We start from the raw sequence: 63,208 nt of genomic DNA on the forward strand, positions 1-63,208 counted from the left end.
TCTGACTTCATATTACAAAGAGTTTTCTTCTGAAATATTAAATAAAAATTTACATCAGAACAAACCGCCGGCCATGAATAAGGTCCGCTAGAAGGAAATTTACAGAAAAGTGTCACTGGTGGATGTTAGAGTATTTCATTAAACTTAAATCAGGTCATAGCATGAAATAACATTCAAATGTGACCCTGGACCACAAAAACTGTCTTCAGACGCTGGGGTATATTTTTAGCAATAGCCAAAAAACATTGTATGGGTCAAAATTATCGATTTTTCTTTGATGCCAAAAATCATTAGGATATTAAATAAAGATCATGTTCCATGAAGATATTTTGTACATTTCTACCGTAAATAATATATCAAAACTAAATTTTCCTTTTTTTTTTTTGGCACCCTCAGATTTCAGATTTTCAAGTAGTTGTATATTGGCCAAATATTGTCCGACCTTTACCAAACCATACATCAATGGAAAGCGTTTTATGCATACGTTTAGAAAAATGTACACTTAAGACTGGTTTTGTGGTCCAGGTCACAAATTTGCATTTGTTTGTGTATTGTATCACTGTATCGTGCAAACATATATTAAGTTTCAATCTTATAGTTTCTTGTGAAACAGATTAGTGATAACAAGAATCTCCAAATGTGATGATCCCCTTTCAAGTATAAAAAGTTGACTGGCAGAAAAAATATTAAAGATTGCATGAAAGGAAAATTCACACTATATATTTTGTAATTTGATCTTGATACATTTTTCTATCTTGTCCATTTCATTAGAACTTAAAATTTTACAGACAAAAAAAATAAAGAATTGCTTGCATAACAGAATAATTGGCTTTTAGATTTTAATTGTATTAAAGCAAATTGTTTAAATATTATCCTGAAAATATAAAACTTTTTATTAAATTTCAGCATATTTGACGTTATATCTGAAAATCTAAAAATTTCAGTATGAAAATAAATAATGCTGATGTAGAAGAGGAAGTTTACATAAAAAATAGACAGTCTTAAAATGGATATCGGATGGCCATTTTCCAAAAGTTGGTATGATTATTTAGGGTCTTCATGAAATGTCTGCAAAATATTTTGGTTAAAATTCCTCAGTGTTCGTGTGAAACAACACACTTTTTACTTTGTCAAAAATACTCCGGTTACCTACATAACCTCATTGAGGGTAGAGTGAAGCTCATGGGATGATTTCACTAAAGCCCTGTGTTTGAGCATGGCTGCTCCTCTGTTTCTTTAAAGAAACTAAACTTAGATTTTATGTACTAATTTGTACACTTTAGGTACTAGTATGTACCTTTAAGGTACCAATATGTACTCTTTAGGTACAAAGGTGTGCCTTTTGAAAAGGTACCACCCCAGAGACAACTTTTGTACCTTTTTTCTGAGAGTGTAGGAGAGTGGGAAATGGGAGAGTAGGCTGGAGAGGATCGCCTTGATAGAAGAATGCGATAAGCAGTGTTGGTCATCGTACTTTAAAAAAGTAATTAGTTACAGTTACGAATTACTTCTCCTAAAATGTAACTGAGTTAGTAACTCAGTTACCACATTGCAAAAGTAATTAGTTACTCAGCAAAGTAACTGTGACGTTATTTTTATGTTCCATAATGCTATTATGTCATATAACATCTTTAACTAATTATATAAGATGTTTATATTAACTGATTGAAGAATACACTAAGTATTTTAGAATTTTTTTATTTATTTGAACTCAATAGATTGCAGCCTGCCATATGATATGCATAGAAATAAAACATATAAAAAATAAATATAGAAAATAAAATTCAACTGCAAAATTAAGACAAACAAATTTAAACTTGGGTAAAAAGAAACAACTTCCAGTTCGAGAACGCCATTATCACTGATGCCGTCTTCTGTGTGGTTGTCAGAGAGCGTGAAGTGAGACAGCGTGAGCAGGGCACCGCCCACCCAGCCAATCATCATCGGATTTGCAACGGTGTCAGGCAGATACTCTCTGAGGTATCTCTGAGGTACTTATATTCTCGCTGAGGAGTGTAGAGAGGGACTTTTCCTTTCACACTCTCCGGCGGCAAACAAGAGTGAACTTCAGGAGGAAGATGCGTTGTCATTAACCCATTCTGATACTAGTGCTCTGTATTAGTGCTCTGCTGGGTTCTACCCAGAAAGAGCAGGAGATGTCTGAGAGTGGTGAAGAAGCTGAGGCTGAGCCTTCTTAATCCTCCTGCTCTGCGTATGGGGAGCTGTTAGAGGTTATGGATCGCGCCACGGCAAAATTAGACTTGCCATGGAAGCGTGCCAGAAAGGTAACGTTGCGACGTCGCCTCGATGAACGTTATTTGTCTGACCAGAGCCCTCCAGCCCAGGTGAGCCTTCCAGTCTTGCCTGACTTACATGTAGAAGTTGAAAAGGAATGGAAGAGGCTGTTTTCCTCTCGCATCCATCGGTTTCAGCATACGAGTTATGCTAATATCGAGGGCATGCATGAAAACGGCTATGAGAGGATGCCCTCTGTAGAAGAGACGCTGGCTAGCTATCTCTCTGTGGGGAAACAGCCTTTCTTAAATCTCCCTCTTTGCCATCTAAGCCCCTCCAGGATACATCCCGCTTAAATGTTAAATCATAAGCAGCAGCAGGTCAGGCTGTGACTTCGTTGCATACGATGGCAGTGCTTCAGGCTTGGGAGGCTGACCTGCTGAAGGACCTGGAAACAGGCGAGGGGCTTTCAGCTGACCAGGTAGCCGAGCTGCGCCACACCACAGACCTCTCTCTCCCGGCTACCAAGCAGGCCGTCTCCGCCATGGGTAGGTCTATGAGGGCCATGTGATTCAGACGAGGCAGCGTTCTCGTCCCAGATCGGAGCGATACCTAGTAGTTACTCACTTCCTTTGGATGTTTTTAACTTCTGTTTTTATTCTCCCCTGCCTTATTCCCCTGTAGCCACCAGCTCTCCACCTGATCAAGGTTAAGTGGAAAGTTTCTCACTTAACAGTCTTCTATCCTGGACCTATGATGTTTATGGTTGGTCCTATATTCATAGTAACCACCTTACTGACCGTCCGGACCAAAAAGGGGCGCCCCGTAAGCGGGACTCCAGTACAGGAATGAGTATGTAACTCTTTCTTTATCTGCTTATGGGTGTTATGTTGCTGGTGGTTATATGTCTACTAACAAACTACTGGCCATAAGGGATAATGTCATGGACAGCCGTCTAACCATCCCAGGGGTGACTCCCGGTGAAATGGTAGAGTTGGTACTTAGTGTTTGCCATGATTCTGGCCTGCACTCCCCTCAGCATGGCGGCGTGGGTATACTGTTCCCCAAAGTGTCCCCTAAGAGGACACAGTTTGAAGTTCCCTTGACAGGGAACGTCTCAGGTTACGAATGTAACCATGGTTCCCTGAGAGGGAACGAGACACTGCGTCCTCTAGCTCCCTGCCATGCTTCAGGACGCAAGCTTCACGAAGAAGATAATTTATATACCTACGGGCGCGTATTTATAGTCGCGCCGGTAGTGTCGTCAGAGGCTGTTTCTGGCCAACACGTTGCCGTTTTTCAAAGTATGCTTCAGACACGGGTCACGACGAGGTGTTCCCCAAAGTGTCCCCTAAGAGGATGCAGTGTCTCGTTCCCTCTCAGGGAACCGTGGTTACATTCGTAATCTGAGACGTTAATTCTAATTCATTTCAGAAAGAATGGCAAATGGTCATGTAAAACTAAATTAGATTTGTTGGTACAAGAAACCTCGGCTAACCTTATTAAAAAAAAGTGATAAAAAATATTGATGACATGGACATTAATAGGATCGACAAGCTTTTTGAAACCCACACACATTCATAGTGTTAATTTTGCTGATTATGTTTTGTATTCATCTTGTTTGCATTTGTGTGTATGTGTGTGTGTGTATTAGCATTATTACCTACCACAGCTAAACCTCCTTCACAAGGTTACTGAAAACAACCTTGACACCTTTTTAAAACATCTCATCAGTTAAACCATGAAGAGTTGTACCAATTAGCCAACATGAGAAAAGCAAACATATAATAACTATTTGCTGTATGGTTTTGTCCTAAAGTTGACAGATAAATAGTTAAGAGGATTATTCAAAGTTATTCTCTGCTGTTCTGTTTAGGGTTTCATCAACTGTACAGATGATTTTACTTTTATTTATTTATTTATTTGCTTCAAAAGATTGATGTTGTTATCTCATCTTACACTGATATAGAATCAGGAATATGATTGAGAGTTGTGTCCTCCCCATGACATTTAAGAGTAAGACATAGGTCAGTAGTTAGCATTTAGCCATGATAATTATCTGAGAGTAGCAACACAGACAGCATTTCCAAAGGAACAAACACACCTCATGGTGTCTGTCAGTGAGCTCTTGCTACCCAGGTGGCTAATGTAAATGTGTTTGGTATCTTTCAAAGGGATTTATTAGCGTAAGCTTTACTGAAATGTCAACATCATGGATTAGCGATGCTTAAAAAAATATAATATTTATCCTGCTAAAAAAAACTTCTGGAACTAGATTTCTGATTGGCAGGTTTTAGCCGGTCTTCCAGCCTGGTCATAGCTGGTCAGCAGGCTGGTTTTAGAAGGGGTTTTGACCATTTCCTTAGCTGGTCAGGCAAGGAGGCCCGCTGGCCATCCAGCTAAAACCAGCTGAACACTAGCTTGGCAAGGCTGGGAGGCCAGCTACTTCCAGCTTAAACCAACCATTCATCTTAGTCTGGTTTTAGCTAATTTTATTCAGCAGGGTAGCTGGTTTAAAGTGATCTTTCGACGAGGTCAAGCTGGTTGTTAGCCATTTTAGCTAACCAGACTAGCTGACTAAAACTATCAAAACAGACCAGCTTGGCAATCTTAAACACATTAAACTGTTTTCCCTTTCACTTTCCAGCAAGGTTAATCTTTAGTCTTGACGTTTCAGTTATGCTAATGCTAACCACTCTTTCAAAGATAGATATCACTTTTACATTAGCCTTTTTCTCTTGTTTTTTAAGGAAATATGTAACATAATAAAACATCACCATCCATTATTTTTCTCATAACTGAATACTTTAAAGGAAAACAGCATGTATGACAGTTTCATTGAGGTGTTTTCTTTTCTCTTTTCTTTCTGACTGCTTTCGTGGGTAATTACTGTTGTTAAATGTATCACTTAGATCAAAGGTAATAATTTATCTGTCAATCTAACTGAATTTTACAACGGTGCTCCACATGACGCTCAAGGCATACAAATGCAGATATAATTCACATACATTGTGAACTTGTGCTGTCGTTTCAACTTCCAACCACCTTACCTGGGTATCCGTGCATGAAAGGCAATCACTACAGCTTCAATATCATACATCAGACTTAGACTCAGTGGTCTTTCTAACTAGACAATTTCCACAAATTAACTCTCTAAGCGCCAAAGTCACAAAATTGCGACAAAACTTCATACTTAATAAGATAGACTGTAGTTCCTAATATCTTGTAATATCTCATTTGTATTCCCTACCATCAGATGGCAGACATATAGTACTTCGATTCTAGACCAAAATTACATCAGGTTCCTATTCAAAGTGTTCAAGAAAATAGCAGAGCAAGTGAACTCTCGTGACATTGATGCAGAAGCAGTTCAGTTCATAGCGTGCAAGTAAATTGTGAGATTTGTGAGAGAAAATTGCCACATGGCTAATAAAAAGTTGTACCGTGAGGATGTGTTGCATACAGTATGTTATTTGCGTATTCTGACTCTGAAGGGGTGTATCTGCCTTTTGGAAATGACGTGGATCGTTTTATAATCGCGTTTCTCACGGTACATCTTTGCAGAACAATGTTGCCGCCGTGCAAGGCGAGAGTGTTCAAGAAGCACAAACAAGTGATCATTTGGACCTTTTACCCAATGGGGATGGGGGTGGCAGGGGTGACTGTGGTTGTCCTGTCCTTAGGAGAGCTGTTGCTGATCATACATGCTCAAAGTGCCTCCTGCAGACAAAGTAAAGGTGCAGTCAGTGTGGGGTAGGTGCACTGTGCCATGCAGTGAGAGGTACCATACTCTCAAGAACTATAAACTATGTCACCTAGATACCTGATTGGGCAGATAGCTGGTCAACTGATCAAAAATAGGCACATAGATTTTTACTATGGCACAGTAATATAGTAATAATTTAATACTTTCTCCTGTTTTACTGTTACCTCTTTTCCTGATCATTTAGAATGAGGATAAAAAGACAAAACAAAAACAACAACATGCAAATAAGTTCAAACATCCCTTCGATATCTATTATTTCCTGAATATTACTGATGAACTGATCAAAATGTAGGCTACTTTTCACATGCGTTTTACTACTATGTAGTATAGTAATATAGTAATAATTTAGTACTTTTTCCTGTTTTATTGTTGGTTTCCTCTTTTCTGATCCTAAGGAATGAGGATAAAAAAAAAATAAATAAAAAAAACATGCAAATATGTTCAAACATCAATTCAATATCTACTATTTCCAGAATATTATGAAATTCGAGATGGCTGCCCCCTGATGGTGACATTATATGCAAATTAGATGAGTATATTTACACCCTACATAAACTTTCGGTCATGTCCAGCATTTTTATGATTGACAGTAGATCTCTATCTTTAAGCCCTTGGAAGCCACAAGCTTGAAATCTATTTGTCTTTGTCAAAATACAGCATTTTTTTCAGTTAATCAGTTAATAGGATGTTCTCCTCCCATGTATTTTAATAACACACTTAGTTAATTTGAATGGTGACTTAGTTTAAAAAGTTCATTTGGCACAGTAATATAGTAATAATTTAATACTTTCTCCTGTTTTACTGTTACCTCTTTTCCTGATCATTTGGGATGAGGATAAAAAGACAAAAAAAACAACAACATGCAAATAAGTTCAAACATCCCTTCGATATCTATTATTTACTGAATATTACTGATGAACTGATCAAAAAGTAGGCTACTTTTCACATGCATTTTACTACTATGTAGTATAGTAATATAGTAATAATTTAGTACTTTTTCCTGTTTTATTGTTGGTTTCCTCTTTTCTGATCCTAAGGAATGAGGATAAAAAAAAAAAACAAAAAAAAAAAAAACATGCAAATATGTTCAAACATCAATTCAATATCTACTATTTCCAGAATATTATGAAATTCGAGATGGCTGACCCCTGATGGTGACATTATATGCAAATTAGATGAGTATATTTACACCCTACATAAACTTTCGGTCATGTCCAGCATTTTTATGATTGACAGTAGATCTCTATCTTTAAGCCCTTGGAAGCCACAAGCTTGAAATCTATTTGTCTTTGTCAAAATCCAGCATTTTTTTCAGTTAATCAGTTAATAGGATGTTCTCCTCCCATGTATCTTAATAACACACTTAGTTAATTTGAATGGTGACTTAGTTTAAAAAGTTCATTTAAGATGAGGAGTCTTTGTTTTTCTTGTTTTTTTGCAAAGATGAATTACAGTTCCCTTGACGGTTTTATTTTCTAGCGATCAATCAAAGCCCTGAGCCATCCAGCCATAGAAAAAAGCCCCAGTTTGAATATCACTCATTAGATTTATCATTAATCTGAAGGTTAAAATCTAGTGTGAGTGTGATAAGAGCAAAAGTAATATGAAACCCTGATAAAAAATAAAATGAAATAAACCTATTTAGGCTGTCACAGCGAGCTTCACGATGCTGGTTTCCTGGGTGTCTCTCAGTCGCAGGGCCGTTTGAAGGAATTTGGGGGCCCCAAGCAAAATGGACACAGAGGCCCCCCGCACGCACGCAAAGCCTACAGGAACCACAGCATAGCCATACAGTTTAAGTTCAGCCACACTTTATATAAATAAAAAAGCTTTACAGTGCAAATACTGCTTGAAAAAATCGTTTGGTGGGAATTCAATAGTGATTTGCACTGTTTTTGTTTTCTAATAATATGACAACACACACTTATCAGTTTAAACTCTGGGCTGTGCAGGATATCAGCTTATAATTATAGAGCTTGTGGTACCTTGGCTATATAGAGGAAACATCAGCACTGAGAAGTGATGCATCTGTTAATGTTGAGGATGAAAATAATTTTAAAAAAATTCTGAAATTACCTGTGAAGTACGTTTTACTATTTCACTGTTAGCATATTGACAGAGGTCACTATTAACAGCTCAGGGGTGCGTTTCCCAAAACCATAGTTGATAAGTTAGATGGTAGACACTTTATAATAACAATCATTAATAGATGGTAAATTCATAGTTAATTAATCTTTCATCTTTGTAATTTAACTGTTAGTAAACAGTATTTTTACTAATTATAAAGTTTACTGAAAAATTAAAGATATGTTAGCATTTGCATATTTTGATATTAGAAGGGAAGGGATGCAGGCAGCTGCTTTCACTACCAATGCTTAAAAACATCCCAAGCTAATGTTTGATGCACGGAATTAATTGTGTGGTTTTCATAACCCCCATTTGGTAAATAGATTATCACGGTGGAATAGTATAGCATGCTATTTGCTATGCCACTTTCATCTAGGGCTGTAGCTATCAAATTTGTTAGTAATCGAGTATTCTACCAAAAATTCCATCGATTAATCGAGTAATCGGATAAATGTGTTTTTGCTTATTAATATTAATTATGCAAGAGAAAATAAGACTCCTGGGTCTCTTAAAATGAGCCACTAAGTTTCCTTTTTTTAGAAAAAAAATATATATTTTTATTTTTAAAATGCATAGAATGCAATGCATACATCAAAAGTAAACATTTAATTATTATCCATTGTTTCTCTGTCTGTACTTGTACTGTGAACAATGACAATAAAGTTGACAGATGAATTTAAGTGCCATTCAGTTGGGGTTTTAAATAAAGCATTTTCTGAGATGCACATTTAACATTAAACACAAAACATTAATTTAATTTATATTTTAATTATTGCAAATTAAGCAAGCTTTTTGGTAAACAATGGGGATTTACTATTAAAAATAAAACATGGAAGACATTTTGTGTGATTAAACCTTAAAAAAAAAAAAAACGTTAGATTTTTTTTAGTAGCAGGCTATGTACATTCTGCTGAACAATAGTAATACATCTCTGGCAAATACTTGTCTAAAACAGGACTTTTATTTTGACGGGTTGACGTACCTTTACAGTTCTGTTAATGTGATGTGACACTAGTTTTACTCAAATCAAATGGTCAAATGCTCATGAAGTGACTGTCAGAGCAGTTCTGGAGATGTTGTTCATGTGTTCTCATCTTATTTAGTGAGACAGCAGATGCTGAAATTACCGCGAGCCTCACGTGCGCTTCAGTGTGTGTTAATAAAGGAAGTCGCGCTTCTGCTCCATTCATTAACACAGACACGCAGAACATGCAGGATTCATATTTAAATAGACTGTTCCGGCTTAATATTTACAGATATTAGTCCATCACGTGAGATCATGTGGTTGGCTGGCTGCTGTCAGCGACTACTGAGAGGGGCCCCCTTGAGGGGGATCCCGATAACAGTGTCATTACACGTTACTGCATTGACGATCAAAGGGGAGCTCACACAGTGTTGTTGCATTTTATTCTTAACCAGTCGTTGTCTTGGGGCCCCAGGCCAGCTCGGGGCCCCAAGCAATTGCTTGGTTTGCCTGCCTTGTCGCGACGGGCCTGCTCAGTCGTATGTACAGTCATGGCCAAAAATATCGGCCCCCTTGGTAAATATGATCAAAGAAGACTGTGAAAATGAATATGCATTGTTAATCCTTTTGATGTTTTATTTTAAAAAATCACAAAAAAGCATCCTTTCATTGGATAATAAGAATTAAAAATGGGGGGGAAATATCATTATGAAATAAATGTTTTTCTCCAAAACACGTTGGCCACAATTATTGGCACCCTTTTATTCAGTACTATTTGAAACCTCCATTTGCCAGTTTTAACAGGTCTAAATTTTCTCCTATAATGCCTGATGAGGTTAGAGAAAACATCACAAGAGATCAGTGGCCCATTATAAGATTTCTAACAGAGTCAGTCTCTTACTGATCTTTTATCTGTTGGTATTTCATAGAATCAAAGATGCCATGTGTCTAAACAAGAAAATATAGGCCCACAACATAAAAAATACAGCAGTATATTTCATTCTACACAGGGGGTACTTTTTATCTCTGTGTTCACCAAACCCATCTTGTGTGTTTGCTGCTAAAAAGATCCTTTTTTAGTTTCATCTCACCATAGAAGCAAGTTCCATTTGAAGTTCCAGTCTCTTTTCAACTTTTTTCTGTAATTCTCCATCTGTGGTCCTTGGAGAGTCTTTAGCCACTCAAACTCTCCATCTCACCATCCATTAGGACAATATAAGCACACATCCAACATTTTATGTTGATTGGAAATTCTTAATTATTTCCCTAATGGTGGAAATTGGAATTTTCACTGCTCTAGCTCTTTTCTTAAAGGAACACTCCGACTTTTTGGGACTTTAGCTTATTCACAGTATCCCCCAGAGTTAGATAAGTCCATACTAGTGTTGCACGGTGCACCGATACTTCAAAAGTATCGCGATTCTTGGAAATTAAAAACGTCACGATACCTAAATTTATTAGTATCGATACTTCAAAGAATGACTGCGTTCCAGATTAGTAAGAGACGTTATTCATGTTGGTGTGTGCAACGCACGCTTCCAGTGCCTCCTTATGTACGTCTGTGTTTTTTCTCCTCACGCAAGCAAAAAAGCACTACTGCCTGCATTAGTGCCTTTACTAAACTGTTTTGGCTTTACTAACGTGTGCATAATCGCATTAAATAGTTTAAATTAGTTGTCCAGATAAACAAAGCACAAGGTTTTCTTGCATAATTAACATTTTAATTGTTTGGTCAGACAGTTCATATATAATATTCACATTAATCGGGGATTAAATGTGGAGTTATGTTCTGTATGCTAAATATAAAAACGAGCTTATCTGCACAGCACCTATAACTGCACTTTGTATCTGCTGATTGCTGATCGAGATTTACATGCTTGGCTCACTGACCCTGTATACTCATTCATCAGTTCATTCAACTCATTCACGCATGAGAAGATCTCTTGATCTCGTTCAGTGAAGGGTGGATTCGTCCTCTACATTCATCAAATCACATCAAATCACATGCTCTGTCACATCTTGAGTAACTCACTTGACAGTATGAAACAGTTCAAAGAGCTGTTCACCAGCTGCACATGCGCTGCTAATAGCGCCGAGCTCGTGCGCTGCTGTGGAGGGAGGAGCTTCAGTGAACGAGAAATATGAGTCTAGTAGCAACGTATCTTACGTGATGTCCCCGATGCGCGGGTCGGGTAAAGAAATGTTACTTTATTTGCGGGCTGGGGCGGGCCAAATTATTTCATAAACGCGGGACCCGCGGGTTGAAAAAAAAACCCTACTCGCACATCACTAGGCTGCACGTGCGAGCACAAGTGATACTGTGGCCGCCGGTCCATGTCTGGTAGAAAAAGATGACGCTCAATAAAGATGACGCTCATTAAAGCTCACTGGCTGAGTTTTCTCCTCTGAAAGAAAAGGTTGCACAACTGACAGAATACATTACAATATCTGAGATATTGCTGCTAAATTTTATTTGCTTTTTTTTTTTTACTTGAATGCCATTGCTTAAATTTATATTATTTATCTTTAGACATTTAATCTTCTGAGTTCAGAAACATTGTTTAATATAATCGCTGTTCATATTTTTTATTCAAAGTTCAGATTCAAGATAAATTTATTACTCTTATGTTTCTTATGATAACTGAGATAATGCTGCTAAATGTATTTTTTCTTTACCTTGAATGTCATTGCTCTATTACATTTTTTATATTTTGATATTTCATATTTTGTTCAAATGTTTAATATATCTGCTGTTCATATGTTCATTTATTAGTGTGTTATATGATTAGAATGTTGTCCCGGTTTTAAAATAAAGCACATCAATGATATTTGAGAATGTATTTTCCCTTTACAGGAAAAGTATCGAAAAGTATCGAAATCGCAATTCTTGACTAGGTATCGGTATCGAAACAATAATTTTGGTATCGTGACAACACTAGTCCATACATACCTTTTTCATTTCTGTGCATTCTGTAAGTGTTATTTGACGCATCCACCGCTAGCCTAGCTTAGCACAAAGACTTGATGTAAATGGATAATGGTAGCATAGTAATCCCAATAAGTGACAAAATAATGCAAACATTTTCTTATTTACATGTTGTGATCTGTATAGTCACAGCGTGTTCAAATAACAAGGCTATATGAGACAGAGACCATTTTAATCGTATAAATACTGGGAACTATGTTCTCACTAGGTGTAGGAGCACAGCTAACGTTACTTGGGCGGAGTGGATACTTGGGCGGAGTTACTACTTGAGCGGAGTGATAAGCGCAGCACACGAGACTCACAGTGGTGAGGAGCAGAGAGTTCGCTCAGAGCTGGAGTAATAGAGACAGCAATTACTATATAGTAAATTTATAGTGTACAATCATGGGTGTTCGCTGTATTGTAAAGAGCTGCGACAATAAACAGGGGAGACCAGGTAATACTATGATGTTTCATAGTATTCCAACCAAAAACGCTGACCTGATGAATCGATGGCTACTTGCTCTGGTAATAGATCCAAACACACCTATAAACACCATAACGAAGTATTTCGTTTGCTCTGAACAATTTACTGTAGACGACTATTTTGAAAAAATGCAAGTTGCCACACGGACCATGAAACCTGTGCTAAAGGATACAGCCATCCCATCGATAATAAAGACAGGACAAATTGGATCACCTGTTGCTGCAGTAAGTGTTCCGTTATGTTTTGAGATGACTAACATTAGCCATACTGTAACAGTGCCATAATAATGTAATATAACCTTAGTAGTGACACGTGAATAGGGGCTCCGTGTATCCCCTTTATTGTTATTATTGTGTTGTCATGAACACACTGTATCGCTCAATAACAAATGAGCGGCGCTAAATGTAACTCTCAGGACTAATACATTCAACTTGCTAATGAATTGGAGGGGGATGGGCAGTTTTCTTTTTTGAGAAAATGTTTGTGAAATAGTAGGCTAAAAGTTACTGTCTGTGGGTTCATTGTGCAAAAACTATTTGCCTTGTGCTATTACTTTCCCCATATTCTTGGCTATTGTAATGCAATTATCTAACATTACTGTATTATATGCTGTTGAATATATTTGGTCAGCTCTAATAAATTGCATTTCAAATATATAAATTCCTGTAATAATTCTTTGTACATTTTCTGTGATAATTATTAATCAGGATGAGATGAGTGTTCTGTGCTAATCACTCCGCCCAAGTAGTCACTCCGTCCAAGTAATGTTAGCTGTGCTCCTACGCCTAGTGAGAATATTGTTCCCAGTATTTATACGATTAAAAATGGTCTCTGTCTCATATAGCCTTGTTATTTGTAAACGCTGTGACTATACAGATCACAACATGTAAATAGGAAAATGTTTGCATTATTTTGTCACTTATTGGGATTACTATGCTACCATTATCCATTTACATCCAGTCTTTGTGCTAAGCTAGGCTAGTGGTGGGTGCGTCAAATAACACTTACAGAATGCAGAGAAATGAAAAAGGTATGTATGGACTTATCTAACTCTGGGGGATACTGTGAATAAGCTAAAGTCCCAAAAAGTCAGAGTGTTCCTTTAAAGCCACTTCACTAATTTGTGAAGCTCAATTATTTTTTGCTACATATCAGAAATACATTCTTTGGTTTTTCTAATTTTGATGGATGATTAAGGGAATTTGGGCTTTGTTTTCCCTCCTCTTTATATTTCTGTGTAACAGGAAGCCATGACTGGATAATTTCATGTTTATAATCATGCTGGAGTGCTCAAATATGTGAATATGAATGGGAATATACTTCAGAGATATTTTAATCATAAGAATTTCTAGGGTTGCCAATAATTGTGTCCAACAAGTATTTGAGGAAAAAACTTTATTTTATAATGATATTTCCCCCCATTTTAAATTCTTATTATCCAATTAAAGGATACATTTTTGAGATTTTTTTTAAATAAAAGATCAAAAGGATTAACAATGCAGATGAATTTGCACAGCCTTCTTTGATCATATTTACCAAGGGGGTCGATATATTTTTGGCTTCCACTGTATCATAGTTGTTTTCTCAGGAGGCAGTGCTTCAAAAAATAAAAATCAGAACAAAGAATATTTTTTTTACAATAAAAGACAGAAGTAAAACAAAACAAACACTGTGAAATAGTTGATGAAATGATGTGTGAACCACTTTCATAAAGTAACACTGTTCTACAGAAAAATCATCAGATGAAGATTCAGAGGGAGACAGCATCTCCTTTTCTATTCACATTTTGGAAAAAGATTAAAAAAAAAAACTGTCTGAAATCTAATCTGATCATTTGAAACCTGGAATTTTAAAAGCTCATTTTCCAAAAAAAAATTTGGAATTAGGTTAAAATTTTGAAAGTTTGTAAGAGTGTTTCTAAGTACATCTCTTGAACAATTCTTAAGCTTTCAAATATATTTTCATAAAAACACCTTGATTTGTTTTCTCAAGAAAAAGATTTATGGCATGTGTTCCTGAAAAACTCATTAACTAATTATCATAGTAAGCGAGCACACTTTTTTTAGTTGAGATTGACTTGACCTGGGTTTAGCAGTCAGTTTTGCTTTTTTAATGCACCCCTAAAAAGAAGCTTATTGGGGGGTCACGTGATGCTCTGAGAGTGGCTAGACGTCTCTGACTGAGTTCTTAGCCGTATATCTGAAATTTTATACAAAAGTCAAAATTCATATTGTTCTATAACAAGAAACCCATTTATATGATCTTGAGCACCAAACACCAAAAATTTAGCAGAGACTGGGTTGGCCGACTTTATAATTCATTTTTCTCCACCAAAAAGAGTGGTGAAATAATACTGATCCATGAAAATTTATATTTTCAACTACAATTGAGCTATTCTGATAAAGAAGGTAGAATGTTCTCAAGAAAGGGCCTGTTGCATGAAGAGGAGGTTGTGATAGCAAATATATACGCTCCAAATACAATGAAGCTTACTTTTCTCTGGTTTATAATAAAATAGTAACAATGTAATCCTGGGGTGTGGGATGGGGGGACTTTAACTGTTATCTTAACCCAGATATGGATAAATCACCAGCAGCTAGCATACTAGATCATAGAACTGCTAATATCATTAAAACCTCATGTCAGGAGCTTGGTCTGAATGATATACTGAGACTTTTTTAATCCTACTGTTAAGGCTTATACATTTAATTCTACCCACATCAGACTGCTTCACATATTGATTAATTATTATTTTCAAATCAGATGATAAGATTAGCTGAGAAATCAGATATCAGACCATGCATCTGAAACCGTTACTATGTTACCACATCGACCTAATTACCAATCATGGATATGGAAATTTAATCCCTTCTATCTTCTAGATGAGAAATTTGTTGATTACTTAAAAGAACAGACAAATGCATGTTTTAAATTCAATGATACAAATGGAATGGACACTTGAACAATATGGGAAGCTTAGAAGGCTTTTCTGAGAGGAGTAATAATTGCCTACACTAGTAAATGAAACTAGAAAAGAGAATCATCACAATAGAAAAACAGTTTCACTCCTCAAAATCAGCCCAACTTCTTGTTGAACTTAAATCTCTGAGAGCTCAATTAAACCAGTTACTTACTAGGAAGGCAGATAGGGTCATATTATTTGCAAGACAAAGATTTTTTGAAATGGTAAAAAACCCAATCGGCTTCTCGCTAAGTTAGTTAGCAAGTAAAGATATCCATTAAAGGATATATTCCAGCAATTAACGATCCCTCTGGATGCAGAATAACAGAAAACAAGAAAACAAAAAAAATAAATGAGATGTTTAGACAATACTACAACTAAAACTATAAAGCTCAGACATAGATGCACAAAGTGCATTGGAAAATACTTTTTTCAAAGATCTTTGCATTCCTAAAACAAACAATAAACAACAAGAACTGGAGAGTTGGAAATTAAAAGTGCAAATAAATTCTTTACAGTCAGGGTTATTTCCAGGGCCTGAAAAAAATGATAAAATAAGTCCCTACCTCTTGAAAGCTATCAATACCTCATTTCACGTATCTACACTGCCTAATTATATGAATGAAGCTAATATCACTGTAATACACAAACAACAGTTTGTTAAATGTAGATTTAAAGGTCCGAGCTAAAATCATGGGTGAACGTCTTGAACATGTAATTCCAGAAATCATAGACCCAGACCAGACAGAGTTTATAAAAGGCTGCCACTCCTAATATAATAATAAAGTAAAGCTGTGTCTAAATTTATTTTGGCCAATAAGGAACCTAGAGTTAAACTAAAAACTTTACAATTGCCCACTGATGCCGGTGGATGTTCACTTCCAAACTTTAAATACTATGTATGGGCAATACAGGCTAGGATTATCATAGATTGGATACATAAACCTGAAGATGCTCTGTGAGTAGATGCAGAACAACAATTCTGTAATCCAGTCTCTTTGGTTAATTTCTTAGACCAGAAAACCCAAAAATCCCTGACAAGGTAAAAGGACACCAACTCATTTATAGAGGTCAAAACATGGTCAAAGTTCAGAAGGTCTCAAAAGCATAATCAGAGCTTGCCCATCCTATCACACCACACCGTACTAATATAAGCTCTCTATTTAGTAGCTGCATTCATGTGGGAATATACAGGATATAGGACTTATTCCACAAGGTTGTTTTTATGTCATTTCATGAGTTACGCTTAAAGTATAAAATCCCCCAAAATGATTTTTTCAAATACTTTCAAATAAGACATTTCGTCCAGACTAGACATGCTAGTTTTACACTGAACAGCTCTGATTTCTTTATGGATAGATTTTTTCTTAAGGATACTGAAGTTAAACACTGCATATCTGACTTTTACTCTATGATAACCATCTCAAAGCAGACAATCTGATTTTGTTGCAGAAGGCTTGGGGTAAGAATTTAAAATGTGACATTGACGAAAATGTCTGGGAAGATATTATTATACTACCATAGAATATCTCAGTCTGAAATAGATTTAAAGAAATGCAATTTAATATTGTACATAGAGCTTTTATGTCTCCAAATAAATACAGCAAAATAAATACTTTTGTATCTTCCCAATGTCCTAAATGCAACAATAGTATTAGAAGATTCTTCCATTGTTGCTGGGAATGCCCTTTGGTTGTTTGATTTTTGGTAGTTGGTTGTTGAAAATAGTAGCTTATTATTATCTTTTAGTATCTTAATTTAATTAACTTAATTTAAAGTTAAGATAATTAACTTATCTTAATCTTTCTATCTCAAGAGGGTCTGTTGTGTTTATTTGTGTCCTTTCTAGAGTTTTTTGAGATTTTGTCTTAAAATGCTTAAGAAAGAAAATATTATTGAAATGTACAATATATATTTTTATATCTATTGCAAAGACATTCAGATTTTTCAGCATGTCTTAAGAGTCCAAATACTTTTAGGGCCAGTGTTTGTGTTTCGCTAACTGTGTGTATGTTATTTCAGGATCCGAGCTGATGCCCAAGGCTTTGTCCACCAGAATCTTGGGAGGGATTTGGTGGTTCTTCACTTTAATCATCATATCTTCCTACACAGCCAACCTGGCTGCATTCCTCACAGTGGAGAGAATGGACTCCCCAATCGATTCAGCTGACGATTTAGCCAAGCAGACAAGAATCGAATATGGAGCAGTGAGAGATGGCTCCACAATGACTTTCTTTAAGGTAACATGTTCTGATCTTATGCTCCTACACACTGTTCACATGAAAGCTATTGAAATACAGAAGGAACAGTCAGCAACAATCCAAACACTCAGCAAATGATCAATTTTACAAGAATCCGCCTGTACAGAAAGAGCCAGAGCTTTTAGGAGAAAGTTTATTGGATTTCTGCTAGAAAGTAAAATCAGAAGATCAATCTTATGCATCTGTCTCATGATAAGATACAAACTAATGCAATGGATGCAGAATCACACACAGATGAGTTATGAGTTGTGTTAACCAAAAACATCACATCCAACAAATGTCCCCTCATACTTAGAGGGGGATTCTACGAATAAATGACGCTCAATATTTGTGCTGTTTTTATGCACACACTGTCTGCATTGTTTTAGTGCCAGATTCACTAAATAAATTATATTATTGCAAATAGTTAAAAAAATTTGAACAAAATCGTGTTTGCATTATCACGATGAACAACAACTGATAATAAAATGTTATAGTATTTTGTCCAAAAATTTGTATATGTATTTACAATATCTTATTTCCAAAAAAGCACTTAAACCAATGGTAGTGTATTAGTATTTGATATTTAATAAAATAATATATAATATATGATAAATTAATCTTTCAGTCACGTGAATTTATTTTGTTCAAAGATGACAAATGTCTGATTCTTTTCATTTTCTAGGAAGACATCACCGAGTCCTTGTTAATACTTCAAGCATACACATTCACAAATCCGCCTGAAACCCTCCTAAACTCTACTTACCTCCACCAACCTAGCCATCTAAAATTACAATAATTCCAGTAATCCAGTGATCTTTCTTATGAGTATGAGCCACACATATGCACCATTCATCATTTAGAGAGAGAGAGAGGCAAACAAGTGACACAGATAAAGCACTGAAGTGTGTGCAGCTTTATCCATCGAGATTGTCGGCTATGATTGCATCCGCGGATATCTAGAAAAATACAGGCCTGTGGAGGTCCAAGACAAATCGAATCAGCTGTGAGAGATTTAGCGCACAGCTGTCCCATTTCCCACCGCTGTCCGCTGACACACTCAGACACAAAATTTTACAACTTGTCCCCTTCTGACACAGCCTAATGAGAGATCAGGGAGAACTTATCAGACTTGAAAAGCCCTTACCAGTAGCTGATGAAAGAGCAAGATCTGTAGACACGAACTTTAAAGAATGAAAACAAATATCATTCCAGGCGGCGTTACTCGTGTCTTTAAAGTTGGGCTTTTTGAAGACAGAATCTACTCTTTGTTTGCTTTTAGAAATCCAAAATCTCAACATATGAGAAGATGTGGGCATTCATGAGCAGCAGGAAGAACACAGCCCTGGTGAAGAACAACAAAGAAGGGATCACAAGAGTCCTGACCACTGACTATGCCCTCCTCATGGAGTCCACCAGTATAGAGTACATCACCCAGAGAAACTGCAACCTCACCCAGGTTGGAGGCCTGATTGACTCTAAGGGCTATGGAGTTGGTACACCAATAGGTAATAGTGCCCCACATACTGTACTGCCTCACAAGCTGTTGAGCCCCCTAACCGTACTGTTACTAGCCTTAAGCAAGAAACATGGCATCTTTTTTGTGCTTTTGGGAATTTATTATGAAGGGAAACATTACAAAACAACTGAGTTCCCACAGTGAGTTTGAATTGCCTTGATTTTGTTCTGTCTCGCTCAGTTGCTGCATTTGGTCGGTGCAGGATGGAATGCAAGCAGAATGTAGGATATCTGAGAAATTTGTCTCCAACTTCTGACTCAAGGCTCCTTGATGAAATTCAGAAAATTATTTTAGAGAAACTTTAAAAATACTGTTTAAAGAAAAGGTCAAATTTGTATTTGCTTCGTAGGTGTTTGCTATTATCAACAGAGAAAATTTTATTTAGAACATTTTAATTTGACAAGTATCTCTGGGAAACATTTTCTAAACCAGTTTCATTATTAAATACTTTGGATCTTTTTAAAAAGTAATGTGATTTTTCATAACACGAGTAAATTGTGGGGAAATATTAATTAATTATATATTAGATTTTAAACTTCAGTTTTTGTATTTTCCATGCATTTGGAAATATGTAGATTGTATTGTATTCATTTTATTTTATTTATACTCAAACAATGCCTGATGAAGGTTGCATGACCAAAATGTTAAGTTAAATAATATTAGCCATAGGAACGAGCAGAAATCATCTGTTTTTGTTAGACTATTTGCTATCCCTTTTTCCAATGCACTTATATGCATCTATATGATTTACAAGTATTTATAAAATATGCGTTTATAAAATTAATATATTTGTATATAAAATATTATTAATTTTTTTTTTTTATATTTGATTGCATTTTATTTGTTTTAACATAGGGATGCACCAACAATAACACATATTTGAATGTCACAGTATTAGAAAATACAATTTTGTCTAAATAAATTTTAATTAAAACACTAAATACCCACAAAAAATCTGTTTAGGCATGAAAACATAGTGTACAGTATGAAAACTGGTTACTGATTTTGAGATTTCCTAAAGATTACATTAAACAGTGTTATTAATGTATTTTTAGTTTGTTAGTATCCAATATCAAAAAATAAATAAAATAAAATAAATAAATATTAAATACTGATACATTGTGCATCCATACTTTCAATGATTGAAGTTCAACTTCAAGATGCATTCAGTTGCACTTGTGTAGGACTCTTCTCTAAACTCTTGTGCATGATTTTTCTTGTTGTTGTTTTTGCAACCCCCTCCTAAAGAACTGTGGTTCTTTGCAGGGTCACCCTACCGGGACAAGGTGACCATCGCCATCCTGCAGCTCCAAGAAGAGGGAAAGCTGCACATGATGAAGGAAAAGTGGTGGCGAGGTAACGGATGCCCTGAGGAGGACAACAAAGAGGCCAGTGCCCTGGGTGTGGAAAACATTGGAGGCATCTTCATCGTGCTGGCTGCTGGTCTCGTGCTGTCTGTGTTTGTGGCCATCGGAGAGTTCATCTACAAGTCGCGCAAAAACAGCGATATTGAAGAGGTGAGTGGGAGGCTGGCGGAACGGCCCCGCGGGGCCTGAATCTTACAGGAGCTAATTACCTCGCCGCTGTCACAGCTGAAATGAGCCATGTAAACACAAATGAGACACTTGCGGGATGTTTTTGCAGCAGCCCACTGGACAGGAACCTGTCGCAGACTTAAAGTACACGCTGTTTATCATGCAGGTGTTCCACTTCTAACGTTTCTGAAACTGTTTTGGTTTGCTTGCTTGTTTTGCATGACCTACATAGGGTTGTGAAATTGTGCCAAACATGTATTGTAGTACAATATTACGCTTTTGCTAATTTTATTACCTGATCTGGATGACAAAGAGCTGCTTTCAGAACAGCTTGGCAATTTAGGCAGTGTGATGTGAAGTGTAAAACTTAATACTTGTATATTCCTAAAGGAATGTATCTTTGGTGCACACTTTAAATATATTAAAGTTATTAAAATCAATTGAAAGTATATGCAGTTGTGCAGAGAGTAAAAGTAATAAATGTATGATGTTTATATATATATATATATATATATATACATATATATATATATATATATATATATATATATATATATATATATATATATATGTATATATATATATATATATATATATATATGTATATATATATGTATATATATGTATATATATATATATATATATATATATATATATATATATATATATGTATATATATATATATATATATATATATATATATGTATATATATATATATATATGTATATATATATATATATTAGGGGTGTAACGATACGCGTATTCGTATTGAACCGTTCGGTACGAGGCTTTCGGTTCGGTACGCGGTACGCATTATGTACCGAACGGTTCGTTGGACTAATTAATTAAATTTGGAAAATAAAAAAGGTGTGTGAAATATAATGTTATGCGTTCAACAAGGTAGCCCAATAACCCAAACGACGTAACAGGCAATGCCCCTGACACCCCCGAAGAAAAAAAAACACCAACTTATATGTTTATGTTAGGCTACTCAGTCAGGCGCTCGCTCACTCAGTACGCGCTGAAGGCTCGGTACGGAGCCCCGCACGTCACCTGTAGGAGAGAAAAAACATCAATCCGTGGCGACGGTTTTGCAATCCGTCCCTCAGTTTATAAACCGTGCTCATGAATTAATAAACTGTTCACTCGGTTTAACAAATCGTACCCAGGATTAACAAACCGTGCCCACGAATTCCCAGTCCGTGCGTTTAGATTGTGTAAACCGTACCCTCGGTTTTTGAATCCGTACCCACGAATTCATAATCCGTGCGCACGCTTTCGCAATCCGTTTCCTCGGATTTGAAAACTGACACGCATTTTACACTTAACAGTGAAACATGCATCTAACTCCGGCAGGTGGGGTGAGGTGGGTGGAGCTTAGTATAATAAAATCACAAAAATAAGTCTTCATGTTAAGAAAGAATTGTACACAAGCATTTCCAAAACTGTCCAAAGGTTATTTAAAAATAAAGCAATTCACAAATTATTTTATGACAAATATTTTTACTGTCTTGTACTCATTTATTTAGCCTACAAATTAAAATTATAAAAAATAACTTTATTTTTATTTGTATCATTATTATATATTATTAAACAGGTTATGCATAAGAATCTTTTATCCAAAATAACTTACAAAAGAGGAAAAAATTACTCCAGAGTCAGTCACAATGCCAGGTTTATTGCACAATAATAATCAAGTGCTATTATAGATTATCAGCAATTGAACAAGATTTTAATGCGCATCTTTCTTATTAAATCTTTGTATTCCACCTCGTACTACACTTGATAGAGAATCACTTAAGACACTTTGCTGTAAACCTATTCCACATAATAATATTCAATAAAACTGTATGTTAACACGTAGGAGTTTGCTGCATGAATCCGTGAGTACGGTTTACAAATCCGAGGGAACGGATTGCGAAAGCGTGCGCACGGATTATGAATTCGTGGGTACGGATTCAAAAACCGAGGGTACGGTTTACAAAATCTAAGTGCACGGATTGGAAATTGGTGGGCACGGTTTGTTAATCCGTGGGCACGATTTGTTAAATCGAGTGAACAGTTTATGAATTCGTGAGTACGGTTTATAAACTGAGGGGACGGATTGCAAAACCGTTGCCACGGATTGCTTTTTTTTCTCCTACAGGTGACGTCCCGGGCTCCGTATACGGACATCACCGCAGCGAATGGTGCATTTACGTTATAGCCGCGGATATGAGACCTTACTCTGTAGTGGAAAACGCAGGTTTTAAGAACATGCTTAATGTAATTGAGCCCCATTACAATATTCCTTCACGAGCCCATTTCAGACAGACCGTAATTCCTGCTTTGTTCCAAAAAACATAAGCCCAAATAGAGAACCAATTGAGTAAAAACACACTAAATATAAAGAGTTATAGAGTTCCATATAAATAGAGTTACATCTTTGTATTTGTTCATAACCACTACAACAATATTACATTTAATTTTTAAAAAAAAATTTATAAGGAGCTATTTTTGTTTTATACAGTATGCTGCTAAGAAAACACCATAGAAGATGGGTAAAGAATAGCTCCATCATTGTTCAATGTAAAAAAAAACACATACTTTGTTAGTTTTAATAAATAAAACATTTTTAAAAAAATCAAGGAAATTTATCTGCCAATTTTTTCTTTTTGCTGTATCTAAAACGTACCGAACCGAACCGTGACATCAGTGTATTGAACCGAACCGAACCGTGAATTTTGTGAACCGTTACACCCCTAATATATATATATATATATATATATATATATATATATATATATATATATATATGTATGTATATATATATATATATATATATATATATATATATATATATATATATATATATATATATATATATATATATATATGTATATGTATATATATATATATGATACACACTCTCTCTATGTATAAATATATACAGACATTGGCTGATTGGCTGATGTGAACATGTTACAATGGTAGACATTGTAAACAGACTTTGTGGTCACAATTATGAATATGTGACTACTGAGATAAACTTCTTGTATTTTATATGTACAATGAGCAGAATAATTTTAACATAAAGAGTGTAAGTAAGAGACAACCCATAGTAGCGTGTTATGACAACGACGTTTCAGAAAGTATGACAGTAGATAAAGGTAAACGATAAATGAATGAGAGATCATTACAAAAGTGTGCATCAAATAAACTGAACACGGAAGATCAAATGTGTGATGTGCTAGAACTGCGCCACGCACACACAAGATAAATTGCATTTACTTCAATTTGCTTTAATATATATAAATATATTTCTATGTAACATATTTTAAAAAGTTTTAAAAAAATTATAAAAATTTTAAAGTTTAAATTGCATTGACTATAATTGTATAATATATGTAATATCTACTTTAAATACAAAAAAAGATCAAATTAATCACAAATTATGAACAGCCCTAGTTTGATTTTCTCAGTTGCCCAAGTGTATTTATATTTTTCTTAAAGCATTACTTGAGTATCAGCGGTTAGTATCGTACCAAAGACAAAGTACCGATTCTCCATTAATGTACGTTAACTGAATGCCTATTTCAGCATCATTTTTATTTTTGTTGCATGTGAGTGCTGTTTATATTTTGCTATCACATTGATCATTTGCATGTTTACTGATCTTGTCCTGCTTTTTGTCTTTCTGTTCTATTTTTAATCATTGATCTGCATGCACAAGGCCTTCTGTTTCTTTTACGGAGTCCAATCCCAGCAGCTGCAAAGAAGCGATTCCATCTCCTCCTCTGGCACGTCCTTATCAACAGATTTAGAGAGCGGGCGGCTCCTCAGGGATGACATATGTTCTTCGTGTTAGCCACACACTCTCATATCTGTAAGGGCTGTGTGTTATTTAAAGAATTATAAACTCCTTTCCCTCATTTGCCCATCCACTAGTTACTTCCAAACCATCTGCCCAAACCCTTGACCTCAATCCAGCACCAATGCGGCTCAGAAATTTAGTACGGTTTTCAAGGAGATGAAGAACACTTTCAGTTCTTATTGCACACCCTGACTACAGACAGATAAGAAATGGAATGCTCTCTGAAACTTTTATTTACTAGTAGAAGCTGTTCAATTACAGCAATTCGCAGCAAAATTTTAAGTGTGGACCCTCTAGATTTGATGGCCTCAATTCTGCCTTTCATGTTCTCATTTCTCCCTCAAAAGATCGGCCCACACAGTGAGGGTAATGATAATTATAATGAGGGTTATGATAATGATCTGTTCTGCTATAGCCCACTGATTCTTGAGTACAGAGACAAAACAGGCTACAAAACAGAAAAAAGTTTGTCTAAAGAAATTATTTTAGATGTTTTAGACGTTTTAGTGTCCATACAAAATATGTGCTTTTACTTGCCAATTACTCAAGAGTGGTCAAGACTGTTCTTTATTATTTATTATAATCATTGACAAATCAAACATTCACTTTAATAAATTAGAATACAAGATATATATATATACACATGATTTTAAATGTTTTAGGAGAGTGGATTTAATGTCAATTTTGATAATGAAATAGTAATGTTTATGAAAAAGCACATACATGTGAGGTAAAGTTGTGGGAAATGTTTTTTCCTGTCTCAAGAATCCGTGAACTCCACTCTTTCACCTCTTTTTCCTTCCGTAAACACCTGACACTGATATCATTCTCTGGAATGTAATTAACTTTAGCTGGATTCGGCAGACAAAAGACATCAAGAGAAGAGTCTTCATAATGACTCGATTAAATATTGATGCCCTCAAAAAGAAAGAACAATTAAAAAGTCTAAGATTACGGCGTCTGAAATTAGCCCACAGGATATTCGTAATCAGCCGGGAGCGAATTCACTGCTCACAGAGGCTTTATCTGCCTCCCACGTCCCCGGCGGCATAGAGCTGTGGCCTTCATGCCTTGAACAACTCATGGCAGACAAGACTAAGACCAGTAGAATCACTGAAACAGAAATCTGCATTATCACAATAGAAACGGGCTACACAGCAGGTCAAATCTATTACAGCCATGCAATATAAACCAGGTCTTTATTCCGAAGAGATTTAGGGTGGCAGCTAGTCAATCTCACCATAAAATTCACCATATAGTCCCAACCCTGTTTCCAATCTCCACATCAATTTCATGCCTTTTCTACACCATCCTTGTAACTAAAAATAGCAAAGAGGCCTAAAAATAGAATCAAAAACAACTAGATGTAATGCAAATGAAAAGTCCTGTTGTTTTTATATATAATGTTTTGCATTGCAGTGACACTGTAAGCATCACATTCATTTGAATAACCGAACTGGACTCTGTTAGATTGTGTGTATGTGTGTGTGTATTGTAAGCGTGTCTGTGTGCGTGTTTGTGTGTGTAGAAAGACTCACACAAGCCCTCGTGTTGTTCTTTGACAGTGTGTCTCTTTCAGTGCTGTGATGGAAGACCTGGGCATATCCCTCAGGTGCCACAAGGCGTTGAGGAAGAGAGGCAGACACAGAGGAAGAGCCAGCCTGTCTGGAGTCTTATGTAACCCCAAACGCATCCAGAGGAAAGAGACAATGGCCTAGATCCACCTCCAACAGCCTCGCCAACAAGCAGCAGCTCTGCTTTTGACGTACCTGCCGGTGAAATCAGTCTCTGAGGCTGTTTGTTTTTTCAATCGATTGTTCATGTGCTTTTTATTCATAAATTTGCAGGTTTTTATATCAGTATTATGTGGATTGTGTGTTGGTCTTGTGTTAAGTGCACAGGTAATATCCGAACTGAAAATGAAAGGGATAATTTATTTTGATATATTTCTTAAAGTACAAGCACATTGCATTAAACCGTAGCATTTTCTTGTGCTGTCCTTAATGTAATAAATAAAAGCGTACATTTTTTACACACACTTGGGCAATTATCTTGTTCCAGGCGTTCTTTTATCAGTGACGCAGGTTCTATTAATTGCAGTATTATATAACAACAGAAAATAATAGAGAAGATGCTTCTAATCCGTGACTGTTCCTAAGGGAATTTAAAGCATGGCTGTTTCTCCATAACTTTTTTTCCCATTTTGACCCTAACAATTCAAGACGTTCTGCCTGCTACACACAAAAGCGCCTGCCTCAAGGGACTGACCGAAGTATTCTCCCTCAAACTGAGGCACAATCAAATAAAGTTCAAAGGTCAGCCTCTGCTTCAAGAGCTACCTGCTCCATGACCCAGACAAATTACTCTCTGAAGATTAAACCGCCTTTTCACCAAAAATACATCAGATGTGTCTTAATGCATATCAGAAAAGATAAGACGTTCCAAGACGAGGGCGATCATCTTGATTAGATTTTTGTGCTCCAGATGAATTTGCTCAAAGCAAAGCCCAGACAGCTGGACATGCTGGTGTCCCTGTTATACGTATCAGCCATGTCTGGACTCCGAAAGACAATGCATTTTCTAGCTCAGTTTTGGCCTCTGAGAAATGTAGACATGAAAGATGTTTTGTGGTGTTTGTGAGTTTGAGTTTGTGTACATGTGAGAGAAAGCTTGTGGGCTATTGGCAAACATACAGATATTATAGCACTTCTGAGAGACTGAGGGCCATTCACACTTAAGAAGATAAGGATTGCTCAGAGCTGTTCGGGCCTCAGACTTTGAAACATGTAAGGGCTATTGAAAATGACTTTCATGGAGTCCTTGCTTTAAAAGCAGAAGCTATTAGAGCTCAAATGTTTTTTTTTTTCACAATTTCTTAATATTTTGGTTTGTCACAATGTCACAAACAAACTGATTAGTGGACTAAAAGTAGTCCTGTGTCTGTTTACACCGTAGAAAATGAATTTTCTAGCTGCATGTTACAGATCTTATTTATATAGATTTTTTTTATATTGTATTAATCAAAATGCGGCAATTGGACTTTTTGCAAACAACAGACTCCTCTCTGGTGACTTATTTTATACCAAATATTCAAATTAATAAATAAAATAACTTAAATATATACGCGTTTATATATACTATTCTAATTTAAATATAACTGACTCCAAAATGTTAATTGCCTCAGACTTCTGTAACCCACTGTATGTTAATAATATACTCGTAAATAATTTGTTTGCTTGATTAAGATATCCAGTATATGATATCAGTACAATGTAACAACATCTCAGTCATAGCTGAGAGTCAGATTGATGTCCCCTGATAACAAATGTGATCAGCTTTAGTAAACAAACCTTGCAGATCTGATCCGTGTGCTACTAAGTGGCTCTGTGATGATTAATAGCAACATCACATGAGAACAGAGACTATATGGTGTCACTTTCACACTAATGATAGATCACTCTCCTGCTTTATGGGTTTATGCTAACGGAAGCTGTTTTAGGACAGCGATTTTTAAGCTATTTTTCCTTTTCTTTTTTTCTGTGATGTGAAGTCTGCATTTATAAGTGTAATCTGACAAACACCTTGATTCATTTTGAAATGAAATCTTGGGTTTAAAGGAGAGGAGGAAATTGCTCTTCTGTTTCACATTCACCTGTGACTTCACCGACTGTTCTGCTCTAACTCTGTCTGTTGTACAGCTTGGTAAGACCTATGGGAAGGTTTATGTCAAAGCAAACACATTGAACTTTTTTTTTTTTTCTTTTCAAGCGAGGTTGAGAGAAAGCAGTGGGGAGAGAGAGAAATAAAGAGAAAAAGACATCAGATTGTTCCCCAATGCCATGCAGAATCTATTCTCTAAATTAAGTAAAATATGTTTTTTTACAGTGTATGCAGGCTGAATTGTAATTCAAAGTCTGTGTTTTCCAAATAATTGTGCTAATTCACTAAATCAGGCCTGACATTGATCGACTCTCAATGAGTAATTCATGCAAACATATGAATTCTGTCATGATTTACTCACCTTCATGTCGTTTCAAACCTGTATGATTTTCACACCACCACGTAATGGACTGGATGAAGCACTGAATGGCGTACAGGAAAGCAATGGGAGCTCCTAGGATTTTACTTTTCAGCTAATTAAATATTGAGTTGTTTTCAACCAAAATCAGTTGGAGACAGTCATGATGTACTGCCATTTAATTGAATTCACCCAACCGGATATTCATTGAATTTCTCTTCCTCCAGAAGATAGTGGGTTTGGAATGACAAGAGTAAATGAGTAAATTGTATTATATTTAATTTTTTATTCTGTATTAATTTTAACTTTTATTTTATTGGTGTGTATATTTTCTACCGTGTGTGTGTGAACTGGTATTCATTACGATGTGATGACCAAATGTCCCCACAAGTAGTAATACCAGTATATTTTGACCTTGTGGGTCCCTGTGAGAAAACAAGCTTATAAATCATATAGAATGAAGTGTTTGGAAAATCTGAAATAGCAGAAAGTTTTCTGTGATGGTAGGTTAAGGGGTTGAATTAGGATAAGGGGATACAAAAATACAGTTATTACAGCAGAAAAACCATTACAGCTATGGAATATCTTCACAAAAACTGGAAACCTGTGTGTGTGTGTATGTGTACACACCCCTTTTTGTAGCAATAACTGCAGCTAAACATTTCTTGTAACTGCTGATCAGTCTTATAGGAATTTTAGCCCTTTCTTCAGTACAGAACCTCTTTAACTCTGTGATATTGGTGAGTTTTTATTTTTATTTTTTATGATTTGCTTGTTTCAGGTCCTTCCGCAACATTTCATCTGGACCGGACTTTGACTTGACCAATCCAAAACATTAACTATTTAACCATTCTTTGGTTGAACGACTTGTGTGCTTGGGTTCATTATATTGCTGCATGGCCCATTTTCTCTTGAGATTCAGTTCTGAGACTGATGTCCTGATATTTTCCTTTAGAATTGCTGATAAAATTCTGAATTCATTGTTCCATCAATAGCCGTGTTTCCACTATCGAGCTAGGACCGGGCGTGCTAGTGCGTGCCAGGGCCAGTCGCGTTTCCACTGTCACTTCCGGGGCTTGATCGTGCCTCGCTGGGGCTTCCTCGGGGCCAACGGCCAGGTTTTTTCGGCCCGACGAAAACCTTGGGCCAAAGCGGGCCAGCTGGGGCTAGAGGAGGGGTTACGAACAAAGGCGGAGTTTCTCAGCGTCTGGAGAGCGTCAGCGCGGATCATTTCAGAAAGACAACAGCTTTAACACCAGCATTAAAGACGTTTTAAAATAAGTTGATCTTAAAACTCACTCTTAGTAAGCAGCAAGTGTTTGAAATAACTTGATCCGATGTGGATTATAATCATTAAACAAGGCAGAAATATTTATAAGCGATGTTAAAGATTATGCACGCCAAACATTAACGTTATATAGTAAACATGTTAAAAATGACCGCGTGGATAAATCAGACGTCAGCTTCTTATTCTCTATCACATTTATTAAGTAACATTGTATCTGTCGTTTCGTGAGTTTAGCTCCACGTTGCATATCATCAAAATATAATAATGATTTTTGTTTGGGAGCTTTTATAAAAATAGAGAGTCTGCGCTGTGGAACATTTCAGAAAGATAACAGCTCTAACACAAACATTAAACACTTTTTTAAATAAGTCGAGCAAAACTCTCTTTCAGTCAGCAGTGAGTGTTTGAAATAACTTGATCCAATGTGGATTATAATCACTAAACAAGGCAGAAATATTTATAAGTGATGAAAATGATATGCACGCTAAACATGTTACCATAGTAAACATTTTAAAATATGACCGCTTGAAGAAATCAGACGTCAGCTTCTTATTCTCTATCACAATCGTGTATTAATTAAGTAACTCATATTATCTGTCACAAGCCTCGTCTCGAGAGTTTTTCTCACGTTGCCTATCATAAAAGAATATAGCCTAATAATGTTTTTTGTTCGGGAGCTTCATTCTAAATGTGACGGCTGTGGCTAATAAACAGAAACAGACTTGAATGAACAAGCAGGCTATTTTCATGAGCGTTAAAAATAAATAAATAAAATAGAAATAAGTGTATTTATGTGTGAATTATTTTGAGTCCTGATAAATTAAAACAATATGATCAATGTATCACTTATTCTATAGTTAAAACATCATGCTTTTGAATTTGAATATATAACAAAGCATGCAAACAAACTGCCGCTTTTATCATCTTCGTTTTGTGATCGCGCATGTTCCAGTGACTTATTTCTTAGTTTTCTGATAACTTCTCTTTGATGGTGAAATAATGAGGTTGCATGACGTTGTTCTGAGAGGCGTGTAAAGGGCGTGTTTTAGTGACGTGCAGCGGTGCTTCAAGCTCCACTGTGGAAACCCTGCGCTATTCTGGCCTCGGTGCTACTGGCCCGGGGCTATGAGCCCCGCCCGGCCCGCTTTAAGCCCTGGCTCGCACTGGCCCGACAGTGGAAATGCGGCTATGACGGCTACCCATCCTGGCCCAGATGGAACAAAACAAGCCCAAGCCATAATACTACCACAAACATGTTTCACAAATTGGATAAGGTTCCTATGTTGGAATGCAGTGTCTCCCTTTCTCCAAATATAGCGCTTCTCATTTAAACCCAAAATTAATATTTTGGTCTCATCCATTAAACATTTCTCCAAAAGCCCTCTGGCTTGTCCACATTATCTGCATAAGGGCAGTAAAAAGTTATTACTATGTAGCAGCTTTGAAAATCAGTGGGTGATTAGTTTTTTCTTTGAAACATTACTCTTTTTTTTTTCAGACTGTTAGTAATCACTCCTGTATAGCTAAGTGAAGTGATTTCCCAGCATTTTTTTTAACACTGACCAGTTGAAAATGTGATACTTATTTACAACAATTCAACAATAAGTTAATATTTTGGTATATTAGACAGATTTTGCTAAATTGTGTAAATGAAAATATTACCTATAAAGCCACAGAATAACTTTTGTTCGTCTCCTAACAAAACACAATAGGTATTTGACTGTTCTGTGTATGACATCAAAGTACCACAGCAGTGATTAGAGAGCATTTGAGATTTTTAGTTTTTTAACTCTCTAGATTTTTTACTTTCTTAAATCTCTTTATTCCAAAGATATACTACAAGCTATTAAATGTATTATTGTAAGCTGCTTCAGAGGCATAAGCTATTGCAAGTATTTCATACATACAATAATAATAATAAAACAGTGCATTGACCTAAAAAAGGAAATGTACTTTTATGTACCGTATTTTCCGGACTATAAGTCCCACTTTTTTTCAAAGTTTGGCTGGTCCTGCGACTTATGGTCAGGTGCGACTTATCAAAATTAATTTGACATGAACCAACAGAAATGAACCAAGAGAAAACATTACCGTCTACAGCCACGAGCGGGCTCTTGCAGGTGTAGACCGTAATGTTTTCTCTTGGTTCTTGGTTTTAAGTAAATGCAACTTATAGTCCAGTGTGACTTATATATGTTTTTTTCCTCATCATGATGTATTTTTAAACTGATGCGACTTATACTTAGGTGCGACTTATAGTCCGAAAAATACGGTTAGTAAAAATCTGTCTTTACAACTTTCACTTGTAATGGAGTAATATTCGACCAACAGCATCAAGTAAGTTCAAGTTCTAGTTGAGCTTTATTGTCATTCTGCTTCATGTACATACAGTGGAACCAAATATCGTCTAGCAGGACCACGGTGTTGCATAAATATTAAAAATAATGGAGTTGTGTAGGCTTTGGCCACCTCTGCCTGTTATACACTCTAAACCATTTAGCTGTGATAAAGCCATCCTGTCTATGGACAGAGATTTGAAATGAGGGCTGCAGGTGCAGAGTTTCCATAATGCTCTCAGGAGATCCCTCAAATGCATATTAAGCCATAGTAGATGACATGCACAAGTCCAAGTGCTCTATTAGAGCTAACGACTGTCCTCATACCTATTAACAGTCACCTTTGTTTAAGAGGCAAGCCTGTGCACTGCAATAACACACAGCAGTCGTTGACATCAACCACAAAAATTCACACTGTAGCTGAGGGGCAATTAGTTTAGAAACAAACAGACGTCATGCTCTTGTTCTATTGGATTGTAATTATGTAAATCCGAATGGAAGCAGACCTAATTTGCTATTAGAAGGATAGTTTACCCATGATTGAATGTTTTTTTCTTTTGGGTCGTAATTTAGCCTACTTACATTCATGCTGTTCCAAACCTGTAAAGATCTGAACAATTCTGGTTTTAATTCTGCAGTTCCTTAATGCTTCCATTTTAAATATGCCATAAATACAATCCAGTACTACTACTACTGCTACCAGACAATAATGTGGAAGCATCTTTCATTCATCAATATTCATAATATGTCATATTACTGACAAAATGTGTATCTTTAATTACACGTTAGTAGGCTACTGCTGTTACAAGACAGAAGAGGCAGACACATGGATAAAGGAATGAGAGTTTATTTTGAACAACCAGATGAGTGATCTGCAGTGAAGGGTATGGTGAGTAGGTGAGTAGACATCCAGGTAATGTAGACTAGAAAGACTCAGAACGTCTTCTTGTAGATGGAGATCAGATGGAGACACACGGGACTAGAGAAGACTCAGGAGCACACACATGAAACGAGGAACAATGAGGATGACTTGGAGAGAATGCAAGGGAACAGGCAAACAACAATGGATTCCTAGAGGTAAGCACAGCGTTAGCGTATTGGTGCAAATTATACCGGACAGTGACTGAGAGTGAGAGTGGTGCTTAAGTGCTGGATGTAATTGCTTGATAGATGTGTGTGTGTGTGATCAATACTCAGGAGAGGGAGTGTGCTGTGATTGAGTTAGAGTGGAGTCTGGCATGATTGTGACATTACCCCCCACAGGAGCGGGCCGTGGACCCTGACGTCATGGTGGTCAGCCTCTACCCCTTGGTGCGGGTCTCTCAGCAGGTTAGGATCAAGTATGTCACTTCTGGGTACCCATGAGTGTTCCTCGGGACCGTAACCCTCCCAGTCCACAAGGTACTCTAGTAGACCACCACGGCACCGGGAGTCCAAGATCTCGTGAACCTGGTAGGTGGCACCGTCCTTTAGGATGAGTGGAAGGGGGGGTTCTGTGCTGTGCCAGGCTCTGTGGGAACAGAAACAGAGGGATGATGGGGTTTTAGTAAGCAGACATGGAAGGTAGGATGACTCAGCTTTCGGCAAGGTAGAAGTAACCTGATGTGCCTGGTGGACAGCCAGACCTTCTGATCTGGTCTAGGTGTGACCAGGGTCTGTTGGGAATGGGCAGAGGGAGAAGCTTTCTGTAGGGAAGATGATGAGGGCTCTTCGAGATGGCACAGTCCTTGCAACCTCTTAGTACCTTGTGACCTCTTGTGCCATGTTAGGCCACCAGAAGCGTTCCTTTAGCAGCGAGAGGGTCTCATTGACCCCTGGGTGGCCAGTGCCCAGCGACGAGTGGGAAGTGTGAATGAGGGGAGTGTGCCGTGTCTGGGTGATGTAGAGCAAACCTGGTGGACAACCCGGCGGAGTGTTGGTGGAGACGTTGGAAGAAGGGCAGTGTTTCCTCTGACCAGGTAATGGGTCTTACAACGATGTTCTCAGGCTGGCTCTGGATATGTTCTGGCTCTTCTGTCCTCTCTTCAGGATTGTGGAGATGGGATAAAACATCCGCTTTAGTATTTTTGGAACAAGGAAGGTAGGAGATAGTAAAGCGGAAATGGGTAAAGAATAATGCCCATCTTGCCTGTCGTGGGTTTAATCTCTTGGCGTCCCTGAGGTACTGTAGATTCTTGTGATCTGTCAACAACACTACGAATGGATGTTGTATACCCTCTTACCACTGTCTCCCCTCCTCAAGAGCCAGCTTGACGGCTAACAGCTCCCGGTTGCCGCTGTCATAGTGGACTTCCACCGGGTTGAGTTTGCGAGAGAAAAAGGCACAGGTATGGAGTCTACTTAGATTCCCCTGCTGCTGGGCAAGAACTGCTCCTACTCCTGTGGTTGAGGCATTGACTTCCACGATGAAGGGTTTCTCTGGATCTGGATGTACCAGGAGGGGAGCGGATGTGAAAGATCTCTTAAGAGACTCGAAGGCTTGAATGGCAATGGGTGTCCATGACAGAGACTTGGGTTTGTGGCGTAGGAGGTGAGTAAGTGGACTTCTATGTTGCTGTAGTTCAGGATAAAGTGGCGGTAGAAATTGCAGAAACCGAGGAACCGTTGGAGTTCCTTGATGGTGGTGGGTATGGGCCAGTTGTGGATGGCATCCACCTTCCCCTTGTCCATCCGGATGCCAGTGCTATCGATGTGGTAACCAAGGAACTGCACTGAGGGTTGGTGGAAAGAGCATTTCTCTGCCTTCAGGAACAACTGGAAATCCCTCAGGCGTTTCAGGACCTCCGCAACATGGTGGCGATGTTCGGACATACTCCGAGAGTAAATCAGGATATCATCGATGTAGATCAAGAGAGACTTGTGGAGGAACTCCTGGAGTACCTCATGGATGAAGCCCTGGAATATGGAGGGGGCGTTGGCCAATGCATATGGCATGACGAGGTACTCATAGTGCCCTGTAGGGGTCACAAAGGCTGTCTTCCATTCGTCCCCCTCACGTATCCGGATGAGGTTGTACACGCTGCGGAGGTCCAACTTGGAGAAGACAGTGGCACCACGGAGATGTTCTAGTGCAGCTGGGATGAGAGGAAGGGGGTAACGGAACTTGACAGTGATCTGGTTGAGTGCACGGTAATCTATACAAGGCCGCAAGCCTCCATCCTTCTTCGCCACAAAAAAGAAGCTTGAAGCAGCAGGGGAAGTAGATGGACAGATGTAACCTTGATCCAAAGCTTCCTTAATTTATTCCTCCATGGCCTTCTCCTCCGGAAGTGACAGTAGATAAATCTTTCCACAGGGCACTGGTTCTGATTTCGCCAGTCTTCCAGGAGATGATGGGATTGTGCTGCTCCAACCATGGGCGCCCTAGAATCACATCAGCTGTGGATTCCTCCAGAACCAGCAAATGTTGTTGTTCTACATGTATGGCTCCACTCTGAAGCTGAATGTGTCCAGCACAGAAACTCATCAACTTCCGGCTGAGAGGTCTGCCCGTTATCAAGTTGATTTGATAGATGGATTGCGTGGCGGTAGACTTGAGCTTGAGCTGATGGCAGAGGGCGCCGGAGATGAAATTGCCAGCTGACCCCGAGTCGAGAAGGGCAAAGACTCGAATAGTAACATCGGCAGCAATTAGGTTCACAAATGTAGTGAGTGGTTTAATTTTATGTATCGATAGAACTATAGCACCCACCTTGGGACGAGGAGGACGAATAGGGCATCTAGAGATGAAGTGTTCAGAGGAACCACAGTAAATGCACAAGTTCTGAGTCAATCTGTCTCTGACGTTCTGCGCGAGTCAACCATGCGGTATCCAGCTGCATGGGTTCGTGGGGTGGTTCTGGAGGGCTGATGGATTCAGGTCGGCAGAGGGATGGATGAGAGAGTAACTGGTCTTGGTGCTCTTTGAGACACGACTGCATTCAAGTGGCAAAGGGTGTGGAGAGTTGGATAAAACGTTCAAGCCCGATGGAATCCTTGTATGCAGTGTGATGCAAACGCACACAAGGGTTCAACCCCTGACGATAAGTGGTGATCAAAGCTTGTTCAATCCATCTTCTTGCGGCAGCTAGAGAATGGAATTGCAGAGCATATTCACTCACAGTCATGGAATTTTGCCTTAACCGACACAGTCATTCTCCAATTTATGAATCCCAGGTAGGCATTCCGAAAACTTCCTTGAAGTGAGTTAGGAAACTGGAAATAGACTGGAGTATGTCACTTTTCTGAGACCAGAGTGATTCAGTCCAACAGAGCGCCTAACCATTCAACTGTGATATCATGAACGCTACCTTTGAGAGGTTGCTCGGATACAAGTGCGGTTGCATCTCAAAGACCAGCGAACACTGTAAGATGAACCCTTTGCAATCCTCCACAGGGGAATGGCAGTTAACGGTGGTGAAGAAGCCGCAGCAATGTTAGCGGAAGTAGGTGCTGGTGGAATAGGAGGAATTCCTGACTGACATCATCCGCGATATCACGGAAGTGCCCCGGGATGCTCATGCTGGTGTTCGTCAGCGTTGGTCCGGTATTCTGTTACAAGACAGAAGAGGCAGACACACAGATAAAGGAATGAGATTTTATTTTGAACAACCAGATGAGTGATCGGCAGTGAAGGGTATGGTAAGTAGGTGAGTAGAGATTCAGGTAATGTAGACTTGAAAGACTTAGTCTTCTTTTGGATCGAGATCGGATGGAGACACACAGGACTGGAGAAGACTCAGGAGTACACACAGGAGATGAGGAACAACAAAATTGACTTGGAGAGAATGCAAGGGAACAGGCAGACAGCAATGGAGTCCTAGAGGTAAGCACAGCGTTAGTGTCTTGGTGCAAACAATACCGAACAGTGATTAAGAGTGAGAGTGGTGCTTAAGTGCTGGATGTAATTGCTGGATAGATGACATGCAGGTTTGTGTGATCAATACTCAGAAGAGGGAGTGCGCTGTGATTGAGATAGGGTGGAGTCTGGCGTGATTGTGACAACTGCTTGCTGTTTGATTAACAAAAGAACCGGCTCATTTGAGTAATTAATTTGGTAATTGAACTTCACTGGTTGTGCTAAATATTTTTGGTTTTACAAAAAAAAAAAAAGAATTAATTTGATTAATTCGTTCAGAAATAGGACAGTGGTTTTGCTATATGTTTTTGAAAATAAATAATAAGTGACTCGGAATCATTCGTTCTAAACGTCAAACATCGTCAAACATCGTCAAACATCCGGATTTGTGCTACAAATTCTGTAGAGGTGTTGCGGCAGATTGCGGTATTTTACTGTGTTTCTTCGCATGGTTTGTTGTTATTGATGTTGTTGTTGTTCTTTTTTTTTTTAAATCAAAGAGGCTGTCAACCTCCAAAATGAACAAAATAGTCCCTACACAACTTTTTTTTCTGTTAAAATCAACTCATTGTTGCATAACCATATTCAATTTTGCTACAGGATGCATCCTGACAGGTTTATGAATACATCATATAGTAAACATGAGTTACAGTAGCTACATGGGATTTTTTTTTTTTTTTAAGTTTGACAGCCCCCTTCACTATCATTAAACAAAAAAGAGCTGCTTAGTAGCTTAAATGATGACTCATAATTTTCTTTTCTGGATGAATGTTTTTTTAACTAGTTCTGTCCATATTGTTTTCAGCATTATTCCATTACTGTGGCACTTAAATATTGATTTCGTTGTTGATTTAGCTTCTTTTATGATGATGTTTTGCAGAAACGGAGGTCAAGAGAGGAAAGCGAGAAGGTGTGTGGGTGCTGTTATCTAACTAACCTTTATATTCTGCACTGGAAAATATTTGCTCACTCTTGAACAAGGCCTTTGAAAAGATCAAGATCCGGCTCATAATGCCCATTTCTGTCAATGATGCAGCGTGGCTGGGATTGTGGGGGTGAGCTTGTGTGGAGCTGAGGTGATGTTCTGGGGGGAAAAATTTCAATTTAGCTAAAGTATCAGTGTACTGAGTATATCGAGTGAATGTCATCATATATCTGCACTTGTATAGTGCATCAGTGAATAAGAGCTTTTATTCAAATCCACACAGATGGGATAATATTGCTGTGCTGCTGAATGTGATGATGTTTACTGCCAGCTTAAGGTTTTTTTTTTTTTAGTATTTTGATTAATTCTGAGATTTGGTTTAGACCGCCGTAATACTGTTTTCCCTGTCCCTAATCTGCTAACCTCATAACTCTTAATCAAACCCCAAAGCTGTCCCTCACTATTTTGTCTTCAACATAGTAATCCTGAATGAATGAGGTCATAGATTGTGTCCATGTGACACGCGCCAGTCATTTTACCTGAAACTTCTCAAAAAAGTGAGAGTTTTGTGCTCCTTAAAATAAATCCAGGAAAGCCACATCCAGTGATCATCCACCAAATCAATTTGTCTCACAGAAGGATGCAACTGTGCACTCGGAAGACTTCTTCATTCTCTGATTTCTTATCATAAGCTTCATGACCACAACCCTGGCACAGAACATCAGTTGTCTGCTACATCTAATAGCAGAGGTAACCAGTTTCACTCACAAATTGTATTATTCATTATTAAGGTATGCTTTTCTAACTATACATTATGATGTTTAATGAAAAATAAATACTAGGAGGATATTTTGCATAGGAGGATACTGAGATACCAAAATCGTCCTTTGTCATATGAAGATCAATTATAACCGATGGCTGTCTCTGTACAGAAATTGATGATTGTGGCAGATTAGCCCAGGGGAATAGAACACACGAACACCAACATACTGTTCTGTAGCTGACAGCCGGACAGACCGTATCCATCAAAGTGATTGAAATGATGAAAAATGCCTCACAGCCTGTCATTATCCCAGCGCTCATTCTTAGTTCTGCGACATCACAGATTGGAATATGAAATTATTTCACAAATTTATCCTCAAGCTGTCATTGTTTAGACTGGAGCGTGTTTACACATTACAGACGCAGCTACGGTGCTGTAATTATGATCAAGCATGAGGAGACCGCGCAAAAACAACATTTGATTTGGGTCGGTGCTGCCATCAGTTGGTACAACTATCACTGCAAATAACCAAAACCTTCATGTAACGCAGGGATTCCCGACTTTTTTTGGTCAATTGAACCCCTTCGACCTATAATATTTGTAGTTTTATTTATATTCTATTATAGTACTCATTAACATTTTGAATTCGTTTTTTTACGTTCAATATAAAATTTTTATTGTTACTATCTTTATATTTATTTTTATAGCTAAACTCAAACTTTTTACAGTTAGTTGCATGCATATATATATATATATATATATATATATATATATATATATATATAAAATCTCAGATTATAATAATAATTGTAATAGTTTTAGTTAACAATAACAACAAACAACACTGGATTTATTTTATATAAATAATTTATAATTATATTTAAAAGGAAGACAAGTCTATTTCAAAAGTATACATTTTCATAAGTCATTTATTAACACGATTTCAGAAGAGAGGATAATTTGGTCCCAAGCAAAATGTTAGAGTGGCATAATCAAAATGCATTAAATTTAAAAAGAAAAATTATTAGACATTTTATTATTTAAGGCAACATATACAATGAAACCATTTTTGCTTGCAAATAGATTTCCCTGCCACAACTGATGGAGAGAGAGAAAAAACATAAAAGTCAACATTAGTGAAACTACAGCATGTGCAGTTCTTTACACCTGAACAGTATGAGCTACCAGACTTTAAATGAGTGTCACAGTTTCAGCAAAAACAGTTTACAGCACAGTGTAGTCTGACAGCTTTAGGTCCCCTGAGAAGAAACAGATTATTATTGAGCTGTGAGATGAGGTTTGTCATATTGTGAGTCCAAAAAATTATCCTGCGAATTGAGGTTGATTGTTTCCATAAAAAATGTGAGGGATGTTCGGGGATGTGTAATAAGACTATAAATGATCCTTTTAGGTAAAGGAATACTTCACTAAACACTGACCAATACAAACTGAATGCTAATGCTTAAAGAGTTTGAGTAAAAAATGTAAATAAAATGTAATGTACAACCTACAGTCAGATGAGGACAGTAGTGTTGTCACGTTTGTTAAATGCACCTTTTAGAGTAAGTCCTTCACTGATTTTCAATGGTCTTTCCTTCAACCAACATATTTAATTTTGCAATTGTATGTTTCAAGATTGCTGATGAGAAGATGAGTGGCGAGTTTCACCATTTAACTACACTCACTGTTGTCAAAAGCCGAGGCGTCAGGTGGACAGGTGTGTGACTGAGCTTTTACAACACCAAGAGGTAACAGGTTCTGTGAGCTTGATTGTGCAACACTATTTTCCACTGAGGAACTAACTGGTGGTTCGGCTCCAGAGCAACAAGTTTGTGTGTAGAGGTCTGAAGCCTGGGGCTGGTGTGCCTCGGGACCTTGAGAAAGGTCTGGGGAGGGGCACAGGAAGGCAGACAGCGGGCAGTCTGGAGAGGAATATTTGGCCAGCCTATGAAGCTGCTGGGGTCTGAGAGCGGCTTCGGCACAGACCGTCTCATACAGGCCCGAGTAACTCTGCCAAACCTTCTTCTTCATCTGATTCAGCTTTATCCTCTCAACACTCAGCTTCTCTCGCTCGCTCCTCTGCAGAGCACAAAGAAACAACATATATATTTGAAAATATTTATGCCTAAATTTAAGATTTGTTATTTATATTATTTGAAATAAATTTCAATTGCACATAAAATGTTACTGTAATGCACGGTTTTAATGTAAACTAATAAACTTAAAGTGCTGCATATATGTCAATCCTACATAAATGAAATGGGTAAGAATTCTGCACTCCAAAAACAGTGCTTGCATCTTTTTTATTTTATTTAAATAATCATATTTTTCAAAATATTTTTTTTTTATACATTTCATTTGATTTAACACATTCAATGTATTAGTACTATTACGGCAATCTTACCTGTTTCAATAATGTATGACTGACAAATATGCATCACATTAAGTTTATTAGTCTGTTTATTTAAAAACTGTACATTTTACATGCAATTCAAAGGTATGGATGAATCTCACAAAAACCTGTCCAGGTCATATTTCATCCACAAATAACAAATCTGATTTTTCAAAAAATAAATCAATAAATCTTTTTTTTTTTTCAAGGCCATTAAGATGCCATGGAATTCTTTATCATAATAAAAATGTGAATAAATAAATGTAATAATATAATATTTAAATGATTGCTTTATATACCGAATCAAAACTAACAGACATTTCAAAATAACTGAAATATATCTTCCATAAATAATATGAAAAAATTATTATTGATCCCTAAATAGTTGTGCATTTCCTGTCCATTTTCCTGAAGAAAAATCTAATTTCACTGAATTTCACTGAGATAGCAGCTGTAGATCAAAACGTTGATCCTGAATGAGGTATCTGAAGTTCTAGAAGAGTGTACAGCTATAAACTTGGAGCCTTTAGGGATCACTTTCAGACTATAAGGATCTGTCGAATACTCACCAGTTTCTCGATTTCACACTGCAGGTTGTATATGCAGTCAAGTTTCCGCTTACGGCAACGACGGGCTGCAAACCGGTTTTTGCTCCTCCTGCGGATGTCATGCACAACGTCGAGCTGCTCCCGTGTCAAGCACTGCTGCTTCAGCATCTGCTGGAAGTCATTCCTGCTTAGAGACACGATCTGATCCACAGAGAGCGGCAGCGCCATCTGGAGGAAAATAATCAACATGTCTCTCATCACCTAAACCAGGGGTTTCAAACCTGTCCCCCAGCAATGCACATTTCTCCCTCGTCTAACACACCTGATTCCACTCTTTAGCTCAGTAGTAGAGACTGTAAGGCCTGAACTGGGTGTGTCTGATAAGAGTGACAAACAAAATGTGCAGTGCTGGGGCTCCTCCAGATGTTTATATTTGACCACTATAATACTCAACATTCAGTGAGAATAAGATTTTTGGGTTAATGCCTTTATTTAGGTCCTCATTAAAAACTCATGTGGACTTTTGATCTCAAAACGAGTCTGACAAGTCATTATCAGGTGTGCAAAGTAGGTACGGTTCCAGCCTGCTCAAAACTCACTGAACAGTGCAAAGTCCAACAAACATGAACAACTCTAATAATGCTTAGCAGAGGTGCCAAGTTTATTGCTTACTGATCAACTTTAAACTGAAAGATATTTTATACTTAAATATATAAAAAAAAAAAAAATTAAAATATATTTCTAAATATGAATTATTCTATATTGTAATACTAATATATATTATAATTGTTCAAATGCTAATAACAACAGCAAAATAATAATAACATTTGTTTCAATTATTCATAATTTGTAAATTTAAAAAAGTTAAAAGATTTGCGACCTTAACAATTTTTTGCAAATAACATTAGATAATAAAAAAACATTATTATTAAAAAATAAAAAGCTTAAGGATAAGGGTTTGTTCACACCAATGAAGCAGCCCTCACCTCATACAATCGTTCACTGCTGTAAGACTCACTGTCCCCCTCTGTGTCAAAACTATCAGAGTCCTCCCCTGATTGGTTGGAGGGTATATATGGACTGCCCTCTGATGTGGGACCCCCCTCTCCATCGTGTAGGTGAGCCCCCACCGCGCCAAAGTTCTGCAGAAACGGACACTCCACTGCTCTGGGATCCGGGTAGCAGCTTTTCAGACAGTTGAGATTTGAGGGTTTCGCCACCGAGCCCAGGCCAGAGGGAGACGCCTGACAAGAATCCGGCCAGAACGTGAGCTGTTTGGCCACCTCTGTTTCCTCCACGCTCCTCTGTTCATTGCATCGGTCTTCTTTGAGCTCCATGTATGGCCTCACAACTTCCTCTGGGCCCGAGCGAGGGGACATTCCCCATTTTGCAGAGTCTCCTGAGTCACAAATAGATTGTGCCAACTCATTACAGGTTGGAAGTGATGGCTGGTCTGTGCAAGGTACAGGATTTAGGGGACAACATTCGGGCAGAAGAGAATCTTCATCGCCAATGAGAGGTGTCTTATCGCATGAAAAGACCTCCTGGCCGTCTTCATTGCTTGAGTGAGGTAGGGAGCTTAAAGGACAGTCGTCTTCTGTCCTGTCAAGAGACATGGGTTTAGAGCTGCAAACATCCTGACAGGATCGCTCCTTCCCACAAGCTATTTGAAACTTCCGGTACTTTGGGCACAGGAGGGAGTAATCTGTGTCTTTCTGGATGTGAAAGCTTTTTCCGACGTCCTCAATGGCCACCGAGGGAGGACAAGATGTCTCTTTGACTTTAAGTTGAGGTTTTGAAGGCTGAAGTAATGATTTGTCTTCATCAATAACATCATCCTTGTCATTCGAGCTCAATTCAGCCCCTCGTGATTTGAAACATTTGGTCTTGCAGCACTTCCTCTGGACTTTGGATGCACTTCTGCTGCTGTCAAAGAATTTGGGGAGAAGGAAGTCAAAGCAGGCTTTGTCCAAATTCTTGAAACCAAGAACAGAGGCACAGTTACGGATTTCCAGCACATTCTCTTTGTTAAAGAGGAGTTTTGAGGTGTAGGCAAAGTCCAGCAAGGGTTCAAATCCCTCTGAGGTAACCTTCAAAATGAAAAAAGAATCAAAAGTGCTTCATATCTCACACAGATGTTGTTTGTAATATATATGATATTTCTGCTGTAACTCGGCCAAAGATATCCCATGAACTTCCCCCTTTGAATGCATTTCAGACCTTTAACTATGTTGTTACCTCATCAGGAAGGTTGATGATAGTTCCTTCAGGTGTATGACTGGACACACGAGCGCTGAAATAATCACTGCAGGATGCCAGAACTGCCCGGTGGGCCCGATAACTCTGGGTCTCTGCCACAACAGTCACATCACACAGAAGATCTTTCTTCCTCTGCTCATTCAGACATTGCAGAACGTGGGAGCTGTGCACAGACGACTGGAAGGTGAACTTAAACGACTTGGAGTTTTCCACCGACATGCTGAGTTAATCTGTATGGTCAAAACATAAAGAATAGATGTACATGCTCAATTCAGGGAAACCGTCATGTAGTAATCATGACAGATTTTTTGGTTATAAAACTCATACATTAGACGTATTGACCAATTACATTTCTGTGACTCTCTTTTTCTGGATGTAGATGTTTTCAAAATCTCATTATGAATGTTGTATGCAGCAATTATAAAGTGCAATTTCTAACCAGTCTAATATTTTAGAGTGCAGCATAACTTGTAAAATACGTTTTCAGTATAGAGATTTCCATATGGTGAACTCAATTTTAAAATCCCATATGACTTTTACACCTTTTTTTTTTTTTTTTTTTTTTTTTTTACAAATTACAATAGTGATTGCCAACTTTTTCAACAGCATTGGTTCCTGAAGCATTTTTACCATAGATTTGTGTTAGAGAGTTAGAGTTAGGATATTGCCCATAAACCAAACAAACTAGCTAATAAGTGAATTACAGAATTTGTTTATCGTTTAATATGTTTTTGTTTTTTTTACGCAAGAATTATTTATGATATTACTGCTAGGACCTGCCTGTATAATTATATTTTTTCACTAGTTAGCAGGGAATAGGAAATGTAAAACCAAGAACGGAACAAGAACGGAGTGACACTGTGTGTGGGGAAGGTAAATTTACACCACTCCACTCACATGACTCCGTTCAGGTTTTGTGTTTATCTTGCCATGCAAAGTTTGCTGTTTTGGCTTGTTTTTGTTTTTTTTTCGTTTCGTTTCGATTGAGAAACGTTGCCAACGTGATACTTAAGCACGTACGTGTCTTTACCCACACGAGAACTCCTTATCTCCACCGTGTACTGAGAATTTGACCTAGTCAAGTCATGAGTGTATGTGCGCGCGCGCGTGTGTGTGGCTTAAGGGTGTGCGCGTTTACTGCTGACTCATTGGGATTTGCTGATAAAGGATGAGCAGGCATTTTCCCCGTCTGTCCCTTTCTAAACTCCTACACTTTACGAGAAACTTGGGGACCAGCTGTCTCGTACAGTTCAGCTGGAGCATTTTATGTTGTTAAACGGAAACATTTGAACTTATAACCCTAACAACAGACGCGCCTTGTACATACCTAACATTACGCTTGTGTCACAAAACCTAGTGAGCCGCCTACCTAGACAGCATCTAAAGCATCATAGGTGCGCTTTATATGTTCGAATGGAACCTTCGGAACGCGGATACAACGCTCAAAATCTAGTTAGGAAGCTCCTTATGTTTCCAGACAGCCTACGTCTAATGGGGAAAATGACATCTGTACAGACTAAAGTCTTGATCATTGAAAAACTCACCGTCGTATGGCGTGAAACAGAACCATATCCGAACTACACCATTCAATAATATTTTACATTTAATAATATTGTTAAGACATTGTTAAACTTTAAATATAGAATTCACCCATCTCCATTTTCAGTGTTTTTCTCTTTCGACAGAAAAAAACAAAACAAAACCACAAGAGATCGTATATACTCACCTGTCATATCACTGCAGAGTGAAAGAAAAAGGTTAATTTGATATGCTACTAACTACATACTAACTCGGCTTGCTTAAAGCGCTCACTTGTAACTATGAAAATAAGGAGGCGCTTGTGTTACATTCTAGTGTCGTGTGACTTCTGCCAAAAAAAATAGTTTTTCGTTCCGCCTTCTCAAACAATGCCCTCTTGTTATTGGTCCTCTGTCCTGTCAATCATAACGTCACTACTTCCTTACTTCTCGCCTACAGACCGGCTTGGATTTCACCCACAGCCCACTGTACAGACTGCCACATAAATAATTGAACCTCCTCAGTCTCGAGTTGGGAAACTTTACAAACAAAACCGACATAATTATGGAATATTCACTATATTGAATATTTAGACTAAAGTTCATGGAATCTAATCATGTTCTGATCTATTTATTCTCACCAACGTAGCCAGAAGCACTCTCGTTGTGCCTATTAAACTTAAATAGATAGTTAATAATGCATAAAATCTTTACTTTAATACTATAATAGTTATTTTACATAAGTTGTGAGTTATACTATTGGTGGTGGTGGGGGGGGGGGGGTGAAGTGAAATGATGTGTGGCCAAGTGTGGTGACTAACTCAGAATTTGTGCTCTGCATTTAACCCTTCCAAGTCCGCACACACACAATAGTGAACACACAGACAGAGCAGAGGATAGCCATATTGCTCTGACACCCAGGGAGCAGTTGGGAGTTCTGTGCCTCAATCTCACCTCAATCGTGGTAGCCAAATGAGGGTGGAAGAGAGCACTGGTTATTCACTCCCCCCACTGACAATTCCTACCGGACCTGAGGCTTGAACCCACAACCTTTGGGTTACAAGTCCGCTCTCTAACCATTAGGCCATTTTCTGGTACAATTTCCATATTATGGTTAGAAATGAACCTGTGATGTATGTAAATGCTACTCACTTGAGTCTAAATGTTGAAAATAACCATGCCATTACATTTTGAACATTCACAATCATAATTCTGAAAAAGAAAATGAACTTTCGCCAACTAAACAAAGCTCTAGACTAAATAAACTCTAATCTGGAGGAAGCAAACATTTCATGCTGCTAAACTGGTTTGGAGACATACACCTCTGGTATTTCAGCTGTGTGGGAGGGGGGTGTCAGCCATTGATATTTTTGAAGGGTTTCACAATCTTAAAATGAGCAGATCACATTTCGAAAGCCAAGTTCCCTATTGCTGAGTGACTAAACAATGGTGTGTAGTCATACGTTTATCGTCACCTAGCTTGAACTCAAATAGCTGAACAGAAATGTAATTCCTTAATTCCTTTTTTTATGCAACTGGCAGACAGTAAACAGTAAAAACCTTTACTGAAAGTAACAGTTACACTTTCACAGCAGAGCTTTTCATCTGTACAGAGTGTACAGTATAACACCCTTAGAACACACAAATAATTTATATATATATATATATATATATATATATATATATATATATATATATATATATATATATATATATATATATATATATTCAGAATGCGATGTCAGATATGAGTGAGGTGACCTCTCAGCTCAAGTTTGGGTCACAAGAGCATCAACTCTGAAATAAACCCATATCAGCTTAAAATACATTAAATATACATTGATTAAGTGTCTCAGTGTAAGCACACCGTTTCAAGATCAGTTTTCTGCTTCAGTACATTACACAAGCACTGAAGGAACGCTGAGTAGTAAAGACCCAGAGGCAAAAGATCTTTCGGATTGGAATCAACGAGGGTCACGAGGAGCCCTGCCTCTTGTGACTGATCACTCGGAGCGTCTCTAGCTGCTGTGCGCGTTGGCTATGGACAGTTATCAGATTTCTGTTCTCTTCTGTAAGTATCCTGTATTCTTCCTCAACTTGCGCAAACTCCATCGACACCTTTTCGTCCTCTAGCAGCTCTGCCATGAGCTCCCTCCTGAGTGTGACAAACACAAACAAGGAAAAAACACATTATAATCATTCAGTACAGCACTTCTTTAATGACTGTATTTAATTTAATGATGATATGAGAGGTGTGTGCCAAAGTAACATATTATGTGGGTTGGGTGTCAGACAGGTGACAACAGTGGGTGGTTCTGTGCCTGAAACTATATTATAGGAAATGAAACTGTCAACACCATAGTTGTGGGTACCTGGACTGATACGATGAGGGGGGGGAACATGATTACAGACAGTAGACATCTAGATAGAGAGACTTGTCTGCGGTTTTTAATTTTTTAACTAGCTCAGAAAGGCAGAGCCAGTGTAAATAAAATCTATTTATGACATTATTTTTGAAAGCATTCTCGTATATATACACAAAAATAGATTCTTAAATAAGTCATGCAATTATGTATTTAATGTTACTTATCTTTATCACAACTATTATATACTAACATACTGTGTGATTTGGAAATACAGATCTACTTTTTAAAACCTCAACAAGGTTTTCAAATAAGGTTTTTTGACAGCGTAAAAAATGGTATACATTTAAGGCTTTACAGTGCACTTTAATTTTCATTAAAGTTTGTCTTTGTAATGTAAATGTTAAAAACACAAAACGTCCTGCGTACCAGTACATTATGCCAGGTCTTGTCATGATTACACAGGCCTATTTTAACCATTGGGCAGCATGAGTTTTAAGGAAACTAAATGAAGACAGACAATGGCAGCTTTGATCAACTGTCTGTCTGTTAATACTTACAACAGTGTGTGTTTATACAGAACATACTGTAAAAGAGTATATTTATTGATAGTAGAAATGCAATAGCATATTAACAGGGTAATTTACAACTCAATTTGAATTTGAATTTGAAATCAATCTCAGTAATCTCTTGAATACATGTTTGTGTTCTGAGTTATTTTTAAAGCTTACTTTCTGTCTTCCAGCCTGGCGATTTCATGTTTGACCTGGTTGAACTCATTGGCCATCTTGCAGTGGTTTTTGTACACTTCAATGGACTCCTTTAGAGACCGACATGGCAGCACCGGCTAGTGAGGAAGGTGATGACATAATTATTACATCACATTTTTTCAGTGGTGAAATTGTTTTATTTATCCTAATACTTCAGCACAATTGCTCTTTTTAACGAGTCAGTTGACACATATTTTATACAGTATGTTATAGTCAGTTTATATACTTCAGCTAGAAGAGTGACTGGAGATGAATTCAGGAACTTCTTTTTTTTTCTTTTCTCTATGATGCTATATTTGGATTGTCAGCTACATCCTGGAATATACACAAAATCGTCATACGGCCTGACAAGAAGATTTCAATCAATACGTGATATGTGGAAACATTCCTTTTGTGTCAAGAACTTCTTCTTTCGCAATGACTCATGGCACAGTCCTACGGAATATCATCCACACGACAAAACACTTCAACTTCTCCCAGTTTTTCCCCTACTGTGTGGGTGTGCATGTTAAGTCCAACCTGATTTTAGATTGAAGGACAATTTCAGCATTTCAGAGAGTGATACTTTAATGGGGATCTTCCTATAAATGCTAGCAGCACTGTTCTTGTAAACACCATTAATCAACCAGGCATTAATAATCATAGTATAGCCTGTATCATACCACAAATTTAAATAAAAACAAAATAATTTCACAAATGGCTTTATAGATTGAAAAAGAATAAATTGAAAGAACCTACTGTACACACTAGTCAGCACATTTCGTGCTTTGATGCAAAGAGACACATGCAAGCTTTCAGAGCTTGCTCACTTTAGCTTTTTGTCAGTCTGAGAGTATTTGTTATTAGTGTAAAAGCCTTTTTTTCTCTCTCAGTAATATAGTAGTTATGAGGAAATTGTATGAGGAAAAAATACTGAACTAGTCATGTTGTCAACAATCAAAACCAACCCTACATGTCAGCATGAAACAGCATTCACTCTCCATTTACTTGCGTAATGTAGCATATTTTTGAGTGAAACAGCATATTTATAGGGGGAAAAATAGTAGGCCAGGACATTTTTTCTATCAGGAGCTGATTGGATTGTGAAAAGATGGAGGATATCACTCCGAAAAAGAAAAGCAAGTTATACATTTTGATGAATGATTATGAAGATAGGTATTTGTTTTTCATACTGTTCACAATAAGACCAGTGGAGGTATATTAGATACAAAGTCTGTCATTTATGAGCTCCTCGTGGTAAAAATAAATGTTTTTGTTTAATATTTTTTTGTAAAAACCTATAAAGATTTTTTTATAGTAATAAAGATAAAAGATTTTTTTTATTTAATAATAATTAACAACAGCAACAGTAATAAGAAAAATAATACAATTTATGGGCTTTAGTGACAAAGATCAAATGTTTTTATTTAATAATTATCAGTATTTATTTAAGAAGTATATTTAATAATTATAATAATTAGTGCCGTCATTGCGATTAATCACATAAAAATAAAAGTTTTTGTTGACAACATATATATGTTCATTTATTATGTATATATAAAGACTAGCACACATTCAGTATATAATTTGAAAATATTTGCATATATATATATATATATATATATATATATATATATATATATATATATATATATATATATATATATATATATATATACACACATTTATATATTTATATCATTATATTTTAAATTATGTATAATACGTTTAATGTATAAACATAATATTTTTTCTTAAATATATACATGCATGTGTTTGTATTAATATACACATAATAAATATATAGATTACAAACTCATATATTATGTAAACAAAACATTTTATTTTGGATACAATTAATTTTTTGACAGCACTAATACTAATACATTAATTAGGTATGGGCTTCTACTGACAATAATAATTGTTTTGAATAATAATATTAATAATAATAAATTATGGGCTTCTAGAGACAAAAATTGAATGCTTTATTTAATCATACTTTTTAATTAGTACATTTATTTTTTATTCCAAATGTATCATTTATCATTTTGATATTATCATTAAATTTTGAATTTTGTCACTAAATGCTTTATTTAATCATACTTTTGAATTAGTACATTTATTTTTTATTCCAAATGTATCATTTATCATTTTGATATTATCATTAAATTTTGATTTCCTGTTGACTATGATGATAACTTAAAGGTAAATAAAACTAATGCCATCTTGTGGTCTTACAGAAGCATTGCTAAAACATTTTCTCATTGAGAAAGTAGGATTCTCTAAATATCCCATTAAATATGCTAAATAATAAGTTGCGCTATAAAGTGAAAATAGCCAAAGGAGTCAAACGATTGACATGACCAGTCAAGGACTGTTAATTCTGCTGTTTAGCGCTAATATTAGCACAGTGGATTTAGCTTTTCGACAGTTTTTTTTCTTGCATACCCGTCCCACTGTTTGACCCCAAACATCTTTATAACATACATCTTCATAGCCAAATGTATAGACTCTGTATTCTAAGTGTGCAGTACTATGCCGTATCATGTTTTAAACAGATTATTAATAAACATTACCTGCAGGCGTTGCTCAAGGTCAGGGAATGATGGAAGGGGATCCTCTGCATCTTTCAACTCTGACAGGAAAAGAAAGCCAAAGGAACATGTCTGGTATGAGAATGCTAATGTTTGAGATCTTTACTCCAAGGCCTTAGTGGTGACATCTACATCCATCTAATCAGCTAAATCCTACCACAGTGCACATGACACCACAGCATGTCCAGTTAGCTGTTTACACTGATCCAGGTCCAGTTTCCCTTGTGTAAACAAACATGTGGCTATTCACCTAGAAACTGCTTCCAGATCAGTGCAAAAAGACAAATTTGACCACCACCTGTTTTCTAAATCCTGAACGGACAGATTGAAAGTAACTATCTCCCAGGTTCTTTACAATGACTTGTCTTTAACGAGTGTTCTGACAGACAGCTTGTCTGCACTGATTCCCGCCATGCAAGCTATGTCCAAGTGGGCCTCACTCGCTCATGTTGAGAATCCTCTGATGCAACCTGCTAAAAACAGGCCTGTTTACAGTCATGCATCAGCCAGATGGCCAATTAAAAGATAAATATACATAAAATTTTGCAAGGGCATTATCTGAAACATGATATGCTTGTGATTCCTGCAGAATGTTGCATGACATGACAGGAGCATGACAGTTTCATATAATTTTGGCTGACTGCATATATATTATTTTGAATTTTCCCAATCTATCTATCTATCTATCTGTCTGTCTGTCTGTCTGTCTGTCTGTCTGTCTGTCTGTCTGTCTGCCTGCCTGAATGTCTATCTATCTATATGTCTGTCTATCTATCTGTCTGTCTGTCTATCTATCTATCTATCTATCTATCTATCTATCTATCTATCTATCTATCTATCTATCTATCTATCTATCTATCTATCTATCTATCTGTCTGTCTGTCTGTCTGTCTGTCTGTCTGTCTGCCTGCCTGCCTGCCTGCCTGCCTGCCTGTATGTCTATCTATCTATATGTCTGTCTATCTATCTGTCTGTCTGTCTATCTATCTATCTATCTATCTATCTATCTATCTATCTATCTATCTATCTATCTATCTATCTATCTATCTATCTATCTATCTATCTATCTGTCTGTCTGTCTGTCTGTCTGTCTGTATGTCTATCTATCTATCTATCTGTCTGTCTATCTATATGTCTCTGTCTGTCTATCTGTCTATCTATTTATTTATCTGTCTGTCTGTCTGTCTGTCTGTCTGTCTATTTATCTGTCTGTCTGTCTGTCTGTCTGTCTGTCTGTCTGTCTGTCTGTCTGTCTGTCTGTCTGTCTATCTATCTATCTATCTATCTATCTATCTATCTATCTATCTATCTATCTATCTATCCATCTATCCATCCATCCATCTATCTATCTATCTATCTATCTATCTATCTATCTATCTATCTATCTATCTATCTATCTATCTATCTATCTATATGCCTCTGTCTGTCTGTCTATCTATCTATCTATCTATCTGTCTGTCTGTCTGTCTGTCTGTCTGTCTGTCTGTCTGTCTGTCTATCTATCTATCTATCTATCTATCTATCTATCTTTCTGTCTATCTATCTATCTATCTATCTATCTATCTATCTATCTATCTATCTATCTATCTATCTATCTATCTTTCTGTCTATCTATCTATCTATCTATCTATCTATCTATCTATCTATCTATATGCCTCTGTCTATCTATCTATCTATCTATCTATCTATCTATCTATCTATCTATCTATCTATCTATCTATCTATCTATCTATCTGTCTGTCTGTCTGTCTGTCTATCTATCTATCTATCTCTCTATCTATCCATCCATCTATCCATCTATCAATCTATCTATCTATCTATCTATCTATCTATCTATCTATCTATCTATCTATCTATCTATCTATCTATGTGTATGTCTTTTTATCTATCTATCTATCTATCTATCTATCTATCTATCTATCTGTATGTCTATCTATCTATCTATCTATCTATCTATCTATCTATCTATCTATCTATCTATCTATCTATCTATCTATCTGTATGTCTTTCTATCTATCTATCTATCTATCTATCTATCTATCTATCTATCTATCTATCTATCTATCTATCTATCTATCTATCTATCTATCTATCTATCTGTGTCTTTCTATCTATCTATCTATCTATCTATCTATCTATCTATCTATCTATCTATCTATCTATCTATCTATCTATCTATCTATCTATCTGTATGTCTTTCTATCTATCTATCTATCTATCTATCTATCTATCTATCTATCTATCTATCTATCTATCTATCTATCTATCTATCTATCTATCTATCTGTATGTCTATCTATCTATCTATCTATCTATCTATCTATCTATCTATCTATCTATCTATCTATCTATCTGTCTGTCTGTCTGTATGTCTGTTTATCAGTCTGTCTGTTTTTGTGACTGTTAATTACACACACACACACAAAAGAAGAGAAGAGAAGAGAAGAGAAGAGAAGAGAAGAGAAGAGAAGAGAAGAGAAGAGAAGGATGGAATTATTGGAAAGAGTGCTGAGTGTAGCATGTTTATGTGTAGGACTCTATTTATGCTCCACTTTTGGGAAAAAGAAAAAGCAGGGCAATGTTTCTGCAAAGCGTGAAGTATTAAATGCTTTTAAATTTAGGCCAGTGTTCTAAAAGCAAATGAGTGAATCATGCAGCACTGAGGTATTAAAACAGAAACCTGATGCTGCAATGCCCAGGCAGCAGCTGCCATCAAAGCATTTGCCCGAATAGCTGTAAAACACTTTGACAGCGCTGTTGACTTTGTGGCTAGGTGTATTTTGTTTTTAAGATGCCAGAGATCAACTAAAATAGAGAGGGCACCTGTTTCTTTGTTAAGGATGGTAAAAGCTGAATTGATCCCACATGAGAGGCTTTAGGTGGGTTTTGCTTGTTGCCATTTTGGTAGAAGTCATGCATCGTACGGACCGTGCGGAGCGGGGGAACACAACTCTATTTTAGTCTCTCGATCACAGTGTCTTTGTTACAAGCGTGTAAACTCCTAAAATAATAATCTACTTATCCTTACAAGATGTGTTACCTGAGGTTTCGTCGAGACTGAAAGCGATTTGTACTTCAGGTTTATCTGCAGACACTCGTCTAGTTGAGGTGATCATTTATTCCTAGGAAAAGAACAGATCTGGATTAAATGGGTGGATTTTATGCTTTAGATGTAAGAGATCAGCAGCCTTTCAGGGGTCATGAATAGGTTTCATCATGTGCCCAAAGTTGCATCAGGGATTAAACAATTGGAGAAAATTCCCTTTGCAGCCAGCAAATGAGATCATACTTCTGTATCAGCTGCACAGTGTTTCTTAGTGTTGAAATGAGTTGTGAAATCATATTTGTGTATGTTTATAGTAATATTATATGTATACTTACTATACTTTATTAGTTTTTTTTTTTTTTTACTGAACATTACAGAAGACACAACCCCAATGTAAGTGTCACAAAAAAGGCTACAACTTGTTAAAAAGGCTATAAAGTGTTGGTTACTGTTACTTTACTTTGTTAAAGCAAAAAGCATAATTTGATAGGTGTAATTTGTTACATATGATTAGATGAGACAGTAAAACCCCTTACCTGACAATAAAAACTTATTCGCAGAAAACTGTCAGTTAAAATTTAGATTCTCAAGCCTCAAGAGTTGCTCAGCAAAAGACACAGAGCTGTAGAAACTCCATTGAGAATCCTGTCGATCTTCTTTCCTGTTTATACTGTAAAAAGTCTCGTAGTCTTCGTAGTGTACACTGAGAAGCCAAATGCAGGTTCACAAACACAGCCAAAGTAATAGTTCTTCACCAGGAGGCTGTCAGAGTGGCACTGTGATTCTCTTTGTGCCAGCCAGACTCCACAATTAAATGGCTCCGATGGCATGACTTTACGCTAGAACAATGTCTATCTCTCCAATCAGCTTTGAGTCATCCATACATTCAAGAGAACAATGCAAAGCTTTGGTTTTTGAAGTTGTTTTGTGCTTTCTTTACAAGATGATTCAGGGTTGTGGTTTGTGTTACAAATCACACTGTTAGGTTTCTTTTATTGCAAAATAATAATCATTAGTGCAAGCATTCCGAGCTGTGTACATCAAATTGATTGCAAAAGAAATACACACAGAAAAAAACTTAAAATACATTAAAAAATATATATAAAAAAATATATATATTAAAAATATATATATAAAGATATTTAAAATAATGTAGACTAAATAAAAGATTTATAAACAATAGAATAATAAATCAATACAGTAGAATAAATTACTATATTCATTTGTCTCAAACTAGTTTTAACAATTAATTTGATTGTTGATTATTTAAAGTTATATGAATATTTAACAACATACATAAGGTATATCAAAATAGTTGTACATTTAAATGTATTTACTGAATTTAAAATAAGAAATTGCTTTTCAATTAAAAGTATATTTAAACACACATTGAATAATGAATAAATACATATAAATTATTTTATTTATATAGAATAAAATAAAATGTTATTTGATGAATAGCTTTGTTCCTCTTTTGTAGGTCACTGGATAAAAGCATCAGCTAAATGTATAATATATATATGTGTGTGTGTGTGTGTGTGTAATTTATAAATTAATTTGGCTAAGGAAAAACTGATTAAGTACTCATAAATAAATAAATAAATATTACAGTTTTTCTCAGTCACTTTGGTACATTTCTTAGATCAGAATTGAAATTCTCAAAACTACCTGTTCAATTCTCACATCATTGTGTCACTTGTGCACATCAAAAAAGCAGTTTCTCATTTCTTTGAACAAGTTGCAAATGCTTTGGTACATCCATGCAAATTATTATGTACAATTCTCTGTTGTTTCCTACATTATCAGTTGCTAATGTCATGTTGCTCAAAATGTATTATATAGTTTTCTGTGCAATAGTCTTACCCCCCAAAACATTGGGTCTTTAGTTCATCGTATAAGTCATTAAATGCAAAATGGTTAATCTAGTTGTCATAAACTGCCAAGCACACTTTTACACATTTATTTTTTTTACACATTATTATTAGACTTTTTGTCAATTTAGCATGAATTGTGCAAGTGAATCTTGACTAATGAAGAGAATGTAGATGATAAACCAATGATAAACCATTTCTCTGAAATAGCTCAAAGGTTCATCTCATGAATCTTCAGTTAGAAAGCTTATACTGTATAGACAGAGGACAACACAAGAGTTACACATTCTGTACACATTCTGTCAATTGACTTATTTTAATCTTTGTGCCCATATTTCTTTTTCCTATTCTATATCACAATGACATTGTAAAGGTTTTTTTTTTTTTATATATATTTTTTTTTTTGGCCAGACCACTATTAGTAAAAGTGTAACTGGGAATTCAATCCAGTCTCTTTCAGTCAATACCCCACATACAGTAATGTGTAAATGTGTACTTTTGAAATGTTTATATGGCATACATAAGCATATGGCATACTGTTCAATACAGTAACTGTCATCCAAAATGTTGCTATAGTTTACATCAGAGCATCCCTCCAGAGTAAACTGTTATATTGACAACATGACTAAACAATTTGACTGTCTTATCCGTAAACTATGACACAAGGACTTGTCATTCTGATGGCACTGACATGTTCATTGACACAGATAGCTATTTACTTTTGAGAGATGAATTAAGGATTTTGAGTAAGAGAGTGGCTTTTGCAAGAAATCCATGTTGTTTTGCTATTTGTACGAGTTGTTTTGAGAAAGGCACTTACTGTTTTGCAAATTGTGAGTTTGATTCGAGAAATGTACCAAAGCGACTGAGAAAAACTGTAATAGAGCTTTTCTGTAATTGGGTGGGGATCAATCGACTCAATCGGCGCTCCACTCTCTCGCCTGTCTGGACCAGTAATCCGTGTTTCTGCTCTCTGCAGCAGCGCCTGTTCTTTCATAGCTGCATGCTTCTCGTGCGCTGCAGCCTCATCCAGCATCAGTCCAATATCTCTCTTATCTGGTCAAAATGGCACTTCACGTCCCCAAAGCTCCGGGATTTGCTCAGATGTTAAAGGATGGTGCGAAGGTAGGGCTGTTGAAGCATTATTCTGCTCGTGCTGTGGTGTTTTTTAGAAGCGCACACAGTGACTCTACATAGAGGTTTCTAGAACACGGGCCTCATCCCGTCCGACTAACGTTAAATTACTAGTAAAAGCAACACACACTTAAGCTGAAGAATAATATTTTGTACAAAGCCATTACCATTAGGTCTAAATGAAATCTGTCTAGGGTTTGACAGTGATTGGGTTTGATTAGAAAGTAACGGATGAATGACGTTAGCATGTTAGCTGAAGACCCCTCCATCACTCACACTGTTGGAAATCTAGAAAGGAACTAGGAAGTTGATTTTGGTAAACTGTAGAGTCCCAGCTATTTAAATGTACTGTTTTATTTAACGTCTGTAAAAATAATATGACTATCAAGAATAGAGTTTCCCATAAAAGGGCAGTTCCCCATTCGTACTTTTTTAAATTCCCAATTAATTAATTTTGTAACGGTTCTCAATTTGAAGCATTTGAGATTTAAAAAAAAATAGATATTCATTCTCATAGCTCTGACAAATGCAGTTTTGATAAACCTCATTGTATCAGCAAATAACATTACTACTACTCCTGGTTCTTTCTGGTTGATCTAATCCAATGTATTATTACTTATTGTGTGTGTGTGTGTGTGTGTATACACTACTAACGGTGTCTGATTCTGCATGATGTATATATGCAAAATTGTCTCAGTTTCTTATATTATGGAAATGAAAGCTTAAACGGCTGGTCACTCACTGCCTAGTATTTAATTTTGAAAAATATTTTTCAACAACCATGTTACACAATTTTGAATATTTAAGCCACTAACCAGCCACAAATGTTTTACGTTTTCAAAATATAAAAGTGACTTTTGTCTTATGGTTGCCATTTGTTTTCCACAATCAGCACTATTCGGGTCTTGAGGAGGCTGTTTACAGGAACATCCAGGCATGCAAAGAACTGGCACAGACCACAAGAACTGCATACGGACCCAATGGTGAGGCTTTTTTGTCCGCTATTATATATTAGGCCTTTTTAGTGACATCACTGGACTTCACGTGATCACTTAATTCTGTACAGGTATGAACAAAATGGTCATCAACCACTTGGAGAAACTCTTTGTCACAAATGATGCTGCCACCATTCTCAGAGAGCTGGAGGTAGATAATAGCAATTGTGATAAAAACATGAATGAATGCCTATCATTTGGAAAAATATGTCTCTCTTTCTTTATTTAGTTTTGAACGTCTCTCTTTTTCTCTTTTCTTTCCTTCCCTCAAGGTTCAGCACCCGGCAGCCAAAATGATCGTGATGGCATCCCACATGCAAGAGCAGGAAGTAGGCGATGGCACAAACTTTGTGCTTGTGTTTGCTGGTGCTCTGCTGGAGCTTGCAGAGGAGCTGCTGAGAATGGGCCTGTCTGTTTCAGAGGTCAGTAATTTACGCCACTTATGCAGTATGCCACTGTCAGGAAATAGGTTTGCAATGTATGGTTATATCTATATCTAAAAACCAAAGTTTTTTTTGGACCCAAAGTTTGGTTTCCCATGCTACAACTAAGCATTTAATTAGCATTTCATTATGTATCAGACCCGAGTGCAATATGAGGGTTAAATTGTATGATTAATTAATGTTGAGACCTGCTATATAAATGATTTGCCTTATGAATGACATATTTTCCTGAGCTGTTGATGATGTTAATTGTTTCTCCCAGGTGATTGAGGGCTATGAGATGGCATGTAAGAAAGCTCTGGAGATTCTCCCCGATTGCGTCTGTACGTCTGCGAAGAACCTGCATGATCTGGATGAGGTCACAGCCATGATCCGCTCGGCCATCATGAGCAAACAGTACGGCAATGAGGACTTCCTGGCCAACCTTATCGCACAGGCCTGTGGTAAGGCATGAATGCTTCTGTGTACTCCGGGAAAATTCAGTTTCATTTTGTGATGAGGTCTCATTTGAATAATGTTATTCTTATTATTACTTATTTTTCAGTCTCTATCTTCCCCGAGTCCGGCAATTTCAACGTCGATAATGTCAGAGTGTGCAAAATTTTGGTAAGTACAAAGTGACATTGAATTTCGGCTTTGTTTTAAATGAAATGAATGCGTGTCTGTGGGTCAGTTTCAGTTCTTTATTTCTCTTTCTTTTGTAGGGCTGTGGACTGAACTCTTCTACGATGCTTCATGGGATGGTATTTAAGAAAGAGACTGAAGGAAACATCACATCAGTGAAAGACGCAAAGATAGCAGTGTTCTCCTGTCCGTTTGACTGCATGGTTACTGAAACAAAGGTAGGGAAATGCTCAGTGAATTGGATTAAATGTGTCTATGGGTTGAAATAGTATTTCCTTTGTGTGATGTTAAAAAACGTTCTCCTTTGCTTTTTTGGACTGTCTTCCTTAATTTTTTTCTTTTTGATGTTTTGTAGGGAACAGTACTTATAAAGAATGCAGAGGAGCTCGTGAATTTCAGTAAAGGAGAAGAGGACCTGATGGAGGCCCAGGTGAAGTCTATCGCTGATTCAGGGGCCAGTGTGGTTGTGACTGGGGGCAAAGTTGCTGATATGGCCCTTCATTACGCCAACAAGTACAAGCTCATGGTGGTGAGGTATGACAGAGGCAGATCCCTTCTTTTTTTTGTCTTTGTACTGCTTGATTTTTCAGTGTTTTTTATGTGTTGGCTTGTTAAATGAGAGTAAAAGTGACACATCTGATATTTATGAACGCTGTTCACCCAGGTTGAATTCAAAGTGGGACCTCAGAAGACTATGCAAAACTGTGGGAGCCACAGCATTGCCCAGACTGGTGAGTTGTTTAGAGTTTTACTAGTGGCACTTTGTGAGTTGGTGACAAGCTAGATGACATCATTATGTCGTGTTGTTTTTTTTTGTTTTTTTTCTCTGGGTAAACAGACTCCCCCGACCCCAGAAGAGATGGGACACTGTAACGGTGTGTATCTGTCCGAGGTTGGAGATACGCAGGTTGTGGTATTTAAACATGGTAAGAAAAATTTAACACATTACTCATGTATGTTTTCATGTGCATAAAATATGTATCTACACCACTGTTCAAAAGTTTGGGGCCAGTAAGATTCCAAGAAATGTTTACAAAATAAATGAACAATTATATTCAGTAAGGATGCACTAAAGTAATCAAAAGTGACAATAAAGAGAAAAAAAAATTTTAAGCATCAAATCAGAAAATTCAGAAAATTTAAAATTCAGCTTTGCAATCACTGGAATAAATTAAATTTCCAAATACAATTAAATTGAAAACAGTTGTCTGTAACCATGAAAATTATTTTGAAGTCGTGGCCTAGTGGTTAGAGAGTTTGACTCCTAACCCTAGGGTTGTGGGTTCGAATCTCGGGCCGGCAATACCACAACTGAGGTGCCCTTGAGCAAGGCACCGAACCCCCAACTTCTCCCCGGGTGCTGCAGCATAAATGGCTGCCCACTGCTCTGAGTGTGTGTGTGTGTGTGTGTGTGTGCGCACTTTGGGTTGGGTTAAATGCAGAGCACGAATTCTGAGTATGGGTCACCATACTTGGCTGAATGTCACATCACTTTCACTTTTTCACTTTCACTTTTTTTATTTTGTTAATATCTTACCAACATATCATGTAGATAGATGTCTTTGTGCCTTTTTTCTTGATACTGTCTGGCAGTGATGCATCCAGACAGCTCATGGCATCTCAATCCTTTTATTTCTAGATAAAGAGGATGGGTCCATCTCTACTTTAGTAATTCGTGGGTCCACAGACAACCTGATGGATGACATTGAGCGTGCCATCGACGATGGAGTTAACACCTTTAAAGTCCTTGTCAGGGTAAGCTACTTTAAAACTCCACCCCAAAAACACTTTTAAATCATGACAATCATGACCAAACAGAACCATTTCCCCTCAGGATGCACGTCTTTGTCCGGGTGCCGGTGCCACTGAAATTGAGCTGGCGAAACACATCACCTCCTATGGAGAAGTAAGAAAATCGATCCAATTGCATTTTGCTGTTGGCGCAACCTGAACAGTGTAAATAATTTGAACATGTCCTCTAAAGACTTGCCCAGGCCTGGAGCAGTACGCCATCAAGAAGTACGCAGAGGCATTTGAAGTACTGCCTCGTGCTCTGGCAGAAAACTGTGGTGTCAAGGGCAATGAGCTGATCTCCAAACTCTATGCCGCCCATCACGAGGGCAACAAGAACTCTGGCTTTGATATTGAGGTGAGGGATAAGGAGGCAGCAGACCTGAAAGAAGGACCCTTAATCATGCATTTTTGGGTGTAATTGATGACTAAGTATTTGTTTTAAACCATTCAGGGAGAGGGTCCTGCATTGAGGGACATGATGGAGGCCGGTATCCTCGATCCATACCTGGTCAAGCACTGGGGCATCAAACTGGCCACAAATGCAGCCATTACCGTCCTCCGTGTGGATCAGGTTAGCTCTTCACTTTTCAATTCTGTATCATTCAGTTTCTTATTCTGTCCATATTTAGGAGTATAGGTGCTTTGTTAGCCGCCTCCTTTCTGTTTTATAATGTGATGTGTATATGCCAGATCATTATGGCAAAGCCAGCAGGGGGACCCAAAGCCCCCAAACAGCAAGGACACTGGGACAAAGACGGTTGGGACGAGGAACCAGACAAATTTGATACACATCATTGATAAGAAATCCTAAATCATTGCAAAGGTGCACAAAAACACGCCACTGTTTGGAGTGCCTAACCCCTGGAGGAACTGGGTTGCATGAACACTGTGTGGAAATTCACCATGAATGAGTCTAGCCTGTCGTTACCTCACAATAACCTAATAAACCATACATCAATGGACAGCTTATTTATTCAGCTTTCAGATGCTGTATAAATCTACATTTTGAAAAATTCACACTTCAGACTAAGGTTTTGTGGTCCAGTGTCATGAATATTAATTCTGATGGTTTTGATACTTTTTTAATCAGATGTAATGAGTATGATGGTTGTCTCCTAAACCTACTATGTTTAAGATCTCGTTTTCTTCACAAGCTCACTAACTTATTTAATTCTGACGGTTTGAATGTCATTTGTGTTTTTGCCAGAATTTACTTGCATGCCGCATGCATTAAAAGCACTTTTTCCTCACAGGATATTGCACTGCACACAACTGCCTGTCTTTTACTCTAAGTGTCTGATAATGTGTGCTTCTCTCCCACAGATTATAATGGCCAAGCCGGCTGGTGGACCCAAAGCTCCACAAGGAAAGAAGGACTGGGATGAGGATGAATGATATCACTAACCTGTGTGTCTCACCGTCTTAGCTTTTCAAGTGTTGTGTATTTAATATCTAGCCCCATTCTTCTTGTATTTGTTTTTTTTTTTTTTTAAGGAGAAGCCATCCACGTTAACAATGAGTGGCTCTGAGCTGTTATTCTGGTCCCAATAAAGGCACTTGAGCTGTCAGCATCTTTGTGATTTATTTTAAATAATGCTGGGTGTACAGCAAAATGTAGGATAATTTTTACAGTTTCACTTTCTTGAAAACATTAAATTTGCTTATTAAACTTGGAGTTACAACATTTATGCACAAACTGTGACAGATTATCTCCAATTCACTTAAAGAATGGTTTTTATGGTATATAACTGCAATTTTCCTTTCAGAAAATCAGTGTCAGTAGTAAGCTAAACTTGCAGCTATTATTTCTGCAGTTACATCAGCATGACCGTGTACTGGGATGGGAATTCTTGCAGCAGCATTTTTTTGTAGACGTTGTTGTGCTGTTAATTCACCCCTTTCTTCCTCGAAATGACGTACTGATATCAATTAAGTGTTGACAATCATTTTTTTTTTCTCGCCGTGGTTTTAGTAATATAATATTACAAAGAGAGCATCCACATGAGGATGTGTGCACTTTACACCATCGCCCTCTGCTGTTGTTTTTGGAGCACTTCAC

At 37.1% G+C, this 63,208-nt stretch overlaps 4 protein-coding genes across 5 annotated transcripts; 2 read left to right on the top strand and 2 right to left on the bottom strand.

Annotated features, from left to right (window-relative positions):
* The first annotated feature begins 2,641 nt into the window (after positions 1–2,641).
* LOC113095398 (glutamate receptor ionotropic, kainate 1-like) lies at positions 2,642–26,677 on the top strand. The gene is made up of 5 exons (XM_026260916.1): positions 2,642–2,783; positions 17,529–17,746; positions 19,029–19,254; positions 20,532–20,782; positions 26,234–26,677. The coding sequence occupies exons 1-5, from the start codon at positions 2,642–2,644 to the stop codon at positions 26,333–26,335; spliced, it is 939 nt and encodes a 312-aa protein (XP_026116701.1). The 3' UTR covers positions 26,336–26,677.
* A 13,055-nt stretch (positions 26,678–39,732) lies between these two features.
* LOC113095388 (transcription regulator protein BACH1-like) lies at positions 39,733–45,904 on the bottom strand. Its single transcript, XM_026260908.1, has 5 exons — positions 45,747–45,904; positions 44,000–44,250; positions 42,748–43,851; positions 41,783–41,989; positions 39,733–40,900 (listed from the first exon to the last, which is right to left on the bottom strand). The coding sequence occupies exons 2-5, from the start codon at positions 44,237–44,239 to the stop codon at positions 40,493–40,495; spliced, it is 1,959 nt and encodes a 652-aa protein (XP_026116693.1). The 5' UTR covers positions 44,240–44,250; positions 45,747–45,904; the 3' UTR covers positions 39,733–40,492.
* Positions 45,905–47,269: 1,365 nt separating this feature from the next.
* On the bottom strand, positions 47,270–55,079 carry LOC113095399 (MAP3K7 C-terminal-like protein). Its single transcript, XM_026260917.1, has 5 exons — positions 54,825–55,079; positions 54,283–54,364; positions 51,226–51,284; positions 48,632–48,747; positions 47,270–47,692 (listed from the first exon to the last, which is right to left on the bottom strand). Exons 2-5 carry the CDS (start codon positions 54,356–54,358, stop codon positions 47,512–47,514), a joined length of 432 nt encoding a protein of 143 aa, XP_026116702.1. The 5' UTR covers positions 54,359–54,364; positions 54,825–55,079; the 3' UTR covers positions 47,270–47,511.
* A 2,030-nt stretch (positions 55,080–57,109) lies between these two features.
* On the top strand, positions 57,110–62,717 carry LOC113095391 (T-complex protein 1 subunit theta-like). Of its 2 annotated transcripts, XM_026260910.1 has the most exons (16): positions 57,225–57,284; positions 58,186–58,276; positions 58,360–58,439; positions 58,561–58,710; positions 58,994–59,174; positions 59,276–59,337; positions 59,436–59,573; positions 59,711–59,889; positions 60,020–60,086; positions 60,194–60,281; positions 60,995–61,110; positions 61,190–61,261; positions 61,340–61,504; positions 61,601–61,720; positions 61,840–61,972; positions 62,473–62,717. In XM_026260910.1, the coding sequence occupies exons 1-15, from the start codon at positions 57,225–57,227 to the stop codon at positions 61,945–61,947; spliced, it is 1,677 nt and encodes a 558-aa protein (XP_026116695.1). In that variant the 3' UTR covers positions 61,948–61,972; positions 62,473–62,717. The 2 variants fall into 2 exon arrangements, with proteins under 2 accessions (XP_026116696.1, XP_026116695.1); XM_026260911.1 differs by lacking the exon at positions 61,840–61,972 and having other exon boundaries at positions 57,110–57,284; positions 62,473–62,642.
* The last annotated feature ends 491 nt before the right edge of the window (positions 62,718–63,208 follow it).

This window comes from Carassius auratus, unplaced genomic scaffold (assembly GCF_003368295.1).
Source record: "Carassius auratus strain Wakin unplaced genomic scaffold, ASM336829v1 scaf_tig00215709, whole genome shotgun sequence".
NCBI classification, from domain to species: Eukaryota; Metazoa; Chordata; class Actinopteri; order Cypriniformes; family Cyprinidae; genus Carassius; species Carassius auratus.

What these genes read in the sequence shown, in the direction of transcription:
- LOC113095398 (XM_026260916.1), top strand. Translation starts at nt 2,642, where the DNA reads ATGGCAGTGCTTCAGGCTTGGGAGGCTGACCTGCTGAAGGACCTGGAA. An exon ending in TGGAGTTGGTACACCAATAG is followed by an intron (nt 19,255 to 20,531) that starts GTAATAGTGCCC and finishes GGTTCTTTGCAG; the next exon opens with GGTCACCCTACCGGGACAAG. An exon ending in AAAACAGCGATATTGAAGAG is followed by an intron (nt 20,783 to 26,233) that starts GTGAGTGGGAGG and finishes TGTCTCTTTCAG; the next exon opens with TGCTGTGATGGAAGACCTGG.
- LOC113095388 (XM_026260908.1), bottom strand. Translation starts at nt 44,239, where the DNA reads ATGTCGGTGGAAAACTCCAAGTCGTTTAAGTTCACCTTCCAGTCGTCT. An exon ending in TCATCAACCTTCCTGATGAG is followed by an intron (nt 43,852 to 43,999) that starts GTAACAACATAG and finishes TTCATTTTGAAG; the next exon opens with GTTACCTCAGAGGGATTTGA. An exon ending in AGTGTGAAATCGAGAAACTG is followed by an intron (nt 40,901 to 41,782) that starts GTGAGTATTCGA and finishes TGTGCTCTGCAG; the next exon opens with AGGAGCGAGCGAGAGAAGCT.
- LOC113095399 (XM_026260917.1), bottom strand. Translation starts at nt 54,358, where the DNA reads ATGATCACCTCAACTAGACGAGTGTCTGCAGATAAACCTGAAGTACAA. An exon ending in CAGTCTCGACGAAACCTCAG is followed by an intron (nt 51,285 to 54,282) that starts GTAACACATCTT and finishes TTTTCCTGTCAG; the next exon opens with AGTTGAAAGATGCAGAGGAT. An exon ending in GCCAGGCTGGAAGACAGAAA is followed by an intron (nt 47,693 to 48,631) that starts GTAAGCTTTAAA and finishes TGTCACACTCAG; the next exon opens with GAGGGAGCTCATGGCAGAGC.
- LOC113095391 (XM_026260910.1), top strand. Translation starts at nt 57,225, where the DNA reads ATGGCACTTCACGTCCCCAAAGCTCCGGGATTTGCTCAGATGTTAAAG. An exon ending in TCAGAGTGTGCAAAATTTTG is followed by an intron (nt 59,338 to 59,435) that starts GTAAGTACAAAG and finishes TTTCTTTTGTAG; the next exon opens with GGCTGTGGACTGAACTCTTC. An exon ending in GGTTGTGGTATTTAAACATG is followed by an intron (nt 60,282 to 60,994) that starts GTAAGAAAAATT and finishes TTTTATTTCTAG; the next exon opens with ATAAAGAGGATGGGTCCATC.